We start from the raw sequence: 72,089 nt of genomic DNA, 5'->3' as shown, positions 1-72,089 counted from the left end.
ACACAAAAAACCTCCAAGAAATGGAACAAAGGTTCAACAAAGAGATTGACACAGTGAAGAAAACTTTAACCGAAGTCCTGGAGATGAAGAATCAACTCAGAGAACTACAAAATACTGTGGAAAGTCTCAAGAACAGGGTGGATCAAGCAGAAGAAAGAATCTCAGAGCTTGAAGATAACACCTTCCAATTAAATAAATCAGTCACAGAAATACAGCAGAGAAACAAGAGAAAAGATCAAAGTCTACAAGAGCTGTGGGATTATGTGAAAAAACCTAACGTGAGGGTCATAGGTTTAGCCGAAGGGGAGGAAGACAGCACTCAAGGGCTGGACAAGCTTTTTGAAGATATAATAGAGGAAAATTTCCCAGGTCTTGCTCAAAATCTCGATATACAAGTTCAAGAAGCCCAGAGGACCCCTGGGAGATTCAATGCAAACAGGAAGACGTCACGTCATGCAGTCATCAGACTGACCAAAGTATCAACTAAAGAGGCCCTTCTAAGAGCTGTAAGACAAAAGAAGCAAGTGACATACAAGGGAAAGCCAATTCGAATAACATCAGACTTCTCTAATGAGACTTTACAAGCAAGGAGAGACTGGGGCCCCATTCTCACTCTTTTGAAACAAAACAATGCCCAGCCTAGAATATTATTCCCTGCAAAACTAAGCTTCATATATGAAGGAGAAATAAAAACATTCGCAGACAAGCAAAGGCTCAGAGAATTCACCAAGACAAGACCAGCCCTACAAGAAGTACTTAAAACAGCGTTATGCACGGAACATCATAATAATAATCCACGGATATAAAAACAACCAAAACCCAAAGATATTAAAGGCCAGATATTACAATGGCTCAAGACACAAATCATAGCAACAACATCCAACCCAACAGAATGATCAGTAATCTACCTTACCTATCAGTTCTCTCAATAAATGTGAATGGCTTAAACTCTCCACTCAAGAGACATAGGCTGGCTGAATGGATAAGAAAATACAGGCCAAGTATATGCTGTCTTCAGGAAACACATTTAACCTGCAAGGATGCACATAGACTAAAAATAAAAGGGTGGAGATCAATATTCCAAGCAAACAGAAGCCAAAAGAAGGCTGGTGTGGCAGTTCTAATTTCAGACGATTTAGTTTTTAAACCAACAAAAGTAGTAAAAGACAAAGAGGGTCATTATATAATGGTGAAGGGCACAGTCCAACAAGAAGAGATAACAATTTTAAATATATATGCACCCAACTTAGGTGCACCCAGATTCATAAAGCAAACCTTACTGGAGCTAAGCAAATGGATTAATAGCAACTCCATAATCGCCGGGGATTTCAACACCCCACTGACGGCACGAGACAGATCCTCCAAACAGAAAATTAATAAAGAAATAATGGACTTAAACAAAACTCTAGAACAATTGGGTCTGACAGACATCTACAGAACATTCTACCCAAAATCCACTGAATATACGTTCTTCTCATCAGCTCACGGGACATTCTCTAAGATTGACCATATCCTAGGACACAAAGAAAATCTCAAGAAATTTAAAAAAATAGAAATCATACCATGTACCTTCTCAGATCACAGTGGAATAAAACTAGAAATCAACCCTAACAGAAACTCACATTTCTACACAAAAACGTGGAAATTAAACAACCTCCTACTAAATGATTACTTCGTAAATGAAGAAATCAAGACGGAAATAAAAAACTTCTATGAAGAAAACGACAATGGAGAGACAAGTTATCAACTCCTCTGGGACACAGCTAAAGCAGTTCTGAGAGGAAAGTTTATCTCCATAAATGCCTATAACCAAAAGGCAAGAAGATCACAAATAGACAATCTAATGAAACGACTCAAAGAGCTGGAAAAAGAAGAACAGACCAACCCCAAACCCAGCAGAAGAAGTGAAATCAACAAGATCAAATCAGAACTAAACGAAATTGAAAACAGGAAAGCTATTCAGGAGATTAATAAAACAAAAAGTTGGTTCTTTGAAAAAATAAACAAGATTGACACACCGTTGGCTAAGCTAACGAAAAGCAGAAAAGAGAAATCTCTAATAAGCTCCATCAGGAATAAAAAAGGAGATATCACAACTGATCCCAAAGAGATACAAGATACAATTTATGAATACTACAAAAATCTTTATGCACACAAACTGGAAAATGTGGAGGAAATGGACAAATTTCTAGAAACACACAGCCTCCCTAGGCTCAACCAGGAAGAAATAGATTCCCTGAACAGACCAATCTCAACAGCTGAAATAGAAACAGCAATTAAAAATCTCCCTAAAAAGAAAAGTCCCGGTCCAGATGGCTTCACACCTGAATTTTACCATACTTACAAAGAAGAACTAGTACCTATCTTGCAGAAACTATTCCACAACATCGAGAAGAACGGAAACCTCCCCGACACCTTTTATGAAGCGAATATTACCCTGATACCAAAACCAGGAAAGGATGCAACAAAAAAAGAAAACTACAGACCAATATCCCTAATGAATATAGATGCAAAAATTTTCAACAAAATCTTAGCTAACCGAATACAGACACTTATCAAAAAAATAATCCACCACGACCAAGTGGGCTTCATCCCAGGGATGCAGGGATGGTTCAACATACGTAAATCTATAAATGCAATTCACCACATAAACAGAAGCAAAAACAAAGATCACATGATCCTTTCAATAGATGCAGAAAAAGCTTTTGACAAAATTCAACACCCTTTCATGATACGAACACTTAAGAAAATAGGCATAGAAGGGACATACCTAAAAATGATACAAGCCATATATGACAGACCCATAGCCAACATCATACTGAATGGGGAAAGATTGAAAGCATTCCCACTTAGAACTGGAACCAGACAAGGCTGCCCACTATCTCCACTTCTGTTCAACATAGTGCTGGAAGTCTTGGCTACAGCAATCAGACAGGAAAATGGAATCAAAGGTATCCAAATAGGGGCAGAAGAGATCAAACTTTCACTGTTTGCTGATGATATGATATTGTATCTAGAAAACCCCAAGGATTCAACCAAGAAACTCCTGGAACTGATCAATGAATTTAGTAAAGTCTCAGGATACAAAATTAATACACAGAAATCAGAGGCATTCATATACGCCAACAACAATCTAATTGAGAACCAAATCAAAGACTCAATTCCCTTCACAATAGCAACAAAGAAATTAAAGTACCTAGGAATATATTTAACCAAAGAGGTAAAAGACCTCTACAGGGAGAACTATGAAACACTGAGGAAGGAAATAGCAGAGGATGTAAACAGATGGAAATCCATACCATGCTCGTGGATCGGCAGACTCAATATCATCAAAATGTCTATACTACCCAAACTGATCTACAGATTCAATGCAATACCTATTAAAATCCCATCAGCATTCTTCACAGATATAGAAAAAATAATTTTACGCTTCGTATGGAACCAAAGAAGACCCCGAATATCAAGAGCAATTCTAGGCAACAAAAACAAAATGGGAGGCATTAATATGCCAGATATCAAACTATACTACAAAGCTGTAGTAATTAAAACAATATGGTATTGGCACAAAAACAGGAATATTGACCAGTGGAACAGATGTGAGAATCCTGATATAAAACCATCCTCATATAGCCATCTCATCTTTGACAAAGCAGACAAAAACATACGCTGGGGAAAAGAATCCCTCTTCAATAAATGGTGCTGGGAAAACTGGATAGCCACCTGTAGAAGGCTAAAACAGGACCCACACCTTTCACCTCTCACAAAAACCAACTCACGCTGGATAACAGACTTAAACCTAAGATATGAAACTATTAGAACTCTAGAGGAAAAAGTTGGAAACACTCTCCTAGACATCGGCCTGGGCAAAGAGTTTATGAAGAAGTCCCCAAAGGCAATCACAGCAGCAACAAAAATAAATAAATGGGACATGATCAAACTACAAAGCTTCTGCACAGCCAAAGAAATAGTCATGAAAGTAAACAGACAGCCTACAGAATGGGAGAAAATTTTTGCATCCTATGCATCCGATAAGGGACTGATAACTAGAATATACTTAGAACTCACGAAAATTAGGAAGAAAAAATCAAATAACCCCATTAAAAAGTGGGCAAAGGACTTGAACAGAAATTTTTCTAAAGAAGACAGAAGAATGGCCAACAAACATATGAAGAAATGCTCAACATCTCTAATCATCAGGGAAATGCAAATCAAAACCACAATGAGATATCACTTAACCCCAGTGAGAATGGCCTTTATCAAAAAATCTCCAAACAATAAATGCTGGCGTGGTTGCGGAGAGAGAGGAACACTCCTACACTGCTGGTGGGACTGCAAACTAGTTCAACCTCTGTGGAAAGCAATATGGAGATACCTTAAAGCGATACAAGTGAATCTACCATTTGATCCAGCAATCCCATTGCTGGGCATCTACCCAAATGATCCAGTGACACTCTACAAAAAAGACACCTGCACTCGAATGTTTATAGCAGCACAATTCATAATTGCAAGGCTGTGGAAACAGCCCAAGTGCCCATCAATCAAAGAATGGATTAATAAAATGTGGTATATGTCCACCATGGAGTACTATTCAGCTCTAAGAAACAATGGTGATATAGCACACCTTATATTTTCCTGGTTAGAGCTGGAACCCATACTACTAAGTGAAGTATCCCAAGAATGGAAAAACAAGCACCAGATATATTCTCCAGCAAACTGGTATTAACTGAGTAGCACCTAAGTAGACACATAGGTGCTACAGTAATAGGGTATTGGGCAGGTGGGAGGGGGGAGGGGGGCGGGTATATACATACATAGTGAGTGAGATGTGCACCATCTGGGGGATGGTCATGATGGAGACTCAGACTTTTGGGGGGAGGGGGGGAATGGGCATTTATTGAAACCTTAAAATCTGTACCCCCATAATATGCCAAAATAAAAAAAAAAAAAAAAGAAAAAAAAAAAAAAAAAAAAAATAAAAACTAACACTACAGAATAAAAAAAAAAAAGAAGGAGCTGAGTTCAGAAAAGAATTGGCTAGCTTTAGCCAGCAATAAAAGCAAATAAAATGGAATAGCTAAAATACACACACACACACACACACACACACACACACACACACATCTTAAGCTAGCTGCAGAGGCTGCTAATTTTCCTTCTTCAGCTTGTAACAGAAAAACTTAAGAATGCTTTAGAATTATAAAGGTCAGCTAGAACTCAGTAAGGATAAAATCAAGAGTTTAGTTTTCAAACCCATTGTTATATACTCTAGCTGGATAAGAATGCAAGAAGAGTGGGGTAGAACTAAAAGTTTAATCACCATTTATTTCTTTTAATTGGAAAAATGGCATACAAAAAGAGAGTAAAGCCTAGTAGGTTCCTTATTAATGCAAGGTGGAGACAGAGGAGAAATAAAACAAATCTAATTAGTGTGTCTGAAAATGAACCATGTGTGGTTATTGGCACATAAAGCTAAGTATAATCTAATAGATACAATGCTTGCTATGTTTTCAACAAAGTTATAAGACCAAGGAAATCACATATCTGAACTGAAAAATATCAGTGACTTAAAATGATCTTAAGTCTCCAACTTTCCACAATTATGAAGTAGATTGATAAAAAATGCTTGGCACTCAATGGCACGCACAATTTTCCAGTATCTGCTTTAGATTAGATCAAAGGTAATGGAAAAGGAAGAATATTCTAGAGCAGCAGATCCAAGAGCCATGGAGAACTGTGGATGAGGAGTCTTCCCAATGAGCAGGATTGGGGTCTAATCAAAGAACATTCGGGGTGGGCCTAGCCAGATTTCAGAATTGCTATGTAGCTTCTTTGTATCTCACACTTTTACTCTTTTCTAAAAAGGAATGTTTATTTTTGGTTTCCTATCTCTCTTCCACTGTTTTGTAATGGGTGTATGGGAGATAGACAATTTTCTTTTACATTTATAGGTTGGCAGACTAAAAGAAGCCATGCCCAGACCTGATGGAGACTGTGGCATCACTCAGAGGTCCTGAACTCAACAATGAATACAACAATCAGATGGAACTTTTGGGTAAGAAGGAACTCAATATTTGGGGATCAGAAAGCACAGACTTTGGCAGTCATTAGGGCTGTTCACAAGCATTCTTATTCTTCTTTCTGATACATGAAAGAGTTACACTTCCCCACTCCCTTTGAGGGTATGTTGGGACACATTACCTACTCTTTAATTGACCAATTAAAAACTGATTGGAAGTGACTTATGTTATTTACAAGTAGAAGCTTTAGGTATGTGAGATTCCCCACATTCCCTTTTCCTCTCTCTGTCATTATGAAAGTATAGGACAAAACGGATCCTCCACTGTCCTGGGTTCCTGACTAACTGTAATGACTAGAGCTGTCCTGCTAACCTGTGTTTGTCATATAGAGTGAGAAAGAAATAAACAAACAAACACTTAGCGTTAAGTCATTGAGATTTTGTAATTGCTGTATTAATAACTGCAGCATAATCTATCCTATCATGACTCACATAAAGTTATTTTTGAGTGGGCTTTTTTCTCAGAAGCCCAGAATTGGCTGCTCGGGCCCAATACTGGCCGTAAAGAGGCTCCAAGTACCAGGGCTATATTCTAAAGTGATCCACAAACAACTAGAGCAACACAGTCTTGAGACTTGAGCAGGCCTGCCACTCAGAAAGGCTGGCGACTGCAACTCTAGATGATTCTGTAATCAGCTGGAAGAGCTGGGGCTGCAACCAGACCTCCTATGTCAGAAACTATGGAATAGGAGGACCCATAGGACCCTTTGAAAACACACAACTGCCTCTCTACAGAGCCAGCACTGCAGGGTTAGCAACAGCAAGTCAGTGTTAGCCAGAGAAACACAGAGGTGATTGACAATAGTATCCAGCTAAAAGGTGACACCTTTTCTCTCTCCTGCCACCGGTGCCATTTCATTGAAGAAGTATATAAAACATATATAAGATATGATAGATAGATAGATATAAGATATATACATGCACACACACACACTCAATATGTATATAGTACAAGAAGAGAGAAGAGAGGGAAAAGAGTTACCCCTGAGTGGTTATCCCTGAGTGATTTCAGTCCTAGTCTCCCTCCCACAAGTAAAAGAGGAATAAAAGAGAATGTCACACTCACTCTCCACTCCAGATCCAATGGAGGAAAAGCAGAAGCTAAGGTTTCAATCAGATAGCATATGAGAATCTTAAAATGGACTCACTTTAAATAATCAAAAGTGACCCAAATCTTAATCTGTCCAGGATGACGTTAAGATACAAGAGAGTTTCATCTGAGCATGGTTTCGGTCAGTGACTAGAGAAAAACATAATGGTTTCATATTCATTTCCCACTGAGTTCAGACTGCTCACAAAGCCAGTTACAGCTGTGACCCTGTTAGAAAACTATTGTGAAAAGATGAATGTAGACTCTGAAAAAGATGAATGTGAGACATAATAATGGATGTGATATAACTATGTTTGAAAGTATGTACAGAATGCTTTAAATCTAAGAAAGCATAGAATGATACTCAAAAAGTTTAGAAAGGAAGAAAAAATGAGTGCAGTTTTAATACTTTGCCAAAGAGATGGGTCTTTCTGTCATTCTAAAGAAACATAAAAAATGGAGGAGGATGGGAATTGATTTCTGAAGTTCCAATCTCAGACCCTGAATATCCAAAAGGAAACCTATCCCTAAGTGAGAAGCATATGCAGTGTCCACGATGCCAGAGTACTGGTGTGTGAAAACACTCCCATTGGCCCCACACCTAAACATACCCCCTGAGACATTGGCTAATATGCTACATCAGGCAGTGGCAAAGCTGTACTCTCTTTGATGCAAGAAGTAAACTGAGTTTATTTTCCAGGAATGACACCATCACATTAAGCAAGAGACAGTTGAACTATGGCTAGGACATAGCCGTACCAAATGCTTTAGAAATGTTGGGAAGCTGATGGGCTGACTTAGGACCAAACCTTGGAAGTCTTCACATTCTCAGAGCCATTAGTGCTTTAGTGACCATGAATGATTATCTCAATTAATCAAGACAGGCTTCGGATATGGTTGAATATCATAGAGCAGAGCATTCAGCTTTTTGGATGAACACCAGGAGGCTAGTTGAAAAGGTATCTGTATATGCAGACTATCACAGTGGACTGATCTGGAGAGCTCTGGCTAGGGTACCTGCTATAGACAGAATGATTGTGTCATGAGGGCAGAGCTCTCATGAAAAGGATCAGTGTCCTTATGGGCTGAAGAGGCCAGAATTCTCTCTTTCTGCTATGTGAGGACACAGAGAAGATAGCTGTCTGTGAATCAGGAAACATACCCTCACCAGTTGTAAAATATGCCAGCACCTTGATTTTGGATTGCCCAACCTCCAGAACTGTGAGAAATAAATTTGTGTTCTTTATAAGCCACCCAGTCTATGGTAGGTAGTTTGTTGTAGCAGCCTGAACAGACTAAGACAATACCTTTAGGTTTAGGAAATGTAGATCAGTCTCTTTAACACAAGTGTAGCAGGTCAATATTTGGCAACTTGCTTTGCTCTGACACCAGTCTGGCTAAACTCTGACTTTCCTCTCATCTTCTTTCAACTACTAATGCTAATAAAGGAAAGAGCAGAGGAAGAAAGTGATGGCTTACATTCAACATTTAAGAAACAGGCGTCAAATGGTTAATTTCAGGAGAAATGGTCTGGTACCTACCAGATAGAGCAGACAAAACATTATCAGAGCAGCTGAAATCCCAGGCAGCTATGTTTTCAGCTTTTTGGAGTTACACCAGTAAACTCCTTTCCTGAGGTTCCTTCCAAACACACTGTGAAAACAAGAGTGCTCACACCTACCCACGGGCAGATCTATCAAGCTGCCTGTTATGTGACGGATCCAGCAACAAGCAAAACTACACAAATATACAGGGGATGTCTAAGTCCACAGTGAGAATACAAAAATACTACACAACCACAAAACAGGAGGATTCAGAAGTAGCTATGGAAAGTTAGAGAAGTGCAAGTTCCTATCTTTTAGCTTTGCTTGCAGCAAAGGTAGGAGTTTTGTGGCAGGTTGCACTCTTCAATGTGAGATCAAGGCATGGGAATAATATAAAAGCAAAGGCAGACCTAGTGGATCTTGAAAACCACAAGCAAGTGAGGGAGAGAAATCGCCTGGTTCTACAAGAAATTAGTCTCTGATCTAGCAAAGGGGGAAAACCTGAGATTTCCCCTGGTGGTGGACACTCAGTAGAAGAGGGCCTGACAGCACCAGCCTCTCCTGGGCACAGGAAGGGCCTGCAGTATTCATGGCTTAGATACCTCTGTCCAATGGACCCAAGTAGAAATGGAAAGTGGTTTATACAACATGAAAGAGGGACTTCCTTAGCCAGATTTTTGAGATTCTGAGGCTGTGGAGAAAGTGAACAAAATATTAGAAATTCAGGTTGGAAGAACAGCCCAAACTTTTGTTCAGAATTAAATCATATGGGACACCCTTTAAAACAAAGACAGCTTCTCACCGCCTGATAAAGCCATAAATGCCATGAGCAGTCAACCATGGGAAAGTGAAGAGCTCAGAAGGTGCTTGTCCAAGTTTTCTGACCAGTTAACCTCCTGGAACTTTTGTTAAGGCCTCAGAGAAAATAAAACCTTCTCAGAAAAGCAAAACTAAGGTTAAATGTCCCACCAATAAAGCATAAAGGATTAAAGCCAGATTAAATTGGAGTAGCACAAAATATTAAAATGTGACTTTTCTTTCATCTGAGTTTCATGAAGCAAATTCACATCTAAATATACATATGCAAGAATATGTCTCTAATCAAAGGCTGCTTTGTGATAAAAAATATTTTTGTAATATTTGGAAAATGTTGATAAAAAGGAGAGAAAAATCTCTGTACCATTTTGTCACTAAAATTTCTGGCTATTAATGACTAGTTGATATATGACTTCAACCAAAAGAAACATTCTAATGGGTCAAATAACATTAGGTACATCTTAAAACAAAAAAATATTTGAGTTTCTTGAGTTGATATGGTTGCTCTTATACCCATCCCATAATCTAAATACCATCTACATATGCTGATGACTACAAAATCTATATGTTTATATTTCCATTCTAGCCTTAACTCTGAGATCAGTACATCCAACTTCCTGCTTGGTATCTCCACTTAATATCTACAAATTAAACTTGATATGCACAAATCTCCTTTTCCACTTGAGCCCTACACCTTAATCAATGAGACTCCCATCACCCAGTTGCCCAAGAAGGAATTCTGGGAATAACTTTCAATAGTGCCTGATCACTCATTCTTCATTCATTTTTAAAGGAGAAATCAGTATATATATGAAAACAAAAATATAATCTCAAATTCCTCATAGGAGTCTAGCATACCAAAGAGTAAAATAAAAATAAAATATCTACATTACTATTTGAATCTAAATGTCAATTGCTATAAATTTAGTGGTTAATATCCAGAGAGGAATGAGTGATTGTATAGAAAAATAATTTAATTTGTAATGTGTTCTAAGTTCACAATATGTTTCATAGTGCTAAGATATCCAAATTAAATATACAATATATTTCTAAAAAACTATCCAAATACTGTCAGCTCTATGAACAAAATAGATTTCAAATTCATCCACATTTTACCTGTCCCACTGCTAAACTGTAGCCCCAGCTTCTTCTGGACCACTGCAACAGCCTCCTAACTTGTTTTTCCTCTTTCCCTCCTGCGGCTTGCTAACATCATCTAGTATGCTTCCACCATGTAATATCTTCTTTCTCTTCCTCTGGGTTTTTGCCCTCTTTACTATTTCCTGGTAATACTTTTCACACCTCCCTTCCTCTAACTTAAACTTTAAATTACAGAAGAAGTATTGAATGCCCAGAAGGGCCCTAACAGATGCCTAATTCAGGCTAGACTCCCTTCATCTTATGCTCTGTGGAAAATCCCAGTACATTCTTTGCACAGGGATGTATTTACCAAAGTTTATCTGTTTATTCAAATTATTTTTTTCTTATGTCCTAACTTCTGCTTAACTCACTTCAGCATGGTGTTGGTAAAGTGCTCAATAAATATTTATTGCATAAATGAAATGATATTGCTCCTCCTAGAGACAACACTGGAATAAAGCTGCAAAGGAATTTAGAAGCCATCTATTCCAACCTCTTCATTCATAGCTGAGGAAATCAGCAGCCAGCAAGTGCCTCTCTCAAGGCTATGCAACTGGCCAAGTAGAAAAATTAGAATTTCTGATTCTTAACCCTGCATCTTCTATAACACCACCTAAGTGCAATGAATTTCAAACAGTAATCCAATACTCATTCACTTCTTTTTCCAGCTATTTATTGAGTAGCTTTCATGTAGACACAAGGGTCGCAATGAAAAACAAGATAGACACTGACTAATGGAACTTTTAGTTAATGGCAATGGTTTCCTATAATGAAATGTTGGATGCTCAACATTATGCACAAAGATTCATTAATTGATATTTCACAGGAACTTAAGAATATTTTATTTTCTCAAGGAAAAGTTCATTATTTTATTCTGATTGAATTCAGAGAAATATTTCTTCCTGAGTTTAGTGATATAATTCTAGTTGGAAGTGAAAACATCTGAACATTAAAGAGATTAAGACTTACAGCCAAGCTCATTTTTAATGTCTTTATCCTACAAAATCAACAAAATTTGTCAGTGAAAAGGGGAATATTAAATTCATATCTTTGATATCATAATGAAAAAATAATGATAAAATGATTTAGTTTATCTTTATCTGATTTTTTTATATTATTTAGGCATCTAATGCCTTTTTTTCTTATGAGATCATTGTTTACTCTCTTGGTCTTCTGCTTAGTTTTCAACTATCAGGTTGCCAATTCAATTGCTCACAAATATCTCTGGAGAATTTTTTTAATTTTAATTTTGTCTATATAATATCTTATTTTCTGACATTTGTCCTTTCTTTGAAGAAAAGTTGTTTTATAGCCTTTGTGACACAACTCTCTTGCAAGGGAATAGTAGTAAAGAAATAGGTATTGCAGATTTCTTTTTAACTCTTTTAAATTGTAAAAAAGTATGCAATATACTTATATTCTGAAAAAATCTAATTTTTAATGACTGCTTATTTCAATGAAAACAAAATATTTGTGCATTAGATGAATTTAAACAGGAATAAATGGTATGTGTTGTGTTTTATGAATATTATAAATATACAATTACACATAGTTGTATATATTAGTTAAATATATTTTTATATATATACATGCATAAACACTAATTACATATCTAAAAACTTCTACTTTGTAGAGTTACAGTTACATCACATAATAAAATAGATATTTATTTATGAAAACACTTTCTTTGAACTGAATCCAAAGAACTGAAGTGCATGATACTGGAAATAGGCAGCATTGGATGGTGGAGATAAGATAGTTAGAGATAGATTTTTTTCAACAGATGAAAAATATTAAATAAATAGGAAGATTTATCAATTTTCTAAAAAGAAGAAAAAACATGGACACTTAAATTTGGGCAGGGGGCATAAAACATTCTATTTCATTTTCTCAGCCAAGCCTCAGTTGGCCCACTTTAGCACATGGCATTGCAGAACCCCCATGTGGGAAACTCATGTGAACTACTTATTTAACATCTTTGGTGATATAATCCCTAAAAGTGGAGAGAAGCACAAAGATTCATGGGTGCACTGCTACTGGTGTCACAACATCAAAAGGAACTAAGAAGGAATTCCAGCTGCCAGAATTTGAATTAGAAGAAGAAACCACTGCAGATTGTTTATGGAAGCACAGATGGCCAAAGGGAAAACAGCCTCTTCAGAGCCAGCTTGCCAGGAGAAACACTGGCAGGACACAGTTGCACTGTGTTAACATTTCCCTCCAATTTGAAAGAGTCCTAATTTCACTGCTGGACAATGATATTTGACACTTTTCATATATGACTTGTATACAGATTACAGCAATAAAAGTTTGAACTGGAAAACATCTGGAGAGAGAAAAAAAGCAGTTCTCCTAGCAGGAGGTCAGGACACACAATGACCTTTTGGAGCCCTCAAAAGAATTACAGAAGCTTAGGAATGGCCAAACATGGAATGGACCGCCAAGCATGACAAACACATAATTTAAAAAGCATGGTCAGATTCAGGGTTATAAAAAAATAAAATCATAGAAAAGGGATCTACTTGTAGAAATTTATGATAACAATCTACCAAAAATGAGATTATGAGTTCACACTACAACTTGAATATAAAAAAACTTTATTTAGGACCAATTGGAATAAGTTTGCATAATTGTTCATAGGGGAGCATACAGTGGAATACACAGTGTAGTTTATATAATTCAATTTTTGTTTTAATTTCTTAAATTTTACACTAAAAATAGAATAACAATAAAAATAATACATCATTAACCTCATTCTGTTTCCTAACATAGAAAAAATTTTTATATCATACAATGTCTTGATGAAGAGATAGCTACATAGTTTGAAAAAAGAGAATAGAGTTGAGATAGCAACTCTTAAAGTTTTCTATATTTATTTAACTTTCTAATTAGAATTGTTGGAGTCCAATCCCAGAGTGAGAGTGCACATTCCTCTACAGGCACATGTATCATACTCAATTGGAGTCCCGAGCAATTTTCCAGCTGAGTGCCAGGCACAAGGGGGTTGGTTTCTGAAAGTGATCATTTTTCTCAATTTCAATCTGAACAAATAAAAGAATGTGTGAAGATGTAAAATGGAACTTACCCCCCATCATGTCCTCCCAGTTTTATATCAAAAGAAGAATGAAGCCGATTTGTATTTATTTATTAAATAATTATGTCAGTACCATATTATTGAGCTGTGTTAATGAAATGTATATCTGACATTCTGGGAATACTAGACACAAAAAATAGCTTCAGAAAATCAAATAACAAAGTGGAAAATTAGAACATATGCTTCCATACTGATTTTTAAGGATTATGGAAATTCCCACAGTTCAGACATTCTTTTAATGCTTACATGAAATTATCTGTGAATCAGTTTCATTTTCTTTGACCTTAAATAGCAATGAGCTTGTTCGTTCTCTTTTGCTTTTGTTTTTCTTAACTTAATTTTATTTGTGTGTGTGTGTGTGTGTGTGTGTGTGTGTGTGTATGTGTGTGTGTGTGATGTCAAACATTTAGGTAAAAACAGAATAATTCATTTGGCTTTCCAGGGGTTATCCTTTTCTCTTCCATCTTCCCACTGCCAGATTCCTATCTTTCATAGCTTCATTTCCTCTTTTGAATTCAGTCAGGACCCTACAGGGCAATGATTCTCAATGTGTGTTCCAGACCATAAGCATCAACATCACCTGACTGAAGTGTCTGATAGTTAACAGGAAGCCCTTGTAGCTTTTTGAACATATCACTTTGACCACTATCTGAGACAGGTATAACTAGAGAAAGGCTAGATACAGTCAGAACCACCAGGAGGCTGTGGCAATTGTCCAGTTAAATACTGTTGTGGGTTTGAATTGGAACCGTGGCAATAGGCATGAAAACAATGAAAAATATTTAGGAGTTAAAACTGGCATGATTTATTATGTGCTGAGTATTATGGAGTGGAGTGGGGAGAAAGAGTGAGGCAGTTTTGTTTGTGACTAAGAGTAAGGACTTCAGAGCCAGAGGGAGTTAGAGCCTCAGCCAGCTAGCTGACCCTGGGCAAGTTATGTTCCCAACTGAGTCTCAAGTTCCTCATCAGAAATAGTGTTGACATCATAGAGTTGTATGAGGGGTAAATGAGATCAGATATGATGGTAATTAGCACAGAGCCTGGAACACAGCAAGTGGTCAATAAATCCTAGGAGATTTTAAGATTACTTCAGGTGTCTGTCCTGAAAGGGAAAGAAGAAAGAAAGGAATGAAGGAAAAAAGAAAGGAAGGAAACAAGGAAGGGAAACAGAAGGAGTTTGGTATGAACATGCTTTTGAAAATTAAATTCTAGATTATTCTTTATAGAAAAGTCATCTTTATTTGTATTTTCATATTCTTCTTTTTTAAAAATTTTTATTGATAGCTAATAGATGTACATATGTAGGGGTACATGTGACAATTTAATACATTTATATAATGTGTAAAGATCAGGGCAATTGGGATATCCATCACATTAAATATTTGTCTTTTCTTTATCCTGGAAATATTTAAATTATTCCATTCCAGCTATTCTGAAATATACAATAAATGATTGCAAACTATAGTTACCCTACACATCTACTGAACAGTTTCTTATTTCTTCTATGGAACTGTATATTTGTACCCTTTACTCAACTTCTCTTCATCACTCTCCTTTTCTTGGCCTCTAGTAACTACTAATCTACTCTGTATCTTCATGAGATCTAATTTTTTGGCTCCCACATATGAATGAGAACATGTGATATTTTTCTCTCTGTACTTGGCTTATTTCTCTTAACACAATGGCCTCCAATTTCATCAATCCTTCTCTAAATCATAGGATTTCATTCTTTTTATAGCTGAACAATATTCCATTGTATATATATACTACGTGCTCTTTACCCATTCATTTATTTATGGACAGGGTTGATTCCATATCTTGGCTATTGTGCATAGTGAATGGTGCTGCAATAGACATAGGAGTTCAGTTATCTCTCTGATAATTGATTTATTTTCTTTTGTGGCTATATACCCAGTGGCAGAATTGCTGGAAGATATGGCAGTTCCATTTTTAATTTTTTGAAGAACCTCCATACTATTTTCCATAGTGGCTATATTGGTTTACATTCCCAGCAACAGTATACGAGGGTTCCTTTTTCTCCATATCCTCACCAGCATCCATTATTCTCTGTATTTTTTATTAAAACCACTTTAACTAGGATGAGATGATATCTCATTGTGGTTTTGATTTGCATTTCTCTGATGATTAGTGATGTTGAGCATTTTTTCATATAACTGTTGATCATTTGTATGTCTTATTTTGAGAAATGTCTATTCAGGTCTCTTGTCCACTTTTTAATTAGGTTATTTGGTTTTTTGCTATTAAGTTGTTTGGGCTCCTTATGTATTCTGGTTATTAAACCCTGGATGGTTTGAAAATATTTTCTCCTATTCTATAAGTTATCTGGTCACTTTGTTGATTGTTTACTTTGCTGTACAGAAGCTTTTTAGCTTGAAGTAGCCCCATTTGCCTATTTTTGCTTTTATTGCATATGCTTCTGAGGTCTTACATAAAATATCTTTGCCCAGACAAATTTACCAAAGTGTTTGCCCAAAGTTTTCTTCTAGTAGTTTCATAGTTTCAGGTATTAGATTTAAGCCTTTAATCCATTATGATTTGATTTTTGTATGTGATGAAAAATAGGTGTCTAGTTTTATTCTTCTGCACGTGGTTATCTAGTTTCCAAGCACAATTTATTGAGGAGACTCTCCTTTCCCCATTGCATGTTTTTGAGACCTTAATCAAAAATGAGCTGGCTGTAAAGGCATGTATTTATATCTGGGTTCTTTTACTCTGTTCCATTGGTTTGTGTATATATTTTTATAAAAGTACCCTGCTGATTTGATAACTGTAGCTTTGCAGTATATTTTGAAGTGAGACAATGTGATGCCTCCAGCTTTGTTATTTTGCTTGGGATTGCTTAGCTATTCAAGGTCTTTTGTGGTTCCATATAACTTTTTTTAAGTTTCAATATATTTAGGGGGTACAGTTTTGTTAGATGGATATATTGTATAGCAATTAGGTCTCAGCTTTTAGTGTACCCATCACCCAAATACTGGACATTTCACCCAATAGGTAATTTTTCATCCCTTACCCACACTCCCACCATTGAAATTTTCACTATCTATTCTTCTACTATTATGTTATTCTACTATTCTCTTATTATCTATTATGACCATGCAAACTGCTAGTTTACCTGCCACTTATTAGTGAGAACATGTGGTATTTGATTTCCCATTCTTGAGTTACTTCACTTAAGAAATGGCCTCAAGTTCCATCCAAGTTGCTGCAAGAGACATTATTTCATTTTTTAATGACTTAGTATTCCTTAGTGTGTATATATCTGTGTGTGTATCACATTTCTTTTATCAACTCATCAGTTGATGGGCACTTAGGTTGATTCCATATCTGTGTGATTGTGAATTGTGCTGCCATAAACATATAAGTGCAGGTACTTTTGTATATAATTATTTCTTTTCCTTTGGGTAGATACTCAGTAGTGGAATTGCTGAATTGAATGGTAGGTTTATTTTTAGTTTTCTGAGAAATCTTCATACTGTTTTACATAGAGGTTGTACTAATTTACATCCCTACCAACAGTGTATAAATGTTCCCTTTTCACACCATCCTCACCAATATCTATTGTCTTTTTAATAATGACCATTCTGATAGGGGTAAGGTACTTATCTCATTCTGGTTTTAATTTCATTTCTCTGACGATTAGTGATGTTAACCACTAATTAGTGATGTTAAATATTAGTGATGTTTCCTGTTTCTTGGCCATTTATATATCTTCTTTTGAAAAATGTCTATTCATGTCCTTATCCCAGTTTTTAGGGAAGTATGTGGTTTTATTTTCGCTAAGTTGAGTTCCTTGTAGATTCTGGATATTCACCCTTTGTTGGATGCATAGTTTGTGAATATTTTCTCCCATTCCACAGATTGTTCACTATGTTAATTATTTTTATTGCAGTGCAGAAACTTTTTAGTTTAATTAGGTCCCATTTGTCAATTTTTGGTTTTGTCACATTTGTTTTTGAGGTCTTAGCCATGAATTCTTTGCCTAGACTAATATCTGGAAGAGTTTTCTCTAGGTTTTCTTCCAGCATTTTTAAAGTTTCAGTTCTTATGTTTATTTTTTTAATCCTTCTTGAGTTGAGTTTTATATATGGTGAAAGATAGGAGTCCAGTTTCATTCTTCGGCATATGTCGATCCAATTTTCTCAGCACAATTTATTGAAAAGAGTATCCTTTCCCCAGTGTACATTTTTTTTTTACTTTGTCAAAGATCAGTAGATTGTAGGTATATGGCTTTATTTTGGGGTTCTGTATTCTATTCCATTTATCTATGTGTCTACATTTATGCCACTACTATATTGTTTTTGTTACTGTAGACTTGTACCATAATTTGATGTCAGGTAATATGATATCTCTAGTCTTATTCTTTTTGTTTAGGATTGCTTTGGGTATTCAGGCTCTTTTTTGGTTCCATATAAATTTTTAGTATTTTTTTTCACATTTATGTGAAGAATGTCATTGGTATTTTGATAGGGATTTCATTGAATCTATAAATTGCTTTGGGTAGTATTGTCATATTGACAATATTAATTTGAACAACATGGAATATCTTTCCATTTTTTTATCCTCTTCAACTTTTTTCATCAGTTTTTTATAGTTTTTCTTGTATAAATATTTCATATCTTTGGCTAAGTTGATTTCTAGGTATTTTATATTGTTTGTAGCTATTGTAAAGGGTGTTTATTTCTTGATTTCTTTTTCAGATTGTTCATTGTTGGTGCCAACAAATGTTACTGATTTTTATATGTTGATCTTATATCCTGAAACTTTACAGAATTCATTTATCACTTCTAAAAGTTTTTTGGTGGAGTCTTTAGGTGTTTCTAAGTATAAGATCATGTCATCTGTAACCCAGACTTATCTTTTTCTAATTTGGATATGCTTTGTTCTTTCTCTTGCCTCACTTCTCTGGCCAGGACTTTCAGTATTATATCAACAGCAATGGTGAAAATGGGCATCCTTGACTTGTTCCAGATCTTAGAGGAAAAGCTTTATATTTTTCCTTGTTCAGTATGATCTTAGTTTATCATATATGGCCTTAATTATTTTGTGCATGTTTCTTCTATTCCCAACTTGTTAAGGGTTTTTATCTGAAAGGCATGTTGAATTTTATTGAACGCTTTTTCAGCATCTATTGAAATGATCATATGGCTTTTGTTCTTGGTTCTGTTAGTGTGATATACCATGTTTACTGATTTGCACATGTTGAACCATTCTTGTATTACTGGGATGAATTCCAGTTGAGCTTTATAATGTGTTGTCAAATTCAATTTGCTAGTACTTTGTTGAGAAATTTGATGAAATCATTTTCATCAGTGATATTGGCCTATAGTTTTCTTTTTTTGCTGTTGTGTTCTTATCTGGTTTTGGTGCCAGGGCAGTGCTAGCATCATAGAACATGTTTGAAAGTATTCCCTCCTCTTCAATTTTCTTAAAAGTTTGAGTAGAATTGATAATTTTTAAATGTTTGATAGAATTAAGCAGTGCAGCCACCAGGTCTTGATCATTTCTTTGATGGGAAGCTTTTATTTTGGCTTATGTTTCATTACTTGTTATTGGTCCTTTGAGGTTTTCTATTTCTTTAAGGTTTAATCTTGGTAGATTATACATGTCCAGTAATTTATCCATTTTTTTCTAGGGTTTCCAATTTGTTGGCATATAGTTGTTCCTTCTCTAATGATTCTTTGAACTTCCGTGGTCTCAGTTCTTATGTTGTCTTTTTTCATTTATTATTTTATTTATTTGGATCTTCTCTCTTTTTTTCTTAGTCTAGCTAATGGTTTGTCAATTTTGTTTCTATTTTTTAAAAATCTTTTGTTGATCTTCTATATTTGTTTTTTTACTTTCAATTTCATTTATTTCTGCTGTCATCTTTATGGTTTGTTTCCTTTTACTAATTTTAGATTAGGTTTGTCCTTGCTTTTCTACTTCTTTGAGATATTGTTAGGTTGTTTGTTTGAAGCCTTTCTACTTTTTTGACATAGGCTTTTATTACTATAATATTCCCTCTTTGTATTGCTTTAATTTTATCCCATAGATTTTTCTATATCATGTTTCCATTTTTATTTGTCTTAGGAAATTTTAAAATTTCTTTCTTAATTTCTTCATTGACTCATTGGTTATTCAGTAGCATGTTGTTTAATTTCCATGTGTTTGTGTAGTTTACAAGGTTCCTCTTATTACTGATTTCTAGTTTTATTACATTGTGTTCAGAAAAGACACCTGATAAGATTTCTATTTTTTTTAATTTATTGAGACTTATTTTGTCTCCTAAGATATGGTCTATTCTGTAAAATGTTCCATGTGTTGATGAAAAGAATATGTATTCTGCAGCAGTTGGGTGAAATGTTCTATAAATTTCTGTTAGGCATATTTGGTCTCGTGTATAGTTTAATTCCAATTTTTCTTAGTAGATTTTCTGCCTGGATGATCTTTCCATTACTAATGAAGTGGTGTTGAATTCCCCTACAATTATTATATTGGAGTCTATCTCTCCCTTTAGATATGTTAATGTTTGCTTTATATACTTGGGAGCTTCAGTGTTGGGTGCAGAGTTAGCTTCCTGAAATGTATGAAGGAAAATGATCAGAAAAAGAAGGAAGCCAAAGAAAAAGATATCTGGTTCAACTGAAGTGCCAGCCTGCTCCTCCCAGAGAAGCACACTTTGTGAGAACAAATGGAAGGGAGCCTGAGGTGATGGAATCTATTCCCTATGAATTCATGGCATAAATGGTGTAAAATATAAAAGACTCCTGGAAAAGAAAGAAAGAAAGAAAGAAAGAAAGAAAGAAAGAAAGAAAGAAAGAAAGAAAGAAAGAAAGAAAGAAAGAAAGAAAGAAAGAAAGAAAGAAGAGAAGAGAAGAGAAAGAAAAGAAAAGAAAAGAAGAAAAGAGAAAAGAAAAGAAAAGAAAAGAAAAGAAAAGAAAAGAAAAGAAAAGAAAAGAAAAGAAAAGAAAAGAAAAGAACTATCTATTAAGAAGAATATGGAAACAGACTTCTGGTTCCAGAATGGTGGCATAAAAGCAAGCTGGCATTACTTCTGTCCATAGAAAACCAAAAAGAAATATACAGCACCAAGATTATCACCAGAAGTATCCAAAAACTCAAATATGTGAAGGAGGTAGTTCCCAGGGCTACAGAAAAGTAAAAAAAAATCTCTGAGCAGATGGTCAAAGTATTGGACTGCCATATCCATGATACCCTTCTCCCCAGTAGACCTGGCACTAAGTATACAGAAAAATTTCCCCCCACTCATGGTTTCTACACTGGAAAAAGTGAGAGAGAGGTGGATTGTGACAGACACTACAAAGTAAAACACATGCTTTGTGGCTTCAAGGAACTGAAAAAACAATTGATGAGCTAAGAAATAAACATGTGAAAGGTCAAATAACAATAATACATATTAATAAAATTTCAGAATAACATTGAAAACCATGTCATAAGGTATAGACTGACGAACTTCCCAACAAATTAGTAACTGACTTTAAGAAGCAAAGAAATTCCAAAGATGACAAAATTATTCCCATATTCCCTGGTTAGGGGTGACTTTGCAAAATGGTGGATTTGACCTCATCCTGAAGAGTCTATAAGATTTGGAAATATAGAAAGGACTTACAAAGAGAAGAAACTCCAGCTGAATAGGGCAGTGTGAGCCAAAGCAGAACACAAAAGTTAGGAAAATGTAAACTAGTTTCTGGGGACTGTTACTCTGGTTGGCTGCAGTGAAGCATTCAAGTGTGCATAGAAAGAGAGTGCTGACCACATACCTTATAACCAGGCTTTGGGGTGTGGAAAATCCAGAGGGTGGAGAAGATGGTATGATTAAAATAATTTATTAATAGTTAAACTGGTTTAGTGTTATTGAGTTCATAAAAGAGGGGAGCAGCAAGAAGAAAATCCATTAATAGTCCTAACTTACTTTTATAAAGCCTGGTTGGTGTCAAGCCTTATGCTTTATGTACATTATTTTTCACTGTTACCCCAATTGTACAAGGTAGCTGTACCAGCCCTATTTTATTTACCCAGGATGGTAAATAACAGTGTTAAGATTTGATGCTAGGGTGTTTAACTCCAAAACACATTCTGGATCAGATGTGTGCTGTTTCCAAGGTATAAGGGTATATGGGTATGACCAGGAGGGGACAGATACTTGGGAAAGATAGAATGAAGAACTTGATGGCTCATTGAATGGGAGGGAGAGGAAGTTAAAATTAATTTCAAGTCTCCTATGTCTGAGGGATGAGAAAATGATGATGAGATGAATATAAGAAATTCAAGAAGGGGAATAGTTTTAAGGGGCAGTGAAAAGATGAGTTCAAAATTAAATAAGTTTCAGATGGTGGCAAGATGTTTAAGTGGAAATGTCTAGTGGCTAGAGAGTTTGAAGATGAGCTCTAGTTATACTTTTGTCAGCTAGAATGGATGTTGCAATCCTGGCACCACAATGGAAGATGGAAATGCTCATGGAAATCTAACCTCAATCTAGGATCTCGAGATCCTTTCTTTCCCAACATTTTTTCTAATTTTGCTTAAAAACGTGAACAATTAAAAAAAATGTACATGATTATGAAGAGCTCAATCATGTGGTTCAACAGAGCAGACAAATTTTTCTTTTTTTTTTGACCAAGCAAGATTTTCCTGCCATGTGATTGCCAATTTGGGCTCAAATACCATTTTCCCTAACAACTTAAAGTGTGAAAACATATGCTTTCCTCTGCCCACACCCTGTCCACAGCACATCCTGTAAAATTCCATCCTTAGGCAGTTAACTTATAGCTTTAGAATGATACAGGTCTTAAAATAAAAGTTTGAGGGCTTAAGGAAAACAGTGGGTTCCTAATGTAAATATATGATGAAGCCAAACATTTCAGAAAATACTCAAGTTCCATAATTTTGCCTTTCTTAAAGGAGTCTTTGGAGAACTATTGCTTCTTCTTTTCCATTTAAAAATATGAAGTTTGTGCAGTGACCATATCCCCTAGGGTTGCAGATGTAGGCAAGCTGTACTTGGCCCTGGAAGAAAGGTACACAAAACTTAACCTTGCAGTATACTCTGGAAAATGAACCATTTCCTAAGCAGGCTCTACACTGTTGGGATAAATTGCAATACCAAATTTAAAGTATGCCTCACTCTGAAAAAAAGAAGTAAGAAAAAGTCTGTAAACCTCAATAAACTTTTATTTCTAATATAAGTATGACCCAAAAATAGATAATGTGGCATTATTCAGTAGCTAAATGTTAGATGGCAAAATGAACTGCAGCCAAGCCATTTCTATATATATTCTATAACCTCAGCAAAAAGTCCAACGGATAAAATGTGTATGAATATCTCATATTTTGTCAAAACCCGTAATACTGACTGCAGTTAAGGAGAATGAAAAATGTAATTTTAGTGCAGGTGGAATCAATTAGGGAAAAAAATGTTTTCTGGATCCAGTACTTGCAGAGGTATAATAAGTATATTTTTAATGAAATAAAAGAGGGATATTCTTTTGTTAACAGCAACACTGAGTATAACTTAAAGCTGCGCTCCCCAACCCCTGGTACCATCTGCAGTCTGTTAGGGACCAGCCCACAGGGCTCCGCCCCACCTTCCTGTCCGTGGAAAAATTGCCTTCCATGAAACCTAGGAACGCTCCTCCCACTTGGCTCCCCTTGCACAGCACAGCAGGAGGTGAGGAGCGGTGGGGCTAGCTAGCAGGGAAGCTTCATCTGTACTTACAGTTGCTCCCCATCACTGGCATCACCGCCTAAGATCCCCCCTCCCCACCCACCCACCCCACCCCTGTGGAAAAAGTGTCTTCCATGAAACCAGTCCCTGGTGCCAAAAAGGTTGGGAACCACTAAAAGAGGAAAAAAAAAAAAATGCAGAAAACACTTAACCAGCCATGGAAGTTCATTTTAGCAGACTGGTTGACACCGTGTAACTTACTTCAAGTGACCGATAATAGGAACCGTGTTTCTCTTCTGCAGGACTTTGACTTATTTGGCCACTCCCTCTTCCATTTCTGAGTGTGAAATATGGGTGGTGATAAATGCCCACGGGGGATGTTTGTGCGAGCGGGCTGTACCATGTTCTCTTAGAAAGAATAGTGTATATGCAACCCCAGCCAGGCTTTAAAAATTCCAGAAATTACTAAGTGGCTTTTCCAAAGGATTATGATATTCTGTGACTGGAATCCCAAAACACAATTGATCAAATAAATACTGAGTTCTAAATTAACAAATAATGTTGATGATTTAGGTTTGCTTGCTTTTTTGTTTGGGATTTTTTTTTAATTAAAAGTAACCTAAACATTTGTACCCCCATAATATGCTGAAATGAAAAAAAAATTACACAAAATAAAAAATAACACTAGATTATGTATGCAGAATAATTGGAAAGTTAGAAAAGATCAAAATTCTTGACAGTGTAGGAATGATTGAGCAAATTATGTTATGTTATCTTGATGAAATATTGTGTAGGCATTAAAAATAATAACTATGAAAACTAAAATTAAAATTAAAACCATTATGATCTAATCATTAGGAATAAAGAAGAGCATAACATTAATTATAATTATCGAAAAAAATATGCTTTTGTGCAAAGGCTAGAAGGGCGTATATCACATGAAATTAATGTTTGGATGGTTATATAATAGATTTTTAAAATTTTTTAGATTTATTTTAATATTATTGAGTTTTATATATTTTAAAATAATTCCCGAACATCTTCTAGATTATACTGTTTATATGGCTAACACAAAAATAAAAATTTAAAATTCAAAATAAAGCTATAGTTTATCTTCATCAAAGAGGCCAAAAAACATAACATCTTACTGGATCCAAAGCCTGGCTCTGCCAATGTATTAATTGTGTAACCTTGAGTAAGTTATTTAGTCTTTCTGTGCCTTAATTCTCTCCCCCATAAAAATGGAAATATTACAAGAATGAACTCATGATTATTGTCAAGAATAAATAATTCATAAAAAACCTTAGCAGACTAGTTGGCATACAGGATATGGCAGCTATGGTTTCAAATATATGAAGTATAAAGTACATTTATATACATATATATGTTACATATATGTTTACATGTGTAAAGGCACTTACACATGCCTGTCACATCCACTGAACCCAATGAGCAGGAGCTATCACACAGTATTCACATAGTTCAGCACCAGCACACACTAGGTTCCAAGAATTCTGCAAAGATTCTTATATATATGGTCCATTACATATAACACATCGGATGTTCTATATTGCAGCATTTCACTCTTACAAGAATTGTGAGATTTAGGAATCACCAGCCCCATTCTGTGGATGAGAAAATGGAGGCTCTGAGAACTAAAAAACTACCGTGAAGATCAGAGAGCTGTTAAATGGCATAGCTAGACAAGAATGAGGCTAGCAGACACCTAGTTCAACCTCTTAACTGTTAGCCATACCGCTTCCAATAAATGAGAAATAAGATACACTTAGCTCATGTTTCAGCCCAGGATATGCCTCATCAGTCTGAAGACACTCAATAAATTGAGGCGTTCCAGTTATTCCTTCCATCACCTGTGAGGCTGAAGCCCTGCTGTGAAGCCCTTCTGCCTGTCTTCTCAGTGGGAATCCTGGCTCCTCATTTCAGCTGCCCCCAACACAGTCTGTTGGGCTACTCTAAATTTGAAAAATGAGAAAGCAGGGTAGTAAGGTCTTCTCAAACTGGTGTGAAGGGAAGATAATTCCCCATTAGAAAAGTACACCAAGAAAAGTCTTCCTCTGCAAGAAAGTTATTTTAACTATTTAACATTATTATGTACATTTGTTTTTTTTCTTACTGTTGGAACTCTCTTAAGTCTTTAATGTGCTACTGTGAACTTTGGACCTTTGAGAGAAGGATTAAATTTGCAGTATTTCCCAGATTATTTTTCTCCCTAGAACCCTTTGTTCTCAAAACCCCAATTAACACCTCCTGGAATGAACCTTCCTGGGATCACATTCTGGGGATGCTGATGTAGTGGAAAAAGTCACCGCCAGGCGTCAGGAGAATGGAGTCTGGGTCCTAGCCCTCCACACAGCCAGTGTGATCTTAGGCAACTGCCACAGGCCTTGGTTTCCTCCTATAAAATAAAGAAATGAGGTCTGATATACTATGGTTGTCTTTCTGTGGCAAATGTCTGGAAAAATCTAGCCACGTGATTACTCCACGCCACAGTCTGGCTCTTAATGCCAGCCTTCCACATGATTGAGAATTGATTGATACAGGGATGAGTGTTAAAAAGATTGAAGCCTGTATTATTTGTTCTCAGCGTAATACAGGAGGAATGTAAGAATTGTGAAGCTAATAACAGAAGACTTAGCAACCTAACAGGACTCAGGAAATATATTCTTATGCCAGGCATCACACAAATGCCATGCTCAGAAAGCAATCCCAAGTGTTTTTATTGTGGAATTTCTCACTTTGCCTACTCAGCCTTACGTCTCACCAGCCCTCCAATACTCCGTCCATTCCAGCCAAGCCAACCTCCCACATAAACCCCCCCTAAAATGCTTACCCCCTCCATGTGATGATCTATTCTACAGCCCAAAACAGTGCCTCTCACCCGACACAGGAAGCTTCCCTTGATTCAGGAGAGTCTGACTTTCTTGAGACCGAGAACTCAGTCTTCTTGTACTTCCAGCTTCTCATATAGTGCTGAACATATTGTAAAGAATAAATAGTAACACCAGCTCACAGTGTTCTCTCCTATCTCAAAGTCCTTACCAAACAGATATGCATTTAAAACTATAATATGTTGAGTAAAACTATTTTTCCTATATTTTTCATGGGTGTAAATGGCAACTCTTCTAGCAGGTTATGAGAGACTGTTTTATTCCTGCATTTGCCATAAAACCTACCATAGTGTAAAGCAAGTGGAAAATATTCCTTAAATATTTGTTGATTGTCTATTTGATTGTAGCCACTTTTAAAACAACCATTATAATATTAATAATATTGCTAGTTATTAAGTGAGCTATATACAGAGACTATATACAGAGTATATAGTCTATATACTATATACTACAGAGTATATAGAGCTATATACAGAGTATATGTACTGTGATTAGCACTTTACATATATTATTTTCTTTATCCCTCATACATGACTTTGAGATAAATAATACCATCTCCATTCTATAAATGAAAACACTAAAGGTTAATGAAGTTAATAATTTTCTCAAGGCCATGCAACTACTAAAAAAAGGTGACTAGATAATTTCTTGTCAACCAGGACACATCTGAGCATGCACAAAAGTACTAAAATCATTAAAATGATATTATTTTTCAAAATATTTATTTATTAACTGATAATTGATTTTATTAGATTGGTAAATATATAAAATAGTTTAATTCTAAAATTATTTTCAAAATTATAATTTTAAAACAAAAATAAAACATATATAAAGCCAAATTGGAAAAAGATTGAACACTAAAAATAAATATGTTGAATAACTAGTCTTGATACATTTCCATACCCATTTTAGGGGTATTTTTTTCATTAAGGTCTTATTATTTTTAAGTTTTTCATAAAATTTCCTGAAATATTCATTAAAATCATATTTTATTATAAGTTAATTTGAAATTTTAACATTTTCAAGTGGAATTTATTTATGAAACATACTTTTTTGAATTGAGAAAAATATCTTCTAAAGGTTTTGATGTGCTCAGAAAAATACCTGACAAATGAAGGCTATTCTCATTTCTATTTTATTCTTTTTAATATGCTGAAATAGGTTAATTTTGCAACCCAAATAATTTCAATCATAGTTCTCCAGAGAACTTTGCTTTGAGCAAAAATTATTAAAGTAAGTTGTCTCTACGATCCTTTGAATACTTTTCCAAATCCAGACACTGCAAAACCGTAGGCCTGCTCAGTTTCAATTCCAATACAGAATTTAAGAATTATTCAAACAAAATAAAAGTTCCGTGAAAAGATTATTTCCACAAGTCAAGATATTCCAAATTGCAATTATAGAATTTATAAATTAAATCTCAAATCCATTGGAGCTCATGTCACTTAATTTGTTCATTTTCTTCTTCAATTTTTGGATATAAACATCATTATTTTCCTGCTGCAAGCATTGTTTTCAAAAATTCCAATTTGTTAAAAAGGTTTAAAAGCTTAAGTTTTAACACCCCAGTCATTAAAAACTTTTCTTAAAGATTTCCAACAAATTTTTAAAAAATAAGCCAACATTTAAAGGACACAGTTTACAAAAGGTGCAATTCCATTGTAAATCACTTAGGTTGGTTTAAGTTCAAGCACTTCTAATATCTGATTGTCAATAGGCAGCACAGGGAGAAAATCCACAATGCCATTTCAGAATTTTTTTATTCAATATCAGCTTTTTCACACACACACAAAAAAAATTAGTTCAGTTATTCTAAATGTGTATGTATATAATTATAAATTTTGACAGCCAATTCCAAATAGAGATCTGATCTATACAATTCTGATTTTTATAAGGGCACTATACACTCCATGACAAGATGCTGGCTTCCAGGCAGCTGGTGTTTTCTTGTTTGCATATCTTGGTGACTCCGCCCTACTTCCACTTTCACTTGCCTTGTGAGCCTCCTATGAGGTCTATAACTTCTATTCAATCCCTATTTCAACAAGTCTTCCAGTCCTGGTAAAAACATGTTTGCCTTTATTAGGATAAGCCTCTCTAGCAGGTTCACCAGTCAGACTCTTAACTATATTCTCCTTCCCATTCAGAGTATGCCAGAATTTCTCAGTGTCTTCCACGACATCAGGGTCCATGTTCAGCTTGAGAACTCACAGGCAGGCTTATTTATTCAGATAACTTCTTCTGCTATAGCTGCACTAATGTGCACCATCACTATACCCCTGCCATGTTGTTTTGCAACTGTACTCTAAGGCAATCTCTTTCTAGGGTTCCAAAAGGGAGAGTGATCTAATATTTCTCTGCTTTAGGCTTTTCTCTTAAGGTAAGCAAGACAAATTTTTACCTGAGATTTGGGTCCAAAGTAGGAGGTCTTGTCATGTATTTGACCTCCATCTTCCTTTTCCCATAATCCCCTGGGAGAAGCAGGTGACTCCCTACTTCCTCTTCTTCTCTGGGTAGAACTTTGCCTACATCTTACCTTCCTTCTTCTGGAAAGAAGACACTTGTCTCAGTCTTAATAGAAAAATGTTATCTTTTTTTATAATGAGAAATACTTGTGATCTGCTTCAGCCAACTGAGGGTCTTCATAAAGAAACTGGATCTGGGAATTATAAAAGACAAAAATGTATTAGTTAAATATCTTTAAAATGTTATTCCCACTTTTTCCAGTTTTAAAACTTAAGAAACAATTCTCACTCCTACTTATCTAACCTGTTTGTAGAAGAAAGCTTCCTGTATCTAGGACAAAATTATTTGTGAGAAATATAGTGAACATATTAATTATTTACACATATCATAAAAGCTCATGATTCAGAAGTAATATATAGTATAAATCATATCCAATTGCTTAATATCACACCAAAAAACTAGGAATTTGACTATCTTTAGATGCGCTCTACTAACTAAATGTAAAGAAATACAGGAAAGTTTAAAACCCAAGTAATAATATATGTTAATTTTAACACTTGCACTGAAAAATATATGTACAGAAATATAATAAAATATCCCATTTTGTAACCATTTACAAAATAAATCATTAATAGCCCACAGAAGAGTAATTAATTATACTACTAAGAAATAATTTAAAATAACAAAATTTCTATCTTCTTTCAATACTAGAAAGACTAACTGAAGAAGGAAAAATTACTTAACCCAAGAACTAATTATATATTTTCTCTGTACATCTTGGGAGCTATTGATTTCATATTCACATTTCTAAATAAAAATTTTAATAATTCCCATTTCACATTCATAATGTGTATAGTGAAGTGTTATGACTGAGATACAATAAGTATTATTATTTAGTAATAGAAATAGGAACTGTAATTTTAAAATATTTTTAATATAAATGAGCTAATGGGAAGTGTCAGATGTATGATATCCCTCACTGATGATCGCTCTAGTAAACACTGGTTCAGTGTTCATATGCAAAGCAGAGGACACTTTATCATGGCAAGACAACCTGATCCTTGAGGTCCAACAGGTCTGGGTTCCTCTCTGTTTCTGCAACTTACTAGAGAGTAGAACTTGGACAGGTCACTCAATTTCTCTGGGTCAAACAGCTTGTCCACAAAATGGAATACGACTACTACTCATCAGGTTCATGTAAGGATTAAATATGATGTCTATATCAATAGCTTGTCATAATGACTGCTATAGACACATCATTTCTCTCTCCAAATACCTCATCTCTTATGTTATCTATGTTTCTTCCAGAGCTGAATGTGGTCCTCTGAATTTATTCACTTTTTTTCTTTGAGAGCTCTGTGTAGCCTATTTGTTCTAGAATGTATTTCTTTCTGTATGGGGATTGAGAAAAAGAAGAAACAGAAAGAACAGAACAGAGAATGGTTGAGAACCTCTGTTCCAGAATCATATACAACATATTACACTGTGTTTCTATGTGACGTAATAATGTAGTAACCACAAAAATAATTTTCACTCCATCTTATTTTACAGTACCTCTATGGGTTAAAAATTTTAATCTGTTAAACTATTTCAGATGTAGGATTTAAATTTATTTTGCCCTTTCTCTGCATGTTTTATATGGAACCAGTTCATTTCTGTTTTTCCCATCTAGAACCTTGGTGAATTTAGCAAGTAAATTTGGTTTCTTGAATCTCCTTGTTCACATTTGATTTAACCATGTAAATATGTCAGGAAAAGAGATCACTGCATAAAAAGATCTAGAGCATTTAAAATAATAATAATTAATCAAACAAAAAATGACTCCTCCATATATTACTTTCTCCAGACCTCAAATGATCCACTTGAAAGATTATAGACAAATAACATTTGAATCCATTGAAGAAAATTCACCTTAATAAAAGCTAAATCCAGTTGAAAATAGAGATCCACAATCTGGAGCCCAGAATAACACCAACTATTGCCATTTCAGAATGTCACTCTTTTTTTCCTCAAAGTGGTGGTTTTACCACCCACTATCTGACCTTTTACATACAATTCTAGCAAGCTCACTTAAACTTAAGGGAGGGAGGGAGATAAATGCATGTTCCATTGTGTTCTATGATTTTTGAGAATTCTGGCACTTTTTTCATTATAGGAAAAATCAGTTTCTAAGAAGTGTGTGTGTGTGTGTGTGTGTGTGTGTGAGAGAGAGAGAGAGAGAGAGAGAGAGAGAGAGAGAGAGAGAGAGAGAGAGAGAGAGAGAGAGAGAAGAGTATTAAATATACCTAGAAGAAATGATCTAGAAAGATGCAGCATTAACTGTTAATGTACTCAACTCTCAGGAGTTACGAAGGGGATTTTTTTACTTTAGATGCTCCTGTATTCTTTGCACTTTCCCACAAATGTTATATTTGTAAATTTATAAATTAAGGGAAAATATTCCATTGCACACATAACAAAACATAGCAATCCATATTTGAGGATTTTTCCTTCAAATTTCCCCATGTCAGAAAATAGAACCTTCATTAGCCTTTTTACTTAGGTGCAACCCCTAAGATTTGTATGTGCTTCCTTTTTCCTTTACACAGTACTTCCAGTCCATGGCAAGATCTGTGAGCTCTATCCTCAAAACATACCCTGAATCCAACCAGTGCTCACCTACTGCACCAGCAGCTTGGTCCAAGCCACATTGTCATCTTCCATGGACTACCACACGTGCCTGTTACTCAATCTCCTGCTTCTGCTCTAGCACTCCAAAGTTACATTTTCATACTGCAGACAGATTGTTCTTCTTTAAATGTAAGTCACTCATGTCCGTCCCCCACTGAAAACCTGTCCACATTACACTCAGAACAAAGTCTAGCTCCCTTGTCACTACATGGTCTGGTCCCTGTCTTTCTAATCCCACTATCTACAGCTCCCTCCCTCTTTCATTCTGGCCTACCTGCTGTCCACCCAACACAGCAACCTCCTTCCTGTCCACCTGGTTGTATTAGTTTGCTAGGACTACCAAAACAAAAAACTACAGACTATATGGCTTAAACAACAGAAACTTATTTTCTTACAATTCTGGAGGTGGGAAGTCCAAGATCAAGGTGTTGGTCAGAAGGTTTGCATTCTTCTCTCCCTGGTTTGCAGATGGCCACATTCACTATGGGTCCTCACGTGGTCTTTCTTCTGTGCTCACACGTATCTGTGTCCAAATTTTCTCCTTTGTATAAGAATACTAAGTATATTGGATTAAGGCCCACCCATATGACCTCATTTTACCTTAATTATCCTTTTTAAACATCCTGCCACCAAATAGTCACATTCCGAAGTACTTAATATTAGATTGAAACATACGAATTTGGAAGAACAGATTCAGCCCACAAAATGTTCTTTCTTCTGCCTAAAATGTTCTTTTCTAAGAACTTCCATGGTTCATTCTTTCACATGATTCCATCCTTTGTTCAAATGTCGTCTCCTCAAACAAGCTTCTTCTCTACCAACTGACAATAGCCACACATAGTCTCTTCATTCTATGCCTTATCCTACTTTACTTTTCTTCAGAGAACCTCAATCACTTTGTAGCACCACGTGATTTTTTCTATTTTTGTTTCTTTATTCAACGTTTAGCACACGTGCCCAAACTTGTGTCCACATGCACATGCATGCACACATGTAGTAATGTGTGCTTCAAGAAAGCAGGGGTTTTCATCTGTTTTGTTTACCGCTGTACCCACAGTGTGTAGAATTGTACCAGGAACATTGTACGAGCTTAACAAATACTTAACAAATTAATAATGTTTCACAGATTTTGCAAAGAAAAATCCTCCCACAACAAAGAATTATTTGGCCCAAAGTGTTAATAGTGTGCTGAGGCTAAAAAAAATCCTGCTCCAAAGAAATTTAAATCAAAATAACAAATAATCCTTGGTTAATTTGCCCCTAATTCACCCTATGATAATTTTTGGCAGAAATGATGGGTCTTATTTAATTAAGTATCAATATATCTTTAATAAGAAGGCCCTATTTTTAGTGAGCTTCAGACAAAATGAGAAATTAATGGACTTTGTTTTAAGAAGCTTTTAATTATTCCCCTTCTCTTTCACTCCCCTTTTTATACTTGTTTATACCCATTGGTGTGGTCCCTTAAAGACTAGAGTGTCCACCCTCCCAATCCCATTCCTCAGGGTCCAGAGTGCGGTATCTCACTAAATACCATGCCAAGTCTATCTTTACCTAGGCTAAGCCCCAGGTTGCCTACCAAGTTTTGTCACTTGCCCCAGTCAGCTTAAAAATGCTAGAACACTGTGAACAAACCATGAAAAAATTTAGCAGGGAAAAATTTAGAATTCTACATTTAAGTTTCATCAACTGAATTTCACCAGGACAGGATCATAGAGATTTAGCCAAACTTTATACTGAGAAGATCCAGATATTTTATTGATCCCCCTCCCCTCAACTCAACATAAGCTACGATGACACTGCCCCAATCTAGGAACATAATAGACCAACTTGAGCTCATAAGCAAATCCTAGAACATGCACACACACACACACAAAAAAAGGTGTTGAGAACTCACAATAATTGTGTGAGAATCAATTTCTGGGAGTACACTGACTAATTACTATAACCACTAAAATGGCTAGGGAACCCAAAGCCATATTTTATATGAAACAACTAAAGAAACTGGAAATGCTGATGCAAAGAAGAGAACGTTTAAGATAGAATAACAATCTCAAAATGTTTGTGTAATGGCTATCAAAACAAAGAGCAAACATTCATTTTTTCTTTTCTTACTTAGAGAGAAGAAGAACTAATACTACTGAGTTGAAGTTACAGGGTTGGGGTACTGAGCTAGGCTCAATATGGAGAATTTTATGTCATTTTGGTAAAAATATTGTTTCACAAATAGTGTGTTTTTTATTACTAGAAATATGCAAGCAGAGACCACAGGTCTGCTTCTTGGGGACACTGCAGAAGAGATTCCTATTTTGGGTAGGAAGGTTGACTAGAAATCAGTTCATGCCATTCCAATTCTGGGATTCTATAAGTCTAGCCCTTTTGTAAAATTAAAAACAAAATATCTAACTGTTCTCTCTCACCTCAAAAAAAAGTATGTGAATTAAGATTTCTTTCCTCTTTACTATCAATAGCCATAAGAAAATCTTTAAAGAAATAAAGTATATTATCTACCATATAGATAAATATGCTAAAAGATCATGAGATTAATAAGTACCCTAATTTGAAATTATAATAAAAATTATAATTTATATCATTTTTTCTATAATATAAACATAATTTAATTTGGTGATTAGGTTAAGAATAGATTTAATTTTTTAGTACCACAATCCTGCACTATTTATCTCTTTTGATTTTTATTTAAATGCTTTCTCAGTACTTTTTTTAGGTAGGTATGAAAATTTTCTTTAAATTACATTTTTTATTTAATAGTTATTAGAAAATAATATAAAAAGCAATTAATTAGATACGACGACATAGATTTCTAGTTCTGGCCACCAATGACTGTGTTTCCTTATGCAATTCATAAGTTCCTGAATCTCACTTTCCTCATCCTTAAAATTAGAATTTGGACTAGTTAATCTCTAAGATTTCTTTCAACTCTTAATTTTTATGATTCTCTTACTTGATATCATATATGAAGTTTTTGTCAAGGCTACCTGTGTAAGTCTTGAAGATTTTCAAGCGTTATAAAAACGGGAGAGGTGAGGAAATCAAAGGAGTAGGGGAGACTCCTACCTCTTCCACATCCTGGTGTTTTGTGTGTTATTACTGACATTGAAAGAGTTCAGCAGTATGGTGTTGCCCCAATCAATCAATAACAGAAATTACAGATTTTTGAGGGCTAATCGTTCACCCAGTTTGGTATGATGGAATCAATAAGGAGTATAGACTGCACATGTGAATAAGAGCAAGGGAAATAAATGAATATCATATTTGTTTGTGGTTTTTTTTCTTTCTTTCTTTCTAGTCTGCCCAAATACCTACTGCCTTGCAGCATTTAAGAAGAACTGGATTTCTTTGCCAAAGATAAAGAAGCCATTCTGAAATGTCTATGGATGCTTAAAATATCAAGCCACAGTGCTGGTTAATATTGGTTAGAGTACTGCTTGGTGCTTCACACTTTGATTTCTTCAATGCCCCATCAATGTGTCTGTAAAACCACATGGTGGGCAAAGCCAATACTTGAGTTGGCTAGTGAAGTAAGAGAAGTCACCATAAAAGCTGCTGTCTTCCCTTCTTCAGATGGCAGCAATTTTCCTTTGATCAAAATAAAGTTGCAACCTCAGTTCCCCTGTGTAGTATATGCGACTTACCTATTGATTCAACATGGATTGCTAAGATTCTTTAGAAACTTTTAAATAGGCTCTTGAGATTCTTTCATTGAAATGTCTATATTATCACAAAGCTTTAAGCAAGTCACATTCTTGACAAGAACACATTGTAATTGTGCTTTTAACGACTTTCTCAACTTAATGACCATTGCTTTCGTGTTTCCTTCTTTCTACAAAGAAAGACCACCAATATGATTTAAATTAATGGTATTTTGGCCATTATCCACAACAATATATGTCTCATGTTTTTAGGCAGCAATCGACAATTCTCCAGCATGAAATATGTTAGAGGTATTACTTTAGTTTGAGAACTCACCCTCTGAATTTGGTGCTGCTCTGGATACCTCAGCTTGCCCCTCCAAGGCGCCCCAGTAGGCTCACCTATATGGACCTGCTGGTGAACTCCAGACCCTCTGGCTTCCAGCTGGGTCACCAATGGGGAGTCTCAGCAGGAGACAGCAGGGAAAGAGTATTCCTCTGCCTCCAACCCCACAGTATCATTTCAGGCTGGCTGCAGCAATCCGCAAAAAGCTGCTGAAGATAGCTTCTTTGCACAACTATTTCCTTCCAAGTTCTAGTTATAGCTTTCTCTCTTTGTCTTTTCAGGAGCAAGTGTGGCCACAACTCCACTGTTACTACCTCGGATACAGTGTTACTCCTTTTTATTTTCCTGCTCTATGCCCTTGTCTTGATAAATAGTATCTTTTTCAAACTATCCTGAAATTTAATTGCCCTAATTTGATTGAACCATCTATTTTATTTACTGGAGCCTGATCTTGTCAGATACTTAGGTGAAGTTTAATGAAAATCTGTAATTCTCCCTTGAAGAAGCTGCTTTTGGACTTATCCTTTTAAGAATTTTTGTTTTATATTTCATTAAGTTTAGGTTTTCACCAGTTAATTCCCTCTTCTCTATTTCTCTTGGTTTATTTTATAGTTCATTTTTCCAAATTTGTTAGGGTAAGTAGCTAGTTACTTAATTTCATCTTTACTCTTTAATAACAGTGATATATAACATTATACATTTTTTTCTGAGACCTGCTAGTTGTTAGGTTCCATTGGATTTCAATGAAGTATTTCCCTCCCCAGTGATTTATAGAAAATTATTTACCTTTCTATTTATTTTATGGTCCAAGTGCTATCTAGTATTATTTCTTAATTTTTAAGTATTTTGAATTTTCAATATGATCTCCACTTTATTACTTAGCTTTAATTTTAATAGACTATGTGTCCTATAAATTCTCTCCTTTTTTGAATTTAGTAAAGATTTCTTTGTGGCCAAGTATATGATTTTAACCTTAAATTTAAATTTGCCCAATATTAATGTTATCATAGCAATTTTCTTTTGGTTTGCATTTCTTTATATTGCCCAATCCCTTTATTGGAAAGAGAGAAAGAACAAAAGGAAGGAAAGGAGAAAAGAAAAAAGAGAGGATGAGAGGGAAGAGAGAGGAAAAAAGAGTGAGTTTTGATTCTTAATATGAACTTGTTTGTAAACTCGCATATCTGAACTCTATTTTTTAACCCAAAATAATAATTTCTGTCCTTTAAAGGGTGAATTCAGTCCATTCTCATTTAGCACAAGGCCTACTGCTGTTGATTTTATTCCTTTCACCTTACTCCACTGTTTACCACTAATTTACATGGTTGTTTGCCTATTTTTTCTTTCCCTTGGCTTTGTTAGTATGATTAAATTATTGCTCATGCCTCCTTCCCTCATGTTAATGTCCAGGTTCTGGTGTATTTTTCCATTTCCTTAATGATTACAATCTCTTTCCCTGCTCTCTTAATCAAACACATATGGCATTCTGATTGTTTGAAAAACAAGACACTAGCTACATTCCTATTTCCCCCACCACAATGTTCTAATCCTACCTGCTTCCACACTTCTCCAATATAAAAAGAATTTTTACAGATACTTTATATCCTCCATTCCTCCCTCCTTACATCCTCCCCCCACCTTTTGAGATACTTCTATCTCTACTTTCTTGTCCCCACTTACCTATGGTTTGCTGAGATAGTTCAGTGCTTACTGTATCAAAATTTCCTTTATGGAGTGTCTCTTCTATTTCAAAGGTCCAGGACTCATATTATATATTCTTAGGCAGTGTTTTCTTAAACAAAATATATAGAATAACAATGAGAGAACATTTACTGAGTATATACTATGTGTCAGATTCTCTTCTACATTTTTACATTTATTAACTCACTCTTTGGAATCATACTGTGGAATAAGCTCTACCATTATTCTCATTCTTTATTTTACAGATGAAGGAAATGAAGCAGAAACATGCTAAATACTTGCCTGATTTTACACAGCAAATGAGTGACGTAATCAGAAACTCAATCCAGGTGAGCCGCTCAGAGCTTGTGCATGTAACTCCTGGGCTACACTGCCACATCACCACGGTTTTCTCTTTCTTCGCCCAGGTTGAGGTCCCTACTTGGGTTAATTTGTTGTTTAGTTATAAACTTTTCTCATGTATTTTCCTCATATGGGGACCTTGGGTGGCACTCAGTCAGTTCTTTCCTATCCCCGAGTTCACGTGTTTCACCCTGACATGTGCATGAATTCTGATTGTGTGAAGTATTCTTGAGTTGTGGGTTTTTTCTCTCAGTGGTCTGTCTTCTACTTTCCAAGACTGCAAATAAGAAGGCTTCTTTGCCTTCATGTGGCTGAGAGACTATAGGGTGATAGAGAGCATAGAGGCTTCTTCCAGGGACCTGAGGAGGGTGTTGACATCCCACTCGTAGCCCATAGGTTTATGGGGCAGATCGCCACAGCAGGAGTCCTATGAGTTTCACCAATATTCATCAACTGACCTGGGCTCCAGTGTGCTGGCAGGAAAAATACCTGTTCACCCACAGGGCCACCATAGCCTTAAAAAAAGGACCAAGTAAACAATTTGAATACACACTGCTGCCTCAGACAGGTGATCTTCTTGAATAAAAATGAATAATAAATGCTTGAGAAGATCCCAATATAATACAAAAAAATACCCTGTAGATATTATCATTATTTTCAAAACAAATCAGTAAATAATAAAGGAGAGTTTGGCCCACTGAGCAACCAGAATCAGTAGCCTCATTTTAAGAAATATCTTAAAGCACAGGAATTAAATTAGTATTAAATTATATCTTAAAACAAAAAGAGGAGTAGGAGTCATATGGTAAAAGGGAAATGAGTTATAAAAGACCTGGCAAGCAAATACTGAGTATTTTGGAAGAAACAAATGGAACAGATACATCAAAAATACTATCCCCAGGCTGAGGAAAGATCTGAATCTGCACATTGAAAGAGCACAGTGAGGTCTCGTCTGTTTTGGTAGATGTAGGCACACATAGAAACATATCCTGATGGATAAGGAAAATACATTAAAAGCTTCTGGATAGCAAGAGTACATTACTTATCAACAGATATTTCACTTTCAACCTGTGAAGAGGATATCACAGTGTTGTCAACGTAGAGAACAAACTGGATCCCATCCCAGAATAATCCATATATTCATTCTTCCTATGATTGTTAGACAATATATTCAAGATACAGAGACCCATTCTGCAGGACAGTTGGCACTGTTTTCTCGAAAAGTCAGTGCCATGATAAAAGGGATTTGCTAAATGAAGAGAGACTCAGAGGGACATAATCACCAGATGAAAATGATGGCTGCGAAATGGGTACTATTTGGGACAAACCAGCAGCAAAGTTCATTCTGGAATCAACTGGTAAAAGTCAAAGAAGATTTGAGTATTATATTAGGTGCAAATGTACTGAAACAGCAGAGTAAAGATGGCTAACTGGAAAAAGCAGGTTAGGAAATGACAAATCACAGAAATACACATACATATATGCATGCATGTGTATATATATATGTAAACACTCATATATACAAAATCCACATAGATGTACATAAAACTATTTGTATCCATATATATGAAAACTACACACTTATGAAATATCTGTATATGTTATATGCATGAAAAAATCTAAAAAGACACCCATTAGAATTTAATATGGTATTCTATGGTTGGAGGCTATATGTTGTTTTTTCATGTTATTTTTATAATTTTTAACAATTCAAAGTACTGCTTCCATAAAATAAATAAATATATATTGTATGTATGTATATATGAAGGAAGGGGAGGAAGCAAAAAATAGGAAGGAGAGAAGGAAGATGGGAAGCAATAGGAGACAGGAAGGGAGAAGCATGGGAGGAGAGGAAGTAGAGGAAGAGGTGAAGTAGGAAGGAAAATCCTGAAAGAAAATCCAAGGATCACCAGGTAGGAGAGGGTAGAGACTCAAGGACAAAGGACAGCTATGCCATGCGACCCATGTGAGGTTCTGGTACAGAGCACTGTACAGTTTGCAGATCATGGAAGAGTCTTGCCCATTTCAAATCACCACAGACTACCACAGGAGGAAAATGTAACTCTGACCATTTATGTTTAGCTTTCCAACAACAAAATATGGCATAATAGGTTTCAGAAGAAAAATAGAACTACATTCAATTTTGAAAAAGAATCCCAAAACATAGATTAATTATAGTTGTCCACAAATTATAGTGCCTGTTGATGCACATGCTAGTGACACGAGTTTTATTATTATTCATTTATCTAACAAAAATAGCGAACATGGTTAAAATGAACCTACACTTTGTTTTATGTGTCTCACTAATTTTAAATATTAACTTAGAGTCCACGACTTTGAACTATATAGAGGTTTAAGCCGGTGCTAAGTAATATTTACATTCATATTATCCATGAAAGAGGGACTTCTGAACTAGTTCATCTTGTAAATAAAATTGCATGGGGCATATTTAATTTTCATAAATTGCCTACTCTTTATTATATACTCTTATAATACTCTCTATATAAATCAAAGATGCTGAATTCAATTAAGTCTTCATAGGCAGCAGCAGCAGCTGCCGAAGACCTTCTGCATTTTTTTCTCCTGACTCTTTCATTGACTGGGCCAACTTGACAAAATAGGCCTACTGCTATACAAATCCCTACAACTCATCAGGATTAGAAAACCTTGAATGAGTTTATAGTTAAATATATTTATAATACATTCGAATTCAGGGTTTTTTTTTTATTTATTTCATGAAGAGTTGCATTCAGCCACATTGGGTCACATTCAGAGTTTACTAGTATACATACCTTCAATATATCTCTTCATCAACCTATTAATAAGACTTACAGCCAAATGGTTTAGTGCATTTCTTTCCACCAATTGACTGACTTTAAATAAGCCTTTCCATTTTTTTGATTCTATAACACTTATATTTAAGGGCTCCCAGAAACTAATCAAGAACCACAAAACCAATGTAAGGATAAAAATTATCGATGTTGTTAAACAATGAATGTTATGTATGTATTAATACAATGGTCTCTCTGAAGCCAAGTCCTACCCCAAGTGCTTGTTGGTCCTGTGACAACAGGAATCAGATTTTATGCTCTCTTTGGGGTTTTTCTGTTGAGCCTTTAAATTATGTCTATGTGGCACCATATAAATTAAACATTCGGTTAATTTTGGGTTTGCTTTTTTTTTTTTTGCAACACAACTATTTTTGGTTTATTATATAGGCAAATATTGGGTCAACAAATAATGTTACCTTCAAATAATTTTGGCCCTCTTTCAAGTTAATTATTATTTTTTAAGATATATTAACATATTAAGATTTCATTCAGATTTAAGACTTTTTTGTATACAAAATTCTTCTAAAGGTATTCCACTAAATATGGTTCTAATGAAATGCTGGCAGTAATGTCATAAAGTAGCAAAAGCTTCCAGGCAGTATGAGATTTTGTTTTCCAGGAAGCATGAAATATAAACGGTTGGAACATATCTTGAGATGAGGAATATCAGCGGCATGCTTATACAAACAGAGGAGATAACTTTTCTAGTTTGCTAATATGCTAGATCCACAAGAGCACATGGACACATTTGGCATTATATCACATTATCTTGCTCCTGTGTGTTGAACTGAACACACTGTGCTCTGTACTAAATTATCAATTCTTTCCCATTCATGGTTAGTCCGAATACTTTCACCTAACCACAGAACCATAGCTGCCAAAAATGCATGCAGGCACACCCTCGTATTTTTAAAATGGACGTACTTACAAAATTTCAGGAGCTCCCTTGTTCGACGTCTCAGGATTTTCTGCCATCAGCTTTCTGTTCAACTTTAAAATAAGCTTTTTCATGTCATTGTTCAGGATTTAAAAGGGGTAAAATGCCTAAAATCTGAATCGTGGTTTGCAAGCAACCTCACTACTTCATTTTCACATTAAATAGTTGGCATTCGCTCAAATGAGGGCCTTATTTCAATTTGGATGAGGGCTGATGCCTCCTGAAAGTAAGGAGAAGCATTTAGAGAGATACATTCTTTACTCCCAAGGTCTGCATAAGTCAAGCTTTTTTTTTCCATAGTCACCTTTTCTACTCACTGGCTTTGGCTGGCTAATACTTTTATGTAAGACAGGTCCTGTGGCTTTTCCTACCAAAGGTGATGAAATCAGCAGTGGTCAGATCCCTTCACTCTCAGAACCAAATTAAGCACAATAGCTCACATATAGGGGCAAGTGTTAAAGTCCGGCTGCCTGTCACAAGCAGAGGCTACCTCAGGTCACTTTAGCTGAGGAGATCTGTGGTCATACTGAAACTCCAAAACCCCAGAGGCCCACTAATACCTCTTCCTGCAAGTCTGCTCAGCTCTCATCTCACTCTCAATGTCCTTTTTTTATGCTACAACCTAAATTAATTAGCTCCTTCCCTCAATTGGACAGCACTTTGTGCCAAGCCACCTCATAAAACATTGGCCACACTGCAGCTGGGCACTGTTGGGTCAAGTCTCATGTATTGCAGAGGGAGGTCTCCTCTGAGCTGGGAGCTGTGACTGTAGTGATTTTAGAAGGATGGAAAACAGCATATGATGAGCACCCTGCTTGGCAGAATTAGTGCTGGTCACCATCTCTGAATCATTGCTACAGGTTTTACAACATTGCATGCCCTCCATGACAGGATTTTTCACTCAAGCTTTCAGCCATAGCTCACTGGTTACTCATGAGTTTTGTCTATCTGATTTTCAGCAAAAGTTCAAATAGTAGTTTTGGTTGATCAAGTCCCTATTTACTTTCCTTATTTTGGCAACTTGCATTTTCGATAGCTAGTCCACTGAATTCCTCTAAATGGATCCATGACTTGGGTAAGCCCAGTTCTTCTAGTGCATAAGAAGAATTCTAGCTCTTGAGGTGGTGAAGAGGGGTCATTTTTAAGCTAGGTTTCTCAAACATCATCATCCCTCAAAAAATATTATGCTAAGATATAAATTCATAACTCTTTTTCTACAGGAAAGGAAGTCTTCAGGAAAGATTATTGAAGTCATACAAACACTCCATCAGGGCTCTTGCCTGGAATAACCACCCTTCCTCAGTTCTCTCAGTAGTTTATAAGTGACAATTCAGTGCAACTGGATGTTTTACTAAGTTGACTCTCAGGACTGTCTGTTGCCCTCCAGATGTGTATGCATGTGTAGGGGCTGGGTCCACATTTACTGGTGAAGAATACATTCCATTTATGTAATCAGCTGTTTCAACAAATGTCAGAGATTTTAAATAGAATTACAAAAGAGAAAGAGAAAACTCTAATACTCTAAGGAAGGAAATCTTTTTGGCTTTATTATTTAAAATGTGATCCTCAGACATTAAGTATTTCAGGGTTAACAACAAAAGCAGCAGAATTTAGAGGAAGACAGGAAGACAGAAGAAAATGAGATAGAATGAATGTTGCCAGGTGAAGAAAATGAAGACACAAACCAATTCTACAACTTGATTCATTAGTCAGTCAGATTTTGACAAATTGGAGAATACTATTCTCTTAAACTTTAGAATTCAAAGGTAAAGAAGTAAGTATAAGTTGTCAAGTAAAACTGGGTTTGATTAATAGTTATAGATTTCTTCTCATTCAAAGAAACCATAGCCCAAAGGCAATGTCATAGCATGAAGCATTTTGCTCCCTCAATCTGAAAAGTATACTTTGCCCTTAGACTTTCACTTTCTTACCAAATATGGACACATGTATCTGTAAATATAATATAAAGATAGAGATGAGTGCACATTCACTTAAATGTATGATGTACGCACACAAAAAGAAATTATAAAGCTTCAAACTCCAAATGTTAAGGATATCATGTGTGTTATTCTGACTCTGTTAATATTGGCATTATTATCATTTCTAACTTAGGGAGCTGCCAAAAAAAATCAAGTAAGAGGAAAATGAGTACTGTAGATCCTACCAGAAACTCAGGAAACATGTTATAATTGTAAGAGACCACCTATGAAATTATTTCCCCACATATACAAATAATAGCATGAATTCTATACATATTAACAGAAGTATGTAATATATGTTCATAAAATCACAGGCAGATTTAGCTTAAGTAAAGACTATCATAACTATGATTTCAGTGGTGCTCTCCAAAAAACTGTTAAGATACATCACAATGAATCAGAAAAGAAAAAAAAAAAACCCTTGTGTACAAATTCTATATTCTGAATAGTAAGACTACTGATTAGCAAAATAAATGCAACGTGTAAACTTGAAGGAAAAGTGAGGGAAGAGGTACCTGCAAAGAGAGAGTTTGGATAAAAGATATCCAAAAACGTATATGAGAGCAAATTCAGCATATAACACTAATTATTCAGTTCTTACATGTTAGTCTAAGATGAGTAAATCTCTTTCATTCACTGACACTTCCACCACCTTCCATGAAAATTTTGCCTAAGATTACCTTAATTTTGTATCAGAGTTTTTCTTTTTTTCTGAAATACCTGTGTCTCAAAGATGGCTGACTAGAGATATTGGTCACCAGATTGTCTCAGAAAGAAGGAAACATTTTAGATTTTTTAAAAAAAGACCAAAAACATAGCTCAGGTATAATTCAGAAAGAAAAGTGCCAGAACCTACTGGAGATTCTATGGGAAGTTGTGGAGCAGAACAAGAAGGAGCAAAATTTTGGCAGGGATCAACCCCCAAGAAACTTGGCACCCCATGGAAAGGGTAGGTGGGGGAGGTTGTTTCTCTTCCCTCAGACTTCTGATAGTCAGCAGGCTCCCAACCTGCTGAAGAACATCTCTACCCTCATGGGCCCAAAAGCTTATGCTGCTTATGAACTAGGAGCTTCCTGAAAACAAAGCACGTGGCTGCCAGCCCTCTCAGGGTCATTCCTTATCACCACAACCAAGCTGAGAAGGCAGACACCATACTGCTCCATCCACTGCATGCCTTTGTCTTCCCCAGAGGGCTTCAGCCCTTCATTTTTCATGTCACTGGTCACCAACTAACATTTCCCAACTCCTTCCTAGACTGTGGTGGCCACAGAGGCTGGTAGGCCCCTGGAGAACTGTGTGATCCTAGAACTTGGATATTCCACATGGACTGCCTTCTGGGGAGAGGGAAAAACGGGATCAGAGTGCCAGCTGTCCTCCATTCAGACTCTTCACCTGTCCCTCACCTCCCCTGCCCACTGCCACCAAGTGGCACAGGTGCCCGAAGGGATGACTGAGCTGAGACACCCAAGAATGGTGGCTTCCCCTCTATTAGCACATCCACTAACCTGAGGCTTCCACAGAGAGTGGGGCTTGTGCTTTTCCTCTTGAAGACATGTAGTAGGGTGCTTAAATTCAGAGCTCTCTGCCTACCAGACCTCTCCAGTGCTGCTTGCCTGCCTGTAGCAGCAGAGCAAGGCGTACCCCAAAGTGGAGGAACATTAAGCCTATTTCAGCACTCCATGGGCAACTGGGGACCAGCACACTTCTCCCTGGCATGGTCAGAAGTTGAACTTGGGAGACTAGGGGACTGGCCCACATCCCAAATCCCATACCTCCAGAACTTGATCATGTTGCTTGGGTATATGGAAGGGAGATATGTGAACTAATCTTGGGAGGTGAGAGAGCCCACTTTGGCAGAACTGAGAGGAAAATACAATGTGGATCTGAGCCACAGAACACTCATGGAGTACCCTGCCCCCATAGGAAAGCTACACTTTCTGTCCAGGGTGGGGTCCTAAGCAGGGAAGCTCCTAACCCATGATTCCAATTCTAGTGAGATCAGCTAGATTGGGCTGCTGCTTATGGCTAGACATTAGAAGGAGACCCATAGAGCAGGGGAGGGGAGAGAGCAAAACTCACTCCTGAGAGCCAGACTGTGAATCCCAAATGGCACCACTCTGACAAGCAGACTTTCTGACTTGGTGGGGCTACTGCAGCCCCTCCCTAGTGGCTTTCCCCTGTAGCTTGGGAGAAAACCCTCAACCCTTACTGAAACAGCTCTTATGCCTGCCTTTGTGGATCCTGAAGGCAAGCTCATCTTATCCAGTCCCACCCAGTCTTGCTCTTCCATTCAACTCTGAAGTGTAGCTGAAGAATAAGGAATCCTCTGGGAGATCCAAGGCCCCATCCACCACCTGGGGCATTCACTTGTTTCTCCTGATGGACTAGAGCTGGTCATAGTTCCCCAAAATTAATGCTTCAGCTAGCTCTTTCCTGAAAGTTCCACCTATGACAGGGAGGACAACTTATACAGCCCATTACAGCATTTGCTTATTCAATCATTCAATCATTCTTACCCAAAAGCATCACCTACTGTCTCAGAGATTAAACAGAGCATCCCAATATAATTCAAGCTGTTAAGATGACCACAGAGATGGGGAAAAAGGAAGGATTTCAAAGACCTCCATCTTTCCTCATCAACAAGATAGAGAGAATCTGTCCACACACATAGTAAACCACCACTACAGCCTACAAATAACTAGCAATTGATAAAACCACCACACTATGGATATCTATAACCAAGGTATCCATCCAGAACTTAGATTTCCATCAAAGTACCCACAAGCTGAGCAGAGGTCCTAACCCAACATATGCTACAGACACACCCTTAAGAGTGAGGAAGGGGAAAAGCTCCACCTAAACAAAAGACAATCCAAAAACAAGAAGCATTGCCTGCACCAGATGAGAAAGTATCATTGCAAGAACTCTGGAAGTATGAAAAGTCAGAGTGAAAGGAAACCCCCAAAGGAACATACCAGCTCTCTAGCAATGAATCCCAACCAAAATGAAAATACTGAAATGATAAATAAAGAATTCCATATGGATTCTAAGGAAGCTCAATTAAATCCAGGAGAAAATGGAAAACCAACTCAAAGAAACTAGAAAAATAATTCAGAAAATGAACAAAAAATTTACTAAAATTATATATTTAAAAAGCAAAAACAAACAGAATTTCTGGAAATGAAAAATATATGTAGGGAGATACAAAAGGTAGTGGAAAGCTTGAAGAATAGACTAGACCAGGGATAAGAATTTCAGATCTTGAAGACACTATTTCAAATTAACCTAGTCAGTCAAAAACAAAAAAACAAAGTATTAAGAGGAAATAACAAAGCTGATAAGAAATAAGATATTATGTAATATGGCCAAATATATGAATCATAGACATTCTTGAGGGTGAAGAAGAAAAGGGATAAGGCCTAGAAAATCTATTTGAGGAAATAATTGAGGAAAACTTCCCTGTTCTTGCTAGAGATTTAGACACCCAGATATAATAAGCTCAATGAACATCTGGGAGATTCACTGCAAAAAGAGAATCACCAAGGCACATAGTCATCAGATGAGCCAAAGTCAATATGCAAGAGTAAATCCTACAAGCAATGAGGTGAAAACATCAAGTAACTTACAAATGAAAACTCATCAAACTAACAGAAGACTTCTCAAGAGAAACCATACAAGCCAAAAAGGAATAGGGGCCAATCTTTAGTCTCCTTGAACAGAATAATTGCCATCCAAGGGTTCTGTATCCTCCTAAACTTAGTTTCATAAATGAAGGAGAAATAAAGTCTTTCCCAGCCAAGCAAATGCTAAGGGGATTTGTCACTACTATACCTGCCCTACAAGAAATGCTCAAAAGTGCATTATACATGCAACCACATAACAAATATCAAACTGTGTAAAACACCCAAAAGTTATAGCTCATAGCTTTTATAAAACAATAACACAACAGGGAAAACAACACAAAAAGGTATGGTCCAACATGTTGAACAGAACATCATACCACATATCAATACTATCAAATGTGAGTGGTCTGCATGCCACATTTAAAAGACACAGACTGGCTGAATGGATGAAAAAACACAACCCAAATATTTGCTGTCTCAAAGAAACACATCTAAATCACAAGAACTAACACAGACTCAAGGTAATGAGATGGAAAAAAATATTGCATGCAAATGGAAACCAAAAGTAAGCAGGTGCAGCCATTCTCATATCAGATATAATAGACTTTAAATCAGCTATAGTAAAAAGAATACAAATATGGTGATTATATTTATGATAAATGGAGCAATTCAACAAAAAGACGATCTTAAATATATATGCACATAACCCAGGAGCTCCCAGATTCATAAAGCAAATTCTACCAGGTTTAAAAAAAGAAATAAATAGTAGCATTATAATACTTGGGACTTTAACACTCTACTGTATTAAGGTGGGGAGGACAGATCATCCAAGCAAAAAATGAATAAAGAAACACTAGACTTAAACAAGACTCTAAAACAAATAGACCAAACAGACATTTACAGAACATTCTACCCCTAAACTACTGAAAATACATTTTTCTCATCAGCACATGTCACATTCTCTAAGACTGATTATATCTTAGGCCATAAAATAAGTCTCAGAATATTCAAAAAATATGAAATTATAACATATATCTTCTCAGACCACAATGGAATAAAACAAGAAATCAATCCTAAGAGGCACTCAATTCTACACAAAGTCATGGAAATTAAACAACCTACTGCTGAATGATCCTTGGATCAATGATGAAATTAATATGGAAATCAAAAGACTCCTTTAATTGATTTCAAAATCTGTGGGATATAGGAAAGGCAGACTTCAGGGGAAAGTTCATAGCCTTAAATTCCTACATCAAAGAGACAGAAAGATCACAAATTAACAAACAAATGTCACATCTCAAGGAATTAGGAAAAGAAAGAATAAACCAAACCTAAAGCCAGCAGAAGAAAAGAAATAATAAATCTCAGATCAGAACTAAATGAAATGGAAACCAAAAAAAAACCCCACAAAGGATCAATGAAACATTGGCATTTTGAAAAGATAAACAAAATTATAGACCACTAGACAAATACCCAGAAATAGAAGAGAAAGGGCTCAAATAACCTCAATCAGAAATGAAAAAGGAGACATTACAACTGTTACCACAGAAATACAAAATATCACTCATGAATACTACAAAAACCTCTAAGCAAACAAACCAGAAAACTTAGAGGAAATGGATAAATTCTTAGAAACACACAACCTCCAAACCTGAATCAGGAAGAAATAGAAAATAGAAATCCTGACTAGACCAACAATGAGCAGCAAGTTTGAAGCAGTAATAAAACAATCTCTGCCCCCCCCCCCAAAAGCCCCAGACCAAAGGAATTTGCAGCCAATTTCTATCAGCTCTACAAAGAAAAGCTGGTACCCTTTCCACAAAAACTATTACATAATATCGAGAAGGAAGGAATCTTCCCTAACTCATTCTATAAAGCCAGAATCACCCTAATACCAATACCAGGGAAGGATACAATAGAAAAAGAAAATTACAGACCACTGTCCTTATGAACATAGATACAGAAATCCTCAAGAAAATACTAGCAAACTGACCTCAAAAGCACATCAAAAAATAATCCATCATGACCAGGTGGGCTTCATCCCAGTGATGCAAGGATGATTCAACATACATAAATCAACAAATGTGATTCACTACATAAACAGAAGCAGAAACAAAGACCATATGATCATCTCAGTAGATGCCAAAAAAGCATTTGACAAAATCCAGAACAGTTCCATGACAAAAACCCTCAATAAACTAAGCCTACAAGGAGCATACCTCAAAATATAAAAGCCATGTATGACAAACTCACAGTCAACATCATACTGAATGGGGAAAAGTGTAAAAGCATACCCTCTAAGAACTATAACAATACAAGGGTGCCCGCTGTCACCACTTCTGTTTGACATAGTACTGGAAGTCCTAGCCAGAGCAATCAGACAAGAGAAAGAAATTGAGGGTATCCAAATCAGGAAAGAGGAAGTCAAATTATTTCTGTTTGCTGATAATCTGATCTTATATCTAGAAAACCCTAAAGACTCCACCAAAAGACTCCTGGAATTTATAGATAAATTCAGCAACATCTCAGGTTACAAAACCAATGTACAGAAATCAGTAGCATTTCTATATATACTAATAATAGTTAAATGGAAAGTCAAATCAAGGACTCAATACCTTTCACAATAGCTACAAAGGAAATAACATATCTAAAAATATACTTAACAAAGGAGGTTAAAGACTTCTACAATAAGAACTACAAAACACTGATGAAAGAAATCACAGATGACACAAACAAATGGAAAACCATCCCCTGCTTATGGATTGATAGAATCATTATTGTTAAAATGTCCACACTGCCCAAAGTGATTTATAGATTTGATATAATCCCCATAAAAATACCAGTGTCATATTTCACAGATCTAAAAAAAAAAAATCCTAAACTTCATCTGGAAAAAAAGATGAATAGCCAGAGCAATTTTATCCTGTATAGCCAGAGCAATTTTAAGCAAAAAGAATAAATCTGGAGGCATCATATTACCTGACTTCAAATTATAGTACAAAGCTACGCTAACCAAAATAGCTTAGTATTGGTACAAAACTAGAGACATAGACCAGTGAAACAGAATAAAATCCAGAAATAAAACCATCTACCTATAACCAACTGATGTTCAACAAAGCAGACAACAACATACACTGCAGATAAGAAGCCCTTTTCAATAACTGGTGCTGAGAAAATTGGATAGCCACATACACAAAAATGAAACAGGACCCTTATCTCTCATCATGTACAAAAATTAATTCAATGTGAATTAAAGACCTAAATGTAATGCATGAAACCATAAAAATTTTAGCACAAAATATAGGAAAAACTCTTTTAGACATTGGCCTAACCAAAGAATATGACTAAGGCCCCAGAGGCAAATATAGCAATAACAAAAATAAACAAATGTAACTTGATTAAAGTAAAATCTGCACAGCGAAGGAAATAATTGACAGAGTGAATAAATAGACAACCTACAGAATGAGAGAAAATATTTGCAAATTATACATCTGACAAAGGACTGATAAAGAAAACAAATCAGGAAGAAAAAAACAAGCCCATCAAAAAGTGGGCAAAGACATGAAGAGAAGTTTTTCAAAAGAAGATAGACAAATTGCCAAAAAATATATAGAAAAATGCTCAACATCACTAATCATCATGGAAATGCAAATTAAAACCACAATAAAATACTACCTTTACCCCTATTGGAATGGCTGTTATTTTAAAGTCAAAAAACAATAGATGCTGGTGTGGATGCAGAGAGAGAGGAACACTTATACATTGTTGATAGGACTGCAAATTAGTATAATGTCTATGAAAAACAGTATGGAGATTCCTCAAAGAAATCAATACAGATCATTTGATTCAGCAATCCCACTGCTGGTTATCTACCCAAAGGAAATGAAGCTATTTTATCAAAAAGACACCTGCACTCAAATGTTCATCACAGCACAATTCACAATTACAAAGATGTGGAATCAGCCTAAGTGCTCTTCAATTTGAGTGGATAAAGAAAATATTATATATATATATATTAATACACATGCATGCACACACATACACACAGCATGCAATAGTATTCAGCCATAAAATGAAATGAAATCATGTCATTTATAGCAACATAGAGGGAACTAGAGACAATTATCCTAAGTGAGGTATCTCAGGAATGAAAAACCAAACAGCTTGTGTTCTCACTAATAAGTAGGAACTAGGAGATAGGTACAGAGGGACATAAAGTGATATAAAGGACATGAGAAACCAAGAAGTGGGAAGGTGGGAGGGTGGGTATGTGATAAAAACTGACCTATTGGATACAATGAGCACTATTCTGGTGATGGGTACTCCCAAAGCCCTGACTTAAATATTATATTAGATAGCCTTGTAACAGCAACACTTGTATCCCCTTAATTTATATTTTGAAATAATTTTTTTAAAATTTAAAAATAATTAAAGTTAAAATAAAATGCCGTATTGGAATAAATAAAAACAGCTGTGTCTCCTACTTCCACTTCTGAGCTATGTATTTCACTTGTCTTTACTTCAAATGGTTTACTGATTTAGGCTCCTGCCTTCAACCTCTTATTTATGCCACAGCACAGAAGGAAACCTCTGTCTGAAACTCTATTTTCTCAGCAAGTGGCTTGACATAGCCACACAGGAATATGAGTTAGTGTAAAGTCACAGGATAAAAAAGACTGACATGAAATAAATGAACATGGCCGAATAGAAAAGCAGTCAAGAAAGGCGTAAGAAGAATAAATGGAATGAACAGATATTTGTGAATAGACTTAAATGGTAAGGAGCTTATTTTAATGGTGGAATTGAAATACAAAGCAAATATTCATTCTCAAGAGGTAGCTCAGTTGTTCCAGATACCAAAGGACCACACTTGTGATTTTAGGGGGAAAAGTAACATATAAGTATGCCCTTTATTCCCATTATTGGGCTGCCCCATGTATAAATTTAGAGAAAATCCTATCTTAATCCAAGAATTACAAGTACCAAGAATACTTTCCCCATTCTTGACATACCATCATGTCTAAAGTAACTGAGATTAATCACTTCTTTGGATTAAGATATTTAGGGCCACTGATCAAGTGCTAATATGATTACATTTTTTAATCCAGTGGGTTTTTTTATTCAACTGTTTATGAAGGCCTTGACACATAAGAAGAAAGTTTTCTAGAAAGCTAGAAAGAAATATTTAGGCTCAGCTACAGGATGAAAGGATCTCCTCAGAGGATTTAAACCCCACTTCTCATAATCTCCTTCAACCTCTCCCAAAGCCACCTCAAATACATGTTCAGTCTAAAGAAAGTGGTGTGTCTGTTTCAAATGCAGCTTCGTGACAAATCTCACAGACCTTCCCTTCTGATCAGATGGCCATCCTAACTTCCGTATACCAACCCTGGAGTGGCAGAACACAGGCTCCACCCACTATGAGCGGGCCTAAAGAGAGCCCCCCAAATGGAAACTCTGAAGAGCAAGAGGGTGGCATTTGGTAACTTAGGAGTTGACTTAGGGAAACTAGGGCAACGGCTACACAAAGCTGGGAAGGCAACCCATCAGTTCTTGGCAGTAGCAAAGTACATTTAAGTGTGATTCACAAAAGCAATGACAGCAAGAATTCCAAAATAGCTGGTGGAGCACAGAAGCAGTCAATTGCCACCAGCCGGCAGCAACAGGAAAGTCAGTGGCACCACGGTCCTGAGAGGTGGCTGCACTCCAGGCAGGGCCCCAGCTAGAACTTGGGAGTTCAGAGAACAGGATCAGACTCCCTGGAAAGAGGATGGGAAGCATGAACAATGGCACCAGGGCCTCAGTCAAGGAGGCTGGCCTGCTCTGTTTTTAGAAAGACTAACGCACGACACAAGGAACCACCCAAATGTCTGACTTGGCCAACAAACAGAGAAAGCTTTGGCTCAGCTAGTGCCACCCATGCCCAACACAATCTAATTCGATGCCCCAGAAAAAGATCCTGTGCCATGCTAGCTGACTCTTGACTTTGGAGCCGAACTATGTTTATGCCTGAATGTAGGCTCAGAAATAGTTCTACCTTGGGGAACTCGGGAAGAAGAGGCAGGGAAATGAGTTGGGCATTTTTAAAAATAATCTATATTTTATGATGCATGTTCTGAGAAGCTCTCATGTTGAAGCTTACATAGTTGTAAAAATTAAAAATAGTTGGCTAATGCTATTTTCGTTTTTGCTAGGTTTTCTGAAAGAAAATACAAAATAGCACATCTTTTGCAAGGACTTTCATCCTAGCACAAGCAGTTACTTTACTTTCTGTCCCCTTTGAAAGCATTTTGCAGTAATCTGAGAATATATTAACACTCGAATTTGACCCAAGGACTACATTCACAAGAAACAAACATTTCCACTTGTTTGATGTTATTCACCTGATATTTAAAATTTAACATGTGGGTCCTTATTCATATCAGCTGTCTATATACCTCATTATAAATATTTAAACCAAACCCCGCTTGAACATCTCAAGCAACTTTCCCTTAGGATTGTGATTATATATACAGAAGCTCTTGAAAAACACGATCTGGAGATAAAACAGAGAGCTCTCTCAAGGACTGAACACAAAGTTGTCAGTGGGGGAGGGGGCTGGCAGCCAAGGAAAAGTTGATGAGGAAACTGGATGTCTGTTTTTCCATTTAGGAGTCACATTTAATGAAGCAAACTATCACACAAAGATGTGAAGTCTCTTTCAGATGGGACTGATGGTTTTAAAATATTAAAAATGGAGGAAATGCCTTGTGTCTCATATTCCATCCTGGCTTGTATGGAATTCTATTGGCTTTCAAAAAAAAAAAAAAAAAAACTGTGGTCAAACATAGTTTGTATCTGTTATGTTTACAGAGCTGCTAATAGATCTGAGCCTCATTTCATGCTTATAGCTCTACAGTGTCAGCAAAATTCCTTGGAAACACATAGGCTTGCAATCCTCAGAGTAAGGGATGGTGAAACCATTGAGGGATTCCAGCATTCAAGGGGATTTGGTAGCCTACGTCCAGACCCACTAGATGTCACTGTGCATGTGAGTACGTCTGCATAAGACTGAGACAAGCTGAAGAGAAGAGGGAACCACTGCAGGAGAGAATGTCATGTGACAACAGAGGTAGAGATTGGTATATATATATATATATATTTACAAGCCACAGAACATCAAGGATTGCTGGCAACACCAGAAACTAAGAGAAAGGAATGGAACAGATTCTCTTCCAGAAACTTTGGAGAAACCATATGGGACTTCGGACATCTTGAGTTTGGATTCCTAACCTCCAGAACTGTGAGACAATAAATGTATGTTGTTTTATGCCACCCTGTTTGTTGTACTCAGTCACAGAAGCCCTAGGAAGCAAATTCAACCCAGCCACTTCTAGACCAGGTTACCTGACCAGCAATTGCCCCTAGTCTGGTCATTTCTGACCACAAACTGCCTGTTCAGCAAAGTCCAAACTTCCTCACTGTCTGGATCACTGATAAATACTCTTTTCAACAGCTACTGCTAATTTTCCCAAGAAGTTCCAGTTACTTTTTCCACTTCTGGCTCACTCGAAAGAATTCCAGAGGTTTATGAAATGTTTAGAAAACCAGAGGTTTCTTTTTTTCAAAAGGAAAAAGAACTCTCTCATCTTAAACCTCTCTCCTAGAATGACCTTTAAAAGCTTGAAATTATAGGTTATTATGGATAGCTAAAAAGCTTATATTTGAAGACTTGTTTGGGGATTTTCCCTTCTTGGGAAAGCAATGGGAAAAGAAATAAGAGACATTCTTGCTTTAGGTTAGCTCTCGATTGTCCTTCAGGTCTGCTATAGAAACAGCAGTAAATGGCATTCTTTACAGAGTATTAAAGAAGAAACATTTTCTCACATTAAAACCACTAGTGCAGCAGTTGGCTCAGAGAGTACCACCAGAGTTCTTTTTCCATATGTATGTGATCTAAGTCATTTTTTATCTCTGGATACATTTCATTATTACTTACAATGTAGAAGTGGCTCTTCAGAAAAAAATCTTGCACCATTAAAATCTGATTGATTCACAAATTGCTTGGTCAAATTCTTTACCTTCATGTCTTCTAACCTAAATTAGAGCATTAAACACATATTTTCTGCAGCATTGGTGCATACATTTTATTCAAGAGCTTGGTTGTCTCTTCTGTACAGAAGTACAGAAGCTTCTGTACTTCTCTGCCTTGTATCAGAAGAGCTTCCAGCTTTTACACTTTGTGATGTGTGATTATGGCTTTAACTCCTAGTCATCGTCAGCATGAATGGACACCATGTTTGCATAGCCTTTCAATCTCTAGAACCTGAGTGAAAGATATCAGATGTGGTTGCAGTCCTGGCCATCCTGTCCTTTATTCAAATGGGTAAGTCAGGACAGACATTACCTGGAAAAAAAGTGGTGTGTAGAGTAGAGCCAAGCACAAGAAACTCACCCCAAAGCTGCTCTCCCACCTGCAGAATTTTGGGTGAAGTCTGTGAAAACCAGGGAATTTGGAAAGGAAGTTGTCTATGTAGTCACATTAGTAATCCTGGTAATAAAGTACTTGAGTGAACATAAACACTGCTTCTCTGTCACAAACGGTGCTTAAAATTTCATCTACATTAGCTGTTTGTCTGGAAAAATCTAACAGCCCAATTTCTGCAATATGGCAATCTACTGCCAAAATTTTAGCCACAGAAAAAGCCAGAGATGGTTCCCTAGAAGCTAGAACTATTTTCTGTTTTTATTGAATAAACTTGCTGTTACCAATATTATAGCCACTGGTCACATGGGGCTATTTAAATTTAAATTAATTAAGTGAAATTAAAAATCCATTTCTTTAGTTTTGGTAGCCCCACTTCGAGTGCTCAGTAGCTCCCTACGCCAAGTGGCTACCATATTGGATAGCACAAAAGTAGACCTCCTTCAGAAGAGGCAGCAGATCCAACCAATGAATCACAAAGGGTCCCCAGCTTTGCATCACCATGTGTAGCATTATTTCCTTTTCTAAAAATTTTTAAGCTTATAATTTACAATGGTATAATGATTCATGTATTACATTTTCTTCCTAACTGGAAAATAAGCAAACAATTTTGTTTATTAGAATTTTCAATTTAAACACGGTTTTCTCTAATACTTTTCTATACACTTAGAAACTGAATTTCCATGATCATTGTAAAAACATCTGGTCTTGGCATTTCACTACATAATGAACTTGACTCTGCTTTCTGTGTATTGGAATATATATTTAAGTTGGTTTTTAAATGTACGATATTCTGAAAGTAAAGTGCTATGAAATAAACAAACTTTTAAGAAAACCTTTCCCCACATGCTTATAATTTCAAACTTATTTGAATTTAAAAGAGAAGAGATTTTAAAAATACACACATGTGGCAGTCAAAAGCTGTGAAAAATTTTATGGCTGTTATAAAATAAAACAATACTTATATTTACATATTTGGTGTCATGCTATGTGCTGTCCCAATTTGAGTTGACTTTATGCTTTGCTTTGTATTGCACCATATTTTGAACCTTATAATTGTGTCATATTAACAATATCCGGATGGCAAAGACATTCTCAAGTTAATTTGAAGTCTAAGAATCAATAATAATCCTATTTCTAGGTTGTCATATTCAAGTAAGCCAATTCTCAATTTAGATGTGACTTATGAGTAGAGAGGTGATGGTTGTCAAATGTAAGGCAGCAATGCCAATAATTTGCAGTTGCCCTTATTGAAACCCAGAGATTTCCAACAGGTAAAACTAATTCAGACACCTCATCTCCCAGTATATGTTCTATTGAAGAATGCAGATGACTCAGAGAAAGTGATTACCTTTCTGGTAAAAAGCATACATTCTCTGTACACTGAGTCAGTAGTTGCTTCTTCTTACCTGAAATAACACATTTTTCGTCTGAGTCACTTGAAAGCTGATGAGTATCAAAATAGACTAAAAATAAATTAGACATCCATGCAAACATGTTGCCCTGCTTATGTTTCTTCTCAAAAAAACACTCCGTAAAAGTAGCCTAATTCTCAAAAAGTGTTTAGTGTATGTCCACAGCAACCTGAATCACTCTTGCATATTTAAGGATGGTGTGTAAACACAAGCATCATATTTAGGCATTACTGAAAAAACTGATATGTGAGCAAGAGCACAAAAGGAAAGACTGAATGAAATTCAGTTCTGTTTTAATTCAACAAATATTAAATGAGTGAGTACTGTCTGTGGAGCATGTGTTATATGAGAGGATTAGGGGCTTGAAGTGTGGGAATAAAAGAAAAAGATTACAAAGATAAAAAGATAATCTTAATTTTCATTACATGCTTCTAAGTCAGCTTGATTTTTTAAAATGTAAATTACTCTCCCTACTAAACATGGAAAAACGAATAATACTACCTAGTAAATAAATGTCATTGATCTGAATTAGGTTTCGTTTTCCTGTGTAACTTTTTTTTTTCATTAAAAAGTTAAAGGGAGGTGGCTGGAACATAGTCTGCAAAGAAGCTGCAGATGTGGTTTTTCTGTCAGTTGCCATGTATGGAAGGCACACTTAGCACTTTTGCTGAGCCAATGCTCACAGTGGTTATCTACATGGTTAGTTATTATTAAAGTGCACTGCATAAAATATTGCCTATATATAGAAAGCTTTAAGATACAGAAGAGGCTCTCTACACATAGAAATATATACTAGAATGTTTTCACCTTCCGCTAAAATGAGATCATACATGTCTAATAAGTTTCCAGAGGAGGCAAGTGCTCTTGTTCCTCTTCATTTTGAATAGCATTAATCTGAAGAGTACTCTTATGAGCAATGATTACAAGCAATTAATAATGCCTTTGCATACTTTATGGCAGAGTAATTTGGGGGGATGATTCACAGTTAATGTCAAAGTTAAGATCTCAGGTTATCTCTGTGGATAGGGAAGAAAATGGTCCATGTTTATGATTTAGAGGGTATTTGAAGTGTATATACAAACTCCTCCAAGAAAGGCAAAGAAAATGTGCAATCATAGAGGACTGTGTGTCATCATCAGAAATTGAGTTATTTGGTTTAAAACAGTGCTCCCAAACTTGCCTGTAAATAATAATTCGTCTGAGATAGTTATTAAAAATATAGATTCCCAGAACCCATCCCAGAACAATTGTACCTAAATCTCCAAGGATGAAATCTAGATATTTAATTTACTGGTCTTGGGTGTTTCTTACCATCAGGTAACTTTGAAAAACAACAAATTGCTTCTTCAAGTATTTTGTTTAAAATTCAAATGATACTGGGAAAAGTCACGTAGTAAGCTGGCATCAATTATATTTATCCAATTGTGTTTCTTGTGTCAACTCAGATTAGGGCTGATAGAAAAGAAATTTGGGTAAGGACATCAATTAGGCCGTTTTAAAGTACTGTCAAGGGCAAGCTGGACTGGATAAAGTGCAGCAGCAGAGGATTTCTGAGCAATCAGATCATGGTAAGTGAAAAAAGAGAAAATGAAAATAATAACTTTCATTTGCTAAGAGTTTACCTTGTGCTGGTACCTTGTAACCATTCTAATTGTTACATGCAATAACTCCTATGACCCTCACAGCTACATCACAAGAGAGTAAGTTCTACTTTTAGCTCCATTGCACAGCTAAGGAAACTGAGGCAGGCTGGAATGTGGCAGAGCCAGTATTCAAACCCAGGCAATCTGGCCCCATAGCCCACACTTTTTTATTTATGTATTTGTTTGTTTGTTTATTTAAGAGATGGGTGGAGTCTCACTCTTGCTCAGGCTGGTCTCAAATTCCTGGCCTCAAGTGATCCTCCTGCCTCAGCCCCCCAAGTGGCAGGGATAATAGGTGCAAGCCACCTCACCCCAGCCAGCCTGATGTTTTAAAAAGACTTCAAGAAATGCCTTATGTGATAGAGTTTTACTCCCAAATGAGTCACAGGGACAAGCCAATGCACAATTTCTTTTCAATTTGATCTTTTCATAATTCTGTCTTGTTTTCAGCATAGCTTCTTCCGTTTATGAGAAACACGGTTGAACCTAGAAAATGCCTTATTGTTTCATCTTTCATCTTATTCTCCTGCCAAGATAGGATGTTTTCCCTACTGTGTATTTGGCCTGAGTTTGGAGTTACTACCTCCCAACATGACTGTGAAATAACCCCATTAAAAAGTGGGCAAAAGACATGAACAGAAGCTTTTCAAAAGAAGATAGACTAATGGCCAATAAACATAGGAAAAAATGCTCAACATCACTAATCATCAGGGAAATGCTAATCAAAACCACACTGAAATATCACCTAACCCCAGTAAGAATGGCTTTTATCAAAAAGTCCCAAAACAATAGATTCTGACATGATGTGGAGAGAAAGGAACACTTACACGCTGTTGATGGAATGGCAAATTAGTATAAAATCTATAGAAAATAGTATGGAGATTCCTCAAAGAACTAAAAGTAGACCTACCATTTGATTCAGCAGTCCTACGACTAGGTATTTACCCAAAGGAAAAAAAAAAGTTATTTTATCAAAAAGACACTTGCACTCAAATGTTTGTTGCAGCACAATTCACAATCACAAAGATGTAGAATCAACCCAATTTGCCCATCAATTCATGAGTGGATTAATAGAATGTGGTATATGTAGCACATGGAGTACTACTTAGCCATCAAAAGGTGAATTAATACCCTTTGTAACAACCTGGACCATTTAGATGCATTCTATTTCTGGCTTACCTGCTTATATTTGCAAATTCATATCTTTCTACACTCAGGGATGGCACCTATCACTATTATCAAGAGCTACAGTTACAGAAACAGCCACAAATACATTTCCACCAATATTGCTTCATAACAGTGACATGATTCTTATTTTTCAATTGCTTAATGCCGAACCTATGGACCCTCAATAATTACCACTTGCTTTGATCCTAACAGCTATAAGAAATGCTGCTTCATTTATTTATCCCAATCATATTTATTTCCTTTATGCACGACAATAAAATTGTCTTTGCCACACCAAGAAAAAATATTCTATATCTGACATGCTCATTTAAAATTAGTAGATATAATCTGATTGATCTCATGTACAAATAAATGCTCCTGGGACTATAGCCATTAAAAATACCCTTTTGAGGCCCAACCCAGGTGGCGTTCCTGTGCAGGGAACCTCCCCGCCGGCATCACAGTCCAGGGAGGCCTGGTGGCTTGTGGTCTGGCCTGCTGGCAGAGGCCCAGGAGTAGCTGCGGAGTTGGGGAGGGTGGAAAGAAGCGAGGCCTGCTGCAGACTGTGGGTCTCAGACAGCCCCACCCCCACACCCAGACTTTCTGGCTGAGCGGGACCATTCCAGCCCCGCCCTGACAGCAGAGAACAGAACTTTGACCCCTGCTAACGGCCTGGGGGCAGGCTTACCCAACCCAGCTCCGCCCAGAACGAGAGCTGATAACAGGACTCAAAATCAACACCATAGCCTGTTCCTCCAAGCAAACGCCACCTACTGACAGGGACGGCATCTTGCACAGCCTTTCCACGGCACCCACTGACTCAATATACAGGGAGTGGTCCAATTTCACCCACAGGCACCACCTAACGCCTCAGAAACTAAACAAGGTGTGTGAATACCCAAACAATAACCTAAGGAAAGAAACAACAACTGATCAACATGGGAAGAAATCAGCGAAAGAACTCAGGAAATATGAAGAACCAAACGGAAAACACACCCCCAAAGAGGAGCACCAGCCCCCTAGAAACGGACACCAACCAAAATCAGGCAACCAATATGACAGAAGAGGAATTTCGTATGTGGAACATAAGAACACTCACCCAGCTGCAACAACAACTCAACAACCAACACCAAGAAACCACAAAAAGTCTCCAGGATATGAGAAAAGAAATAGACACATTGAAGAAAAGTGTAACCGAACTCCTGGAAATGAAGAATCAATTCAAGGAACTACAAAATACAGTGGAAAGTCTCAAGAACAGGGTAGATGAAGCAGAAGAAAGAATCTCAGAGCTTGAAGATAACACCCTCCAATTAAATAAATCAGTCACAGAAATAGAGCAGAGAAACAAGAGAAAAGAGCAAAGTCTACAAGAGCTGTGGGATTATGTGAAAAAACCTAACGTGAGGGTCATAGGTTTAGCCGAAGGGGAGGAAGACAACACTCAAGGGCTGGACAAGCTTTTTGAAGATATAATAGAGGAAAATTTCCCAGGCCTTGCTCAAAATCTTGATATACAAGTTCAAGAAGCCCAGAGGACCCCTGGGAGATTCAATGCAAACAGGAAGACGTCACGTCATGCAGTCATCAGACTGACCAAAGTATCAACTAAAGAGGCCCTTCTAAGAGCTGTAAGACAAAAGAAGCAAGTGACATACAAGGGAAAGCCAATTCGAATAACATCAGACTTCTCTAATGAGACTTTACAAGCAAGGAGAGACTGGGGCCCCATTCTCACTCTTTTGAAACAAAACAATGCCCAGCCTAGAATATTATTCCCTGCAAAACTAAGCTTCATATATGAAGGAGAAATAAAAACATTCTCAGACAAGCAAAGGCTCAGAGAATTCACCAAGACAAGACCAGCCCTACAAGAAGTACTTAAAACAGCGTTATGCACGGAACATCATAATAATAATCCACGGATATAAAAACAACCAAAACCCAAAGATATTAAATGCCAGATATTACAATGGCTCAAGACAGAAATCATAGCAACAACATCCAACCCAACAGAATGATCAGTAATCTACCTTACCTATCAGTTCTCTCAATAAATGTGAATGGCTTAAACTCTCCACTCAAGAGACATAGGCTGGCTGAATGGATAAGAAAATACAGGCCAAGTATATGCTGTCTTCAGGAAACACACTTAACCTGCAAGGATGCACATAGACTAAGAATAAAAGGGTGGAGATCAATATTCCAAGCAAATAGAAGCCAAAAGAAGGCTGGTGTGGCAGTTCTAATTTCAGACGATTTAGTTTTTAAACCAACAAAAGTAGTAAAAGACAAAGAGGGTCATTATATAATGGTGAAGGGCACAGTCCAACAAGAAGAGATAACAATTTTAAATATATATGCACCCAACTTAGGTGCACCCAGATTCATAAAGCAAACCTTACTGGAGCTAAGCAAATGGATTAATAGCAACTCCATAATCGCCGGGGATTTCAACACCCCACTGACGGCACGAGACAGATCCTCCAAACAGAAAATTAATAAAGAAATAATGGACTTAAACAAAACTCTAGAACAATTGGGTCTGACAGACATCTACAGAACATTCTACCCAAAATCCACTGAATATACGTTCTTCTCATCAGCTCACGGGACATTCTCTAAGATTGACCATATCCTAGGACACAAAGAAAATCTCAAGAAATTCAAAAAAATAGAAATCATACCATGTACCTTCTCAGATCACAGTGGAATGAAACTAGAAATCAACCCTAATAGAAACTCACATTTCTACACAAAAACGTGGAAATTAAACAACCTCCTACTAAATGATTACTTCGTAAATGAAGAAATCAAGACGGAAATAAAAAACTTCTATGAAGAAAACGACAATGGAGAGACAAGGTATCAACTCCTCTGGGACACAGCTAAAGCAGTTCTGAGAGGAAAGTTTATCTCCATAAATGCCTATAACCAAAAGGCAAGAAGATCACAAATAGACAATCTAATGAAACGACTCAAAGAGCTGGAAAAAGAAGAACAGACCAACCCCAAACCCAGCAGAAGAAGTGAAATCAACAAGATCAAATCAGAACTAAACGAAATTGAAAACAGGAAAGCTATTCAGGAGATTAATAAAACAAAAAGTTGGTTCTTTGAAAAAATAAACAAGATTGACACGCCGTTGGCTAAGCTAACGAAAAGCAGAAAAGAGAAATCTCTAATAAGCTCCATCAGGAATAAAAAAGGAGATATCACAACTGATCCCAAAGAGATACAAGATACAATTTATGAATACTACAAAAATCTTTATGCACACAAACTGGAAAATGTGGAGGAAATGGACAAATTTCTAGAAACACACAGCCTCCCTAGGCTCAACCAGGAAGAAATAGATTCCCTGAACAGACCAATCTCAACAGCTGAAATAGAAACAGCAATTAAAAATCTCCCTAAAAAGAAAAGTCCCGGTCCAGATGGCTTCACACCTGAATTTTACCATACTTACAAAGAAGAACTAGTACCTATCTTGCAGAAACTATTCCACAACATCGAGAAGAATGGAAACCTCCCCGACACCTTTTATGAAGCGAATATTACTCTGATACCAAAACCAGGAAAGGATGCAACAAAAAAAGAAAACTACAGACCAATATCCCTAATGAATATAGATGCAAAAATTTTCAACAAAATCTTAGCTAACCGAATCCAGACACTTATCAAAAAAATAATCCACCACGACCAAGTGGGCTTCATCCCAGGGATGCAGGGATGGTTCAACATACGTAAATCTATAAATGCAATTCACCACATAAACAGAAGCAAAAACAAAGACCACATGATCCTTTCAATAGATGCAGAAAAAGCTTTTGACAAAATTCAACACCCTTTCATGATACGAACACTTAAGAAAATAGGCATAGAAGGGACATACCTAAAAATGATACAAGCCATATATGACAGACCCATAGCCAACATCATACTGAATGGGGAAAGATTGAAATCATTCCCACTTAGAACTGGAACCAGACAAGGCTGCCCACTATCTCCACTTCTGTTCAACATAGTGCTGGAAGTCTTGGCTACAGCAATCAGACAGGAAAATGGAATCAAAGGTATCCAAATAGGGGCAGAAGAGATCAAACTTTCACTGTTTGCTGATGATATGATATTGTATCTAGAAAACCCCAAGGATTCAACCAAGAAACTCCTGGAACTGATCAATGAATTTAGTAAAGTCTCAGGATACAAAATCAATACACAGAAATCAGAGGCATTCATATACGCCAACAACAATCTAATTGAGAACCAAATCAAAGACTCAATTCCCTTCACAATAGCAACAAAGAAATTAAAGTACCTAGGAATATATTTAACCAAAGAGGTAAAAGACCTCTACAGGGAGAACTATGAAACACTGAGGAAGGAAATAGCAGAGGATGTAAACAGATGGAAATCCATACCATGCTCGTGGATCGGCAGACTCAATATCATCAAAATGTCTATACTACCCAAACTGATCTACAGATTCAATGCAATACCTATTAAAATCCCATCAGCATTCTTCACAGATATAGAAAAAATAATTTTACGCTTCGTATGGAACCAAAGAAGACCCCGAATATCAAGAGCAATTCTAGGCAACAAAAACAAAATGGGAGGCATTAATATGCCAGATATCAAACTATACTACAAAGCTGTAGTAATTAAAACAATATGGTATTGGCACAAAAACAGGAATATTGACCAGTGGAACAGATGTGAGAATCCTGATATAAAACCATCCTCATATAGCCATCTCATCTTTGACAAAGCAGACAAAAACATACGCTGGGGAAAAGAATCCCTCTTCAATAAATGGTGCTGGGAAAACTGGATAGCCACCTGTAGAAGGCTAAAACAGGACCCACACCTTTCACCTCTCACAAAAACCAACTCACGCTGGATAACAGACTTAAACCTAAGATATGAAACTATTAGAACTCTAGAGGAAAAAGTTGGAAACACTCTCCTAGACATCGGCCTGGGCAAAGAGTTTATGAAGAAGTCCCCAAAGGCAATCACAGCAGCAACAAAAATAAATAAATGGGACATGATCAAACTACAAAGCTTCTGCACAGCCAAAGAAATAGTCATGAAAGTAAACAGACAACCTACAGAATGGGAGAAAATTTTTGCATCCTATGCATCCGATAAGGGACTGATAACTAGAATATACTTAGAACTCACGAAAATTAGGAAGAAAAAATCAAATAACCCCATTAAAAAGTGGGCAAAGGACTTGAACAGAAATTTTTCTAAAGAAGACAGAAGAATGGCCAACAAACATATGAAGAAATGCTCAACATCTCTAATCATCAGGGAAATGCAAATCAAAACCACAATGAGATATCACTTAACCCCAGTGAGAATGGCCTTTATCAAAAAATCTCCAAACAATAAATGCTGGCGTGGTTGCGGAGAGAGAGGAACACTCCTACACTGCTGGTGGGACTGCAAACTAGTTCAACCTCTGTGGAAAGCAATATGGAGATACCTTAAAGCGATACAAGTGAATCTACCGTTTGATCCAGCAATCCCATTGCTGGGCATCTACCCAAATGATCCAGTGACACTCTACAAAAAAGACACCTGCACTCGAATGTTTATAGCAGCACAATTCATAATTGCAAGGCTGTGGAAACAGCCCAAATGCCCATCAATCAAAGAATGGATTAATAAAATGTGGTATATGTACACCATGGAGTACTATTCAGCTCTAAGAAACAATGGTGATATAGCACACCTTATATTTTCCTGGTTAGACCTGGAACCCATACTACTAAGTGAAGTATCCCAAGAATGGAAAAACAAGCACCAGATATATTCTCCAGCAAACTGGTATTAACTGAGTAGCACCTAAGTGGACACATAGGTGCTACAGTAATAGGGTATTGGGCAGGTGGGAGGGGGGAGGGGGGCGGGTATATACATACATAGTGAGTGAGATGTGCACCATCTGGGGGATGGTCATGATGGAGACTCAGACTTTTGGGGGGGGGGAAATGGGCATTTATTGAAACCTTAAAATCTGTACCCCCATAATATACCAAAATAAAAAAAATAATTAAAAAAAAAAAATACCCTTTTGGTAAGTGTCATCCTTTCAAAGAATAACTCAAAGGCCACATTAAATGCCTTCTCTGCAAATAAACAAATTATGTCACAGATTTTAATCAGTATCATATGTTCATTATCAAAAAGTTAGGTAGATTGTCCTTTCTACTTGTTTTTTTATTAATGCAATATAGTCAAAATAAGAAAATAAAACAAATTTGAGAACAGCTTAGTGTGGAGGTAAGTGAAAGCAAACTGTTGATGTTTTTATTTGATTATTTGACTTTGATATTTATCTTCTTGGCATCATTCTGTTGAGTGTTTTACATTTATTCATTAATGGCACTCTATAGTCATGCTCGATACCCAAAATGCTGTTGACTTGAAGATTGTTCAGCTTATGCTTTACTCGTTTCCCCTCCCCAAAGGAAAGAACATTGGCATAAAATAAGCAAATGACCAGTAAGTAGTGTAGAAAACTCCCCGTCCTACCAGCACAATATCTTCAGCATAGACTTGGTAGACTTGGATTAACATTATGTTAAAAGAAGAGCTTAATAGAAAAAATAGTTTTGGCATACAGCATACCAAAAGGGAAAACATAATAAATATACAAAATGAGTGTGCTCATTCCTATGGTCCAAATCATAACGATGCTATAAAAACATAGGTTTGATTTTCCCCAACTGATAAATATAATTTAGCTGGGAGAGGGAAATGGGGGAGATAGTGGAGGAGAAAGAGGAAGGGAGGGGAGGGAAAGAGAGGAGAGAGGAGAGGAGAGTCAAACAGATAAGGAACAGAGGGAGGAAAGAAGGATAAGGAAATGGCTATCTTGAATATTTTTAAGCATATACCATGTATATTTTTCCTTTAAAAATTATTTAACCTGGATTCATCTTTGAATTTCCTAGCATGATGAAACAAAAGCTCTCCTCTTTCACATAATCCTTAGCAGTGAACTCTCTCCTAATTTCCCCACATCCATCCTCTTGCATCTCAAGTTTACCCTTTATATGGTCACCAGTTATCCCTGGGAAACCTCACAGGATCCTGATTGTGCTATTTATGCCTACTTCCTATTCTCTCCTGGCTCATTTTTAATAAGCCCTATTGTAGCATTTGACTCCTCCTGTGTTGTATTAAGAGTCTACCAGTTGTTTATGTGTTTTCATCCTGTAATTTGAACTGAATCTTAGGTCAGAAGCAAACAGAATTTGTTTACTACAATTCCTCACCAACATAGGAATTGCTACTTCACCACCCAAATAACTGGAACCATCAAATCTTCTCTATATGTTGGCATGTCACATGATGGTTCTAGTCCTTTCACTTCCCTGGACTCTCTGCTACTCTCTGAAGTGGCACCTAGAATTAAATTTATTAATTTATATAGTATTTGCAACCCAGGGTACAATGGGATTCCTTCCCATAATTATAATATTATGCCTGTATGAATATATTCAGTGGTAGCCTTAGGATTTTTTAGAGCCTCTTTTTCTTTTTAATCACATACTGACTTTATGATCTTAACTTTTTAAAATTTCTATTAAATCATGTTTTATTGATTGGGAGTAGGTGTCAACTGTAATTTCACGCTCTATCTCCATCACTATTCTATTTGTTAAATGAATAGTTTGTTGAATGGTTTGTTTGTTGAGAGAACAAATTAATTGCAAATTAAGGCTGGAAAAATCTTGACCAAAAGGATATCATAAAAAAGTCTTTTCACATTCTTTTCTAAAATAAAGTTAGATGAGCTTAATGATATTCCTCTGTTCCAGTGATTCTCAAGGTGTGGTTCCTGGACTGGCAGCAGAAGCAGCACCTGGGCACTAGTTAGAAATGCAGATTATCTGGCCCCAGGCCAGACCTACTGATTTAGAAACTCTGGAGCCAGAGCCCAGAAAGCTGGTTTTAACAAGCTTTCTGGAGATTCTGATACACCAAAGTCTGAGAACTACTGTCATAGTTTACCAAATGGGCAATTCTTATGCCTTTCCTTTGATTTGCTATTCTCACTGTGTTTGGCAGGTCTTCCTTGTAACAAGGACAAGCAAAGTTTATTTGCAATGTATTCCACATACCAACCGGGTGGGTGGTCTTTAGCAAATCACTGAAACTGTTAGACCCACTCTGTCCTCACCTGTAAAATAAGTCCAGTAACAACAATCTTCCAGCATTGCGGAGAGGATTAAGTGCAACATATACATAAAGCTACTAGCTATAATTAAGGTCTTTAATACATATTTATTCTTATCCCATTTCTTCCTTCTTGCATTTTATTTTTTTTTTCTATTGAATCACCTATTTCCTGATACTCCATCTTAACAATACAGTCTGATTCCAACACAATGGCATTTCTTTATAATTTTCATTTAGCTAAATGTTGACTTGGCCATGAAGTTTCTCCTGTCTCTATCCAGTGATTTTATATTTATATCTAGGAAATTATTTTTTAGAGTACTTGGGCATGGAGTAGGTATCATGGCTAGACTTTCCATCTAGAACTCACCTTCAAAGGCCTGTGTTCATTAACATCACTTTTCATGTGGTTAACTCATAACTATAGACAAAAGGAGTTACTGAGTCCACCCAATGGGCTGGGCAGCAGGCAATGGGTACTGGGGACACTTTAGTGAGTAAGACTGCCCATCCCTTCACGGAGCATTCAGTGGAATGGGTTTGTCATTTTATCCATACAATTTCTCCCTCTATATTAGAACTTATTTTTCCAAAGAAGAGAGTTACCATTCAATGACTAAAGAAGAGAAACATGATGGAAATAGAAGTGTTGTTATGTCCAGGAAGGAAAAGACAAGCAACATATTTCAGAATTTAAAATTCTGATTTTTGAAACCCACCCTTCATTAGCTTACACTTACTAGCAGAATTTCCAATTGTACCACATGCTAGCTCTGCCAGGAAGTTCTGGGACTATAAACTTTCTTCTCATCGCTATTGAAAGTGGAAACATTCTGTTTAGAAAGAGCTTGATTAATTTGAGTGTTCTAATCATGATATTATTCAAATGCATTATTATTAATGGGCATTGAAAAGTTTTGGAGAAAAGTCCAGCAGTTTCTTTAGGGGCTTGATTTGCTCAAAGTGTGCATATCATAGGCTTCTTGAGAAAAAGTAGAGAACGGAAATTTGACTTGACCACAAATCTAGCACAGTGTGCAGCCAAGGGCAATATCTTAATAACGGATTGTTTATAAAAAGAGATAGGGGTTTTTTAGCCAAAAAGTAATCTAAACTGAACTTGCTGTTTCCAAGGATATGTTTGTTGAGCATTTTAATGGGTATAAATAGCCTACCCTCAAGAAAGGTGGTACCAATTTACATTTTCCACTAACTGGATAAAAGGTAACACTTTCCCAAACCCTCACCAAGGCTGAGTTTTTCTAGTCTTTTTATTATTTGCCAATCTAATCAATCAATTAAACATTATAACTTGATGCCTTTATTTGCATGGCATAGATGTGAGATTGAACATAATTTTATATTTATAATGATATATTGTTTTTCTTTCTGTGAATTGTCTATGTTCTTTATACATATTCTTAAAGATACATTAGCCTTTTTGTGTACTGATTTTATTATAGTTTTTGGAAATATTTTTGTGAATTTTGAGTACATTTCTTTATTTAGGCTTTGTGCCCAATGTTCACTCAGAGAATTGGTTTCACTAGAAAATAATATATGCAAGCAGTGGAATATTACACAGCCATTATAAATGATGTTGTAGATCTCTATTCATGAATATGGGCAAATGTTCATCATACATTGTTGAGTTCACATGAAAACAAGATAAAAACTGGCTTGAGTTTTGTTATCTTATTTGTATCATATGTATTCATGTATGGATAAGTGCTCAAAAGACAGCATTTTCAAGATTTCTGTTTTGTTTTATTTTCCAAAAAAGTAATTCCAATCTCATAAGTTTGAAAAGTACTGTATACTAACTCTTTCTTGGAGGTTCTCACAGCATAATCAGAATTAAAAATTCTGAGAAGGCCTCCAACAAACATGCTTAACATTGCTTAACCTAGCATTTTTTAAACTTCATTTATCATAAAATCTTATTTAAAAATAATAAATAATCTGAACCAGAGTTCTGCATAGCACAATTTGAGAATGTAGCATGGAAAACCATCTTAAAGAACACTCACTAAAATGGGAGGAGTGGTTATCTCTGCATACTGAAAGTTAGGTAACTTTTACTTTGTTTTATTATTTTTCTCTAATGTCTGGATTTTTTAACAGAAAAGAATGTATTAGTTTACAGTTTAAAAAAGTAATATAATATTTTTTCATCTCAAAAATAAGAGGAAAAGCTATTAAACCAAATGTAGAGATCTTAAAAATAAATCACCATCGGTTTAACTGATTTTTCATGAGAGCATTAATGACATTTGTTTTGTAAACAAAGATGTTATCAACATCACCTTGTCTGTCCAGTCACATGGGTAGATTTGAGTTGATTCTGTCTTTCTCAGTTGGTAGAGAGTTTGCATTTGTGTGCTCATGCACTCAACTAGAGTGGGGAACTAGAGGTTCCCCAGAAAAGAGGAGTTTCTTCACTAGGCAAGAAGATAAATGAAGGAGAAAAAGAGAAGAGGGAAGAATGAATTGACAGGCAGATGGGCAGATTAGGATTATAATAAAAAAATAGACCAATATCTCCACCCCCTACCTGATGTTCAGCATCTGTCCATTTCTTTAAGGACTGTGTTTGTATAACCTTTTCATAGTAGTGGTGTTGTTTCAGGAAGCAGGAAAGTAGTATTCAAGGAAGTAATTGTAGCAGTATCCTTCAGAGTAATAGTCAAAGAAGATGTCTCTTTAACTTTCTTCCTAAAATGAATGTATCACACTATTTTATTTACTTCTTTCCCTCTACTTGCTGAAAGAAACTTTAAAAAAAAATCTTCCAAAACAAGCTTCAACTCGGAAAAAATGCAGCTAAGCCTGAATAACCTGACTTCTTAGGGTGGGCATCTCTTCATCAGCATCTGTGCACAAAACCAAAGACACAAGTTTTGCACAAGATTTGCTCATATGGTGGCATTTATGGGCATTGCCTTCTTGGGCAAGCAACAACTTGGAAAGAGTAATGCTGATTCCAGCAAAAAGGCTTTATTAAAAGTGTAGGCAAACTACAAATGGTATTCATATCAGACAGGATACTGCCAAATGCCTCAGGGACATGAAAAACAGTGCAGGGTGGCACCACAGTCCCGTGACTCAAGCTTAGTCAAAGTGTTATGTCTTGGTCTTTCAAGGTTACTTAAAAACAAAACAAAACAAAAAAACCCTAAACATCTGCAGGGGAGGGAAAAATTTGTTCTAGACAAAGAAAATATTAGAGCTAAAAATGAAAACAAAAATAATCTTCCAGTAAAGGAAAGTATAATAAATCAGCAGCTCAGTGCTCCAAGACAGAACTGTCAGCAATATTCACGGTAAACCACTCCACATCCCTGGTACAACTAAAGGAGTTTTCAGTGGGTACAGTAACTCATTTCCACCAAGATGGCTGAATGTGCCAGCTCAGCAACAGAGACCAGCACAGAGCCGAGAAAATCTTGTTATTCAACGATTACTGGCTTCTAACCCAGATAAGCAAACAGTATTCAGGCAGAACTCACGTTCACATTAAGCTGGTTAAGACAATTTATATGTTAAAGCCACATGCATCTGTCTGATTCTTTTTTTCCCATGGGAATGGGAAGGTAATTTGGGATAGTAAAGACATCCTCAACTACCCACCAGATTCTCTTAGGAATTATTGATTCCTGCCTTGACTTTGACATGCTTGGTAATTCTGTTTAGATTTGAGAGCACGCATCGAATTTTTATATCTATCTTTCTGTATACTTGTCTTTCGCACTGTAAATAAAGGGAAACAATGAGCATCATGAATCAAAAAACGATGTTATTAAGTTGTTCTTCCCATCTCTAGGCAAAAAGTCACCCAGTCCATTCAGGGCAGTGATGGATGCAGGGGGTGTCCCCAGTGAAGGGAGGAAAGCCCCCTGAACACAACAAGGGGGTTCTTGGCTTCGTACTGGGAAGAATGCTGGAGTGAGCCAACTAGTTACTGGAAAGTTTTATTGAGATAGAGACAGACAACAGATCCTACTCCACAGACAGAGTAGGGGTTCTTTACTGAGCAGGAGGGGGATTCCTTATGGGGCAATGGTAACGTTTTTAAATGTTCAAAAACCCTGTATGTGACCAGCATTTTCTTGAGGTCAGGCCATAAAAGTTAATCATAAACTGCTGTCACAGAAAGGTAAGCACAAACAGGCTGTAAGGCATCTAGCTTAGTGATTCATCCATCGTTGGGTGGTCCTGGGCCAGAGACTTGTTGGCAACTTTCTTGTTCGGAGTGGTCAGGGTCTAGCATCAGTCAAAATGGCTGCACTCTGGCTCTCT

General features: G+C 36.4%; 1 long non-coding RNA gene across 1 annotated transcript; it reads left to right on the top strand.

Moving 5' to 3' along the window:
• The first annotated feature begins 14,741 nt into the window (after positions 1-14,741).
• LOC142870895 (uncharacterized) lies at positions 14,742-54,917 on the top strand. The gene is made up of 3 exons (XR_012919219.1): positions 14,742-14,940; positions 37,433-37,516; positions 53,752-54,917. It is a non-coding gene; the product is annotated as an uncharacterized LOC142870895 (long non-coding RNA).
• The last annotated feature ends 17,172 nt before the right edge of the window (positions 54,918-72,089 follow it).

This window comes from Microcebus murinus, chromosome 5 (genome assembly GCF_040939455.1).
Source record: "Microcebus murinus isolate Inina chromosome 5, M.murinus_Inina_mat1.0, whole genome shotgun sequence".
Taxonomy (NCBI): Eukaryota; Metazoa; Chordata; class Mammalia; order Primates; family Cheirogaleidae; genus Microcebus; species Microcebus murinus.
Note: the sequence above shows the minus strand (reverse complement) of the source record. Positions and strands in the feature narration are given on the sequence as shown.